At 48.0% G+C, this 72,089-nt stretch overlaps 1 protein-coding gene across 3 annotated transcripts; it reads left to right on the top strand.

The window, feature by feature from the left end:
• The first annotated feature begins 35,704 nt into the window (after positions 1-35,704).
• Positions 35,705-71,388, top strand: MDM2 (MDM2 proto-oncogene). 3 transcript variants are annotated; one of them, XM_078594171.1, is made up of 11 exons: positions 35,705-35,762; positions 46,681-46,745; positions 49,592-49,666; positions 51,724-51,857; positions 52,783-52,853; positions 55,673-55,743; positions 58,347-58,464; positions 59,322-59,512; positions 60,537-60,704; positions 63,190-63,267; positions 65,558-71,388. In XM_078594171.1, the coding sequence occupies exons 2-11, from the start codon at positions 46,692-46,694 to the stop codon at positions 66,410-66,412; spliced, it is 1,815 nt and encodes a 604-aa protein (XP_078450297.1). In that variant the 5' UTR covers positions 35,705-35,762; positions 46,681-46,691; the 3' UTR covers positions 66,413-71,388. The 3 variants fall into 3 exon arrangements, with proteins under 3 accessions (XP_078450297.1, XP_078450298.1, XP_078450299.1); XM_078594172.1 differs by lacking the exon at positions 35,705-35,762 and adding an exon at positions 35,769-35,883; XM_078594173.1 differs by lacking the exon at positions 35,705-35,762 and adding an exon at positions 41,541-42,999.
• The last annotated feature ends 701 nt before the right edge of the window (positions 71,389-72,089 follow it).

Raw genomic sequence — 72,089 nt, 5'->3', positions numbered from 1 at the left:
CCCCACATCGCGTGCTTTGCTGACTGTAATAGGTGCTCGTTAACAGCACTCGCCCTAATCGTGTGTCAAATGCCACAGAACGGACCATTGTCTTGCATTTGTATTTATTTCTCTGTGTGCGCGTGTGTTGTGCGCGGTGTTTATTTGTGTTTGCGTGATAGGTGTCATTTATCTCGTGCCCCGAGGCCTTATTGTGTACGGCTTTGTGCTTCAGGTAGGAGAGCGGTGGGTGGCACGGGTGGCTTTGTGTGGCTTGCCGGGAGTCGTAGTAGTAACCCAGGCAGGGGGCAAATAAATGTTTTACTTTAACCCTGAAAGCAGATTTAATATGATAGCTTGGTGTGTACCTGTGTGTGTGCAGTCATGAGTGGCATCTGAGAACCTGGTTTGATCGCTGGTGGACAAACGCTCAAGAGTTGAACCCAGCCTTCCAGCTCAGTGTCTGTGACCTCACTGAGTCTCAAGACACTTTGTATGTGTGTATGCTGAAGTTCTTTCGCACCGTACGTAACCACCCGTGCTAATTGGAGGTGAGTCTATGAGTGTCCATCGTGAGTCTATGGGTCTCCGTATAAAGCCACATAGTCGAGCACCACCGTGAACTCTGTCCGTGAGTTTGTGGGTCTCCGTGCGAGTCTACGGGTCTCGATGCGAGTCTATGGGTCTCTATATGAAGCCACACAGTAGTGATAAGAGGTGTCAAGAGAATCCTGCGGCAATTGTTATTTTTTCACCACGTGGAAGGAAACTGGAGAAATCGAGAAAGGCTAACCACGCATATGATGGAGAACAAAGACCACGCTGAAAACTCCGCACGGATTCATTCAGGAAATTCATCGCTGTGCCGCCAACTTCTGACCGCCTCACACAGCACAAGCCGACAACGCCTGGTTACTCCCAGGCAGTCTCCCACTCGGGTACGAACCGGGCTCAACAACTGCTTAGCTTGCGAAATCTGACGAGATCGGTAATGGATGACTTGGCTGTAGGCCGTTTTATTTCTAATATTCTGTGTTGTATAAATATCTCACTACCAGATCCCATTCCGTACCCAGTTTGACTTGCTCTGCGCCTCCCACGGTGGTGTGGGTCACTCCAGTTGGACTGACTGAGCAAGCCACGGCGTTCACATTCAACACGGACGTACGGAACGTTCAGTAGAAATGCACAGAGTGAGTGAGACACGCGGGGTAGAGGGAGGGGTCCGGACAACGGTGGGGGGAGGGGGGGGGGGTCGTGGGCCGTGGGGTCGGGGTTCAGGTCCCGCGCTCGGGGCCACCGGGGTTTCCGCTGTGCATCTGGCGTCTCCAGCCGACAGCCGCCCCATCACCCCCATCACCCCACGCGCCAACTCAACCATTATCAATCCCCTATAAACACATTCCCCCCCCCCCATCACCCCTATCACCCCACGCCCTAACTCACCCACCCACCCATCACCACCATCACTCCCCCCCATCACCCCACGCCCCAACTCACCCCCCCATCATCACCATCACCAACCCCCCATCACCACCCCACGCCCCAACTCACCCCCCCCATCACCACCATCACCAACTCCCCATCACTCCACGCTCCCCCCCCCATCACCACCATCACCAACCCCCCATCACCACCCCACGCCCCAACTCACCCCCCCCCCCATCACCACCATCACCAACTCCCCATCACCCCACGCTCCCCCCCCCATCGCCACCATCACAAACCCCCCATCACCCCACGCTCCAACTCACCCCCCCCCCCATCACCACCATCACCAACCCTCCCATCACCCCACGCCCCAACTCACTCCCCCATCACCCCCCCCCATCACCACCATCACACACCCTCATCCGTTCACCCAAATCTCACCCAGCAACAACCCGCAGTGGCAACCCACGTGGTTCACAGCAAGAAGGAGCAAGGCTCGATTCCCGACTCGGGCCCCTTGCTGCGTGGTGTCTGCATGTGCGTTGGTACATTGTACGCATGTCTTTGTTATGCTGGTAGGTGGTATGTAAATTGTGTGTATGCGTGTAACTGTATTGGCAAGTTATACGCACACGTGTGTGTGTGTGTGCGCGCGCTCTTTTCACTATCTCACTCGATATGAATAATTGAGTGGAGATGTTTAAATCTCCTTGCCGCTGCTCCACAGCTGTCCAGGTGATGCGGAGGGGAGTAAGCGGTTCCAGAAGCAACACACGCGCCACGACACACCAGGTGCGTCTCAGCTGGCGCGTCACAACACACTTGTTACGTCACAACACACTTGGTATGTCGCACCTGGGACATCCCACCCGTGATGTCACAACACACGTGGTGCGTCACACCTTGGCGCGACCCACAAGGACAATGCCTTCCTCTCGCCCACCCAACGGCTCTCTCGCCTCGCCAAATACGCAGGCGATCTGGTGACGCTGCTGCTGCTGCTGCGTTGGCAGTGGTGCAATAGTGCAAACAACTACAAGAACAACACCACGTTCGTCAATAACGCTGCCACTCTACGCGTTGCGAAGGGCCATCGCCTGAAACGTCACCTATTATACACTTTTTTCTTCCTTTTTGACGGCCACAGTTATATTGACGAACGTGTTGTGTTGTTTTCTTTCTTTGTAAATATGCTAGGCCTATGAGGCTTTCGGGGTCAGCCGTAAATAGACGTTTTTGTTTTCCTCCTGCTAAATACAAACGCGCCCTCGGGTGGCAGCGTAGGGGTGCACGCGAACAAAGACAAAGACCCCCGTATAGCCTTTACAGACTGTTGGGGCAAGTGCTGTTAGCGAGTAGCACCTATGAAGGCCGGCACGGCACACGAGGGGGTGGGTGGCCAACACCACGCCCGCCTGCCTTTGTCCCCCCAGTGACGATGTTTACACACCGCACCAGGTATTCATTTGAGGCTGAGTCGACCTAAGGGAGGCCCAGTACCGGTTCAGATAAACGTCACCGGTGTTGGCCGCGAGCGCGAATCGAACCCGGGTCTTCAGGTTCGTAGCCCAGCGTAGCGCTCACCGCTACACTACCGCACGCGAACGCGCGCGCACACACACACACGTACATGCACGCGCACCTCAGCCAGCCCGGCCCGGCCCGTTTGTCAGTCACTCCACTGCTGGATGAGGGCCTCCCCCCCCCCCCTCACGCTGCACGCACGAATTCTTGGAGGAGGTTCAAAGGGGTCGTAGATTTGCATTTACGTGGCCGTTTAGGGAAAGTCCCCAGAAATCCGCCTCCGAACCTCTCCATGTTGCCAGCCTCAGTGTCTCCGTGTGCCTGCCTCTGCATATCTGCGTGTCTCTTGTCGTCTCCTCTGCGTCTCTCAGCCAGCGCCTGGTGTATTTTGTGTTTATCTCTGCACCTTTCGCCTTGTGTTTTTAAAGGTTCGCTTTCAATGCCCATAAGCAGGCTGACACCCGGTCACTATTGACGTGGTTCTCTTCGCTTCTTGGACCGCTCCTCGTTGTAACCCTCTGACTCGGCCCTACTTGGACGACTGTGAAAAAAGGAGCTTCATAGCTCATCGGATTCCTCAAGTCAGACAACACAAAGACTCCGCTTGCTCTGGTTGACAGCTCCCTCCGAGGCGGGCTAGGGCAAGAACGCACGCTGCCTGGCCGTCATCCGCTTGCGAGTGCTGCCCCCTGCATGCCGCCGCTCTGCGCGATAAACCTCCCCCCCCTCAGCCCTCACTGGCACGGCGCTCGGCGTCCCAACAATCTCGCCTGCCAGACACCGAACTGACCCCGGCACCGACCACAGAGTGGTGGGCCACGGTGAACCCTGTGCGTGACTCTGTGGGTCATCCGTGTGAGCCGCCTCTGTGTGTGTACGCAGTCATCGGTGACATCTGAGAACGTGGTTTGACGACTGGTGGAAAAACGCTCAAGTGTTGAACCCAGCCTTCCAGCTAAGTGTCTGTGACCTCACTGAGTCTCAAGACACTTTGCATGTATGCGTGTTGAAATTCTTTCGCACCGTACGTACCCAACGGTGCTAATCGGAGGTGAGTCTATGAGTGTCCATCGTGAGTCTATGGGTCTCCGTATAAAGTCACATAGTCGAGCACCACTGTGAACTCTGTCCGTGAGTTTGTGGGTTTCCATGTGCGTCTACGGGTCTCGATGCTCCATACGAAGCCACACATTAGTGCCTTACTGTGAACCCTGTGCGCGTTTGTGGGTCTCCCATGTGCGTCGATGGGTCTCTGCGTGAGTTTGTGGGTCTCCGTGAGAATGTCTGGGTGAGTTATACGAAGCGACACAGTAGTGCCTTACTGTGAGTCACCGTGCGTGCGTTTGTGGGTCTCTGTGCGAGGCCACGCAGCGGTGACTCACGACGACTGACGGCGAACTCCGTAAACTCAGCGGAGGCACTGAAACAATCCACCGCGCATCAACCTTCATGGCCAAACAATCTGGTGAGCGCGCGGGTGGGGGGGGTAATCGTGAGAGAGGGTGGGGGGGGTGATCAGGGAGGGGGGTAATCAAGCTGTTGTGCCACACCGCCTTACGAGAATGAACCGAAGCGGTGGGAGTCAAATGGAATATTCCGCGGCGGTGCAGAGCCCATCCCAGCGACACCCCTTTTGGCACCGACTTCCGTTACCGCTCGCGCAAGCCCCACGCGCCAACAAAACGTTCGTTCCGAAATGGGCAAGCAGCCCTCGAGCTTGTTTTCGTGGCTGGCAAGCTATTTCATTCATTGATTCAGTGGGGATGTGAACGGGTTCATTTGTTACGTTTCCTAGGCGACGGGTGTTGTTGCTAATTAAATACTTCCGAGGACAAACTCGCGTCGGAAAGCGGCACAGAATCATCTGTTCAATGACTTTCACCGCTCGTTTTTGATTGGCCTGCGTTTGTATTGAACCACCTCAATTCTTCTGTCTTGTTCGGACAGGATGATTTTTTTAAAACTCCGTTAATAAAAATGAGTATTACACACGCACACACATGCAGAATGACGCACACCTTAAACACAGTTTAACACGAAGGCTTTCGTGACCGATCTCATCCATAATACAGGTGTTTTGGGGTTAGATCGCGTACATATATAAATGTGTCTTGATAAAGCCGCCACCACCCAACACAGCCAATTAAATTTCGATTTAAAGCTTTCGTGACTGCAGGGATTCATCTTCTTGGTTCTTTCGGTAAAGTCACGTAGAAGGGAAGTTGATATGCAAATTCCTTTGTCAAGGCGCCCAGCTTATATATATGCTCCAAGCTCGTGTGCTGTTTCATTCAGACTCTGTCGCCTCGACGGACCAGGTTTTCACCTGAGGACGGCTGCTTGCGTTGTGGCCGAAACGTCGTGAGAATTATTTTATTGTGTTTTATTTTTATTATTTTATTACTTCCCTTCTACGTGACTTTACCGAAAGAACCAAGAAGACACAGCCAACTAGTAAGGTTTGTCACGTAAACAGAACGTGCCAATTCGTCGCTAGTACAGCACACCGGTGTGTTGGAGAGTAAATCCACAACATTTACACTCAGAGTACGACGTTTTGCCAGTAATTACAACTAGCATCATTAGGTGACACATTTAGATTTACTCGATCTAACCCAAAAATACCGGTATTACCTTAAACACACAGAAGACTACACACATACCCACACACACACACCACAGTGAGAGACTTACACATACCAACAACAACCGCCGTTCGTCACTAAGTGGCGGTGATGTCACAGCGGCGCTTGTGCCAGGCTAGGTGCACCTAGAGGCCAGGTGAAGTGTCAAAGGAGATCACGGAACAGTTCCAGGTGCCATGGGTTGACTGAAAGAGATGACTGGCAGATGCACCAACTGTGCTCCCCCCACCGCGCCATCTCGCTGCGTTTTATCCACCCGTCTCTCCGCTCGTTGTTGTGAGCGTCGCTCCTCTGCCCTCCGTTGTTGCTGGAGGGCGACTGCCTCCACCTGCCCAGTAGTAGCAGCGTCCTTCACGAGCCTCCCCCACAGAGGCCGATCTTGACACTGCTGGTACCAGTCATCGGCAAGTCCACTCAGCTCCACATCCTCCTGCACCACCTCAGCTCCGTCTCTTCTCTGCGACAGACTTACACGCGCCGAACACGCGCGCACCCGCACCTTGCGTCGCGCGGAAGTGAGATGGATACACAATGAATTCTACCTTTCACAACATGCGTCATACGAATACAACAGACACACCAAAGGGCTTTATTAAACAATGCCAGCACCATCCACACCCTTCTCGAGACAAGCTCTGTTAGCGAGCACCTATTTCGGCCACTCTGATTTTTTTCCCCCAAAAGACGACGATGCTCATTCAATAGATTATGGCAATTGGATCTAACAATCGAATTATTCCTGTATTCAGTTATGGAATATGTATTTATATATAATCCCCGTTACGAGTATTTAACGAGTCATTTGACGAATGTTATGACTTTTGATTTAAAGCTTTCGTGACTGCAGGGATTTATATTATTGGTTCTTTCGGTAAAGTCACGTAGAAGGAAAGTAATAAAATAATATAAATATAAAACAATACAAATTCTCACGACGTTTCGATTGCAACACAAGCAATCATCATCAAATTTTCTTGCTGTGGATTTCACACCTGATGATGATTGCTTGTGTTGCAGTCGAAACGTCGTGAGAATTTTTATTGTTTTATATTTATGTTATTGTATTACTTTCCTTCTACGTGACTTTACCGAAAGAACCAAGAATATGAATGTTATGACCGTCTTATTATTTTACTCAAGCGGTAATTGAATACAGGTTGAAGTCGACCCAGTGGCGAGACCCGGGACAGAACAACAACCGGACGTTTACATCGAGATGGTTAATGAGCCAGATGACTGCGGAGTCAGAAGTAGCCGAGTGGTGCACGCGGTGATGCTGCCTCCTCCTTAAGACGCGGTGGCGAGACGTTTTCTCCGTCGCCTGACATGCAGGAGGGCCTGGGTTCAATCCCGACCCTGGCGGTGTCTGCTATACATTTCGAGTTTTCGTGCTCTCCCCCGTGGATTTTTCTCTGCGTCCTCTAGTTTTCATATTCTTAGGTTTTTTCGGTAAAGTCACGTAGGTAAAAAAAATTAATTACTTGATACAGCAATCGTGCTGTGACGGTTCCACCTGAACACGGAAGCTTGTGTTGCCTGCGAAACGTCTTGATTTTTATTTTATTTTTATTTTACTTTCATATATTTTTATTTAAAAATTTTTACCTACGTGACTTTACCGAAAAAAAACCTAAGAATATGAATCCTTAGTCTCGAAAGCTTCAAATCTAGAATCCTCTAGTTTTGTTCCCTCCACATTTAGAATCAACATGCGTTCAGAGTATTTGACCGCTGAAAATTTCCACGCGATAGACAACCTCGTTGAGCTCATCATTTGTGATAGCCAGGTCGCTTCTGAAAAAAAAGAGCCACATAGCTCAGTGGGCCTTGCCGGGTGAAATAATTTTCATGTTATCTTCATGTAGTTCGTGTTTGTGAATGGGCCATTGGCTCTGTATACGACCCGTGGCTCCATGGCTCTGCTCTGACCACAGTTAGCGCACACTATAGAAGAATTTAACATTTTCAACCAGTGAATCATCATCATCAAGTATCCGCATCAGAGAAATAGAGAGCTTTGGGGATGTGGGGGAAGTGGGGGGAGAGTGTAGGGGAGAGAGTGGGGGAGAGAGAGAGCTTGGGGGGGGGGGGGCGTGGAGTGGGGGAGGGTGTGGAGAGCCCGGGGGGGGGGGGGAGAGAGACGACGCGAACTCCACGTTAGCGATCAGTCATCGCTCGCGGTGCCTTCAGCAAAATATAAAATCGACTCTCACCACGACCGCTGTCAATAGCCGCTTCCTTAATCAATTATTCAACAATAACGAGGCACGCGCGCATTACGTATTCATGCACTTCCGTTTGACTTTCAGCGCCCAGGTGTTAAGGGTAGGAGCGGTGGTGCAATGGTTAGCGGGCCACCACTGTGAACGCGGATACACGAGGCTTTTTTTGGCGAGTGAGATTTGAACCAAATGTTGGGCTCTCTTCACTCCCTCACCACAACCCTCGCTGGCCAGTGTGGTGAAGTATGGTCAAACAGGCCCCATGACCCATAGACATCAATACCACAAGTCTGTCAGCGATTACTTTGTAACACTGGATACTGGATTGATATTACATTCGATCATAATAAATGTATTTTTCTATTGAAATTTTAAATATATCATACTCTTTGGTTTTTTTCGGTAAAGTCACGTAGGTATAAAAATAAAATCAATCACGACCTTTCGGGCGCAACACAAGCGTCCATCAACCAAAGAGTATGGATTCCTGCAGTCACGAAAGCTTCAAATCAAGATTAAAATTGATCAATTACAGAACTCTGTTTCAATACACCGCGGGCTGAATAAAGGTCTCTCTCCCCCATGTTGCATCAGTCACGGTGATGGAATGACCATACTTCACCACGTCCGTCAGCGCCGGTTGGTGTAGTGGTGGGGGGCGGGCTGACAGAGTTCAGATGCTACTCACTACAGGTGCGAGCCGTGGCTGGGAATCGAACTCACCCACTGTCGCGTAACTTCGATGCCGACATCATTTGTGATTTCTTAAGAACCGATCTAAACTGATGGATCAATAATGGCACCGTTACACTGTCGCTGCTGTACGGTAGCGGCTGTAACCTCTTTTCGGTCATCATTATAAATCCTAATGACAATAATAATAATAATCCATGGGTCCATATCGTGTCCCAGGATATCGGCTCAGTGTTTCCGAGAGCAACATTGGTTCCCCCGGGTCACCCCCCCCTCTCACCCCCCCCCCCCCCTCTCACCCCCCCCCCCCCTCTCACCCCCCCCCCCCTCTCACCCCCCCCCCCTCTCACCCCCCCCCCCCCCTCTCACCCCCCCCCCTCTCACCCCCCCCCCTCTCACCCCCCCCCCCCTCACCCCCCCCTCTCACCCCCCTCCTCTCACCCCCCCTCTCACCCCCCCCCTCTCACCCCCCCCCCTCTCACCCCCCCCCCCTCTCACCCCCCCCCTCTCACCCCCCCCCCTCTCACCCCCCCCCTCTCACCCCCCCCCCCTCTCACCCCCCCCCCCCCTCTCACCCCCCCCCCCTCTCACCCCCCCCCCCTCTCACCCCCCCCCCCTCTCACCCCCCCCCCCCTCTCACCCCCCCCCCCTCTCACCCCCCCTCTCACCCCCCCCCCTCTCACCCCCCCCCTCTCACCCCCCCCTCTCACCCCCCCCCCTCTCACCCCCCCCTCTCACCCCCCCCCCTCTCACCCCCCCCCTCTCACCCCCCCCTCTCACCCCCCCCCCCCTCTCACCCCCCCCCTCTCACCCCCCCCCCTCTCACCCCCCCCTCTCACCCCCCCCCCTCTCACCCCCCCCCCTCTCACCCCCCCCCCTCACCCCCCCCTCTCACCCCCCCTCTCACCCCCCCCCTCTAACCCCCCCCTCTCACCCCCCCCCCTCTCACCCCCCCCCCTCTCACCCCCCCCCCTCTCACCCCCCCCCCCCTCTCACCCCCCCCCTCTCACCCCCCCCTCCTCTCACCCCCCCCCCTCTCACCCCCCCCCCCCTCTCACCCCCCCCTCTCACCCCCCCCCCTCTCACCCCCCCCCCCTCTCACCCCCCCCCTCTCACCCCCCCCTCTCACCCCCCCCTCTCACCCCCCCCCCCTCTCACCCCCCCCCTCTCACCCCCCCCCTCACCCCCCCCTCTCACCCCCCCCTCTCACCCCCCCCCCTCTAACCCCCCCCTCTCACCCCCCCCCCTCTCACCCCCCCCCCTCTCACCCCCCCCCCTCTCACCCCCCCCCCCCCTCTCACCCCCCCCTCTCACCCCCCCCCCTCTCACCCCCCCCCCTCTCACCCCCCCCCCCCCCTCTCACCCCCCCCTCTCACCCCCCCCCCCTCTCACCCCCCCCCCTCTCACCCCCGAAGGCTATCAATGATTCACGTTGCTTTTGCGATAGCGAGCGGGTGGTTCATGAAAGTTAATGAGCGGGGACTCCAATGCTACAGCTGCTTCCTATAAACACAGCCCCCTCCCCCACACCCCCAGGTGCGCTGGACAGATTATAGCTCATGGCACCTGGGCACACACTTTATTTATTATTATTATTATTACCACCACGCTTGTTTAATCCCACCGAGTTGCGTTGTCATGCGGAGGGGGTGAATGGTGGGTGAATGATTTCCGCTTGCGAGTCCCCAATTAGTAAGCAGCGGGAGAATTGTTCACATTGGGACGCTGGCACACGATGGCTAACACCTTGCGGACGAGGTCACGGACTCCTTAACGTCCACCGTCAAGCAGACGGTGAGAAATATTTATTTTTCGTCTACGGTTAACACCCGCCGCAGCATAAATCAGGGCAGCCGCTGGAATTCGAACCGCGGACCTCTGAAACAAGCGGCTCGCGCGCTCCCGTGAGGCCGAGTCACCGCCCACACTCTGGCAAGACGTACAACTGGCAAGGGCTGGCTGGGTGTCTCCAGAGGTCAGAGGTCGTGGGTTCTAATCCCGGTTTAATCGCAGCTGCCTGTGGCTCACAGCTGCCTCTGATTAAAACCGGGTCCTCAGGTGGAGGGAGGTGACTGTCTCAGCCCGGTCACCAATGGCTGCAGAAACAACAACAAAAATCCTCACATTTAATTGGTTCTCCACTAAATTTGACCGGATGCCAGCTCTGAGAATAAGAATATCGGGTTGAATGTCACGCTACAAAACATAATTCTCATATGCAGAGAGGCTGTAGAAGTGCTGCACCCTACTATGTGAACCCAGAGGTCACGTGAAGAGATCTCCGCGGAAGCTCTGCAGTATCCACATCCGTGCAAACTCTTCAACACGGAGGGTGGCGCGAGCCCTACGAGGAGATGCGAATGGGCACTGTCTGACGTTTACACACCCGCACCAGGCTCTCATTTAAGGCTGAGTTGATCTAGGCGAGGCCCATGACCAATTCAGATATTCGCCACCGATGTTTGCCGTGAGCAGAAATCTAACCAGTTTTTTTTTCCAGCTTCGTAGTTTTGCCGGTGCGCTAATCGCTATGCCACAGCTCCCCACAGGCGCTAACACAACAACCGCCATTCGCCACTAAGTGGCGGTGACGTCACCACGACGCTTGTGCCAGGCCATGTGCACCTTGAGGCCACGTGAAGTGTCGAACGCCCGCTGGCAGGAGGTCACGGGGCAGACCCAGCAGGTGCCACGGGTCGACTGACCGAGATGACCGAGATGACTGGCTGATGCACCACCTGTGCCCCCTACTGTGCCAACTTGCTGTGCTTTAGCCACCCGGCGCTCCGCTCGTTGTTGTGAGCGTCGCTCCTCCGCCCTCCGTTGTTGTTGGAGGGCGACTGCCTCCAACTGCCCAGTAGCGTCCTTCACGAGCCTCCTCCACTGAGGCCGATCTTGACACCGCTGGTACCAGTCATCGGCAAGTCCACTCAGCTCCACGTCCTCCTGTACCACATCACTCCATCTCTTCTCTAGCCCGTGCCGCGCCCGTTTAGCCCCCTCGATCCGGCCGAACAAAAGCTGTTTAGGCATGCGGTGGCTGGGCATGCGGGCTACATGACCCAGCCAACGCAGCCTTGCCTGCCGGAGGAGCTCACTGATGGGACTTTGCCCAGATCTTTCAAGGACTTGTGAGCTCCTCACACAATCCAGCCTGGTTAAACCCAGGATGGATCGTAGGCAGGCCAGCCTAAATGTTTCCAACCGGCGAAGATGCTCCACTAGGGGGGTCCACGTTTCGCAAGCATAGAGAAGGGAGGGAATGACCGTGGCCGAGAAGACCTGAAGCTTCGTGCGGAGCGACAGACCAGGTAGCTTCCACACAGCATTACGCAACCGATGAAAAGATATTGCCGCTCGACTGATTCGGAGTGAGACCTCTGCTGATAAACTGGAGCCGGTCATGAGCACACTGCCCAGGTATGGGAAACTCTCTACTCTCTCCACAACTGCCCCATCACCGATTGGGAGTTGTGGGGGTGGAGTGCCCGATGGTACAAAATACCCAGGCAGGTGCTTAGTTTTGGTGGGGCTGATGGTAAGGCCCCACCTCTTAGTGGCACGCTCCAGTCTCAGCAGCAGCGTCTCCAACTCCTCTTCTGAATGAGCAGCTATTACCAAATCATCGGCATACATAACGTGGTTGACCAATAGGGAGCCATCCCTTGATCGCACCCGGGCGTCGATCAGCCTCCCATTGTATCTGTACCAAATGGTAATTCCCCCGGTACAGCTATTGAAGGCTTCACGAACTACGCAGTCGAAATAGATGTTAAATAATGTGGGAGCCAGAGGACATCCCTGTCGCACCCCAAGGTGTACAGGGAAAGGCTCCGACTCCCGGCCACGTAGTTTTACCCGGGCCCGCTCACCATCATGAAGGTCCTTAATGATCGTGAGCAGAGGGTCAGGGACTCCGAAAGCACGAAGAACAACCCAGAGCCCAGTCCTACTGATGGTATCATAGGCCTTGACCAGGTCAATAAAGCAGAGATGTAGGTCTTTTTGGAATTCCCTACACCTCTGCTGTAGCAGACGGACAGAAAATATGGCATCTGTGCAGGACCGCCCTTTCCTGAAACCACATTGGGGCTCCGCAAGCCTCTCCTCAGCATGCCTAGCAAGGCGATGTTGAATAATCCTTGCCAGGACCTTACCCAGTGGCTGTAACACACACACCCACACACGTACACACGCACAGGTGTGTATACCTAGGACACCTGTATGTAAATGAGCACCTGCCAGTGTAATCTCTCTCTCCTAAACGTGTCTGTCTTTAGCTCACCCCAATCACCCGACCCACAGATGAAGGCAAAGTTTCTCAATGCCAGCGATCTCGAACCCCCCCCCCTCCCCCCAAGGCACGACGTTCCGCGATTACCAACTATCAGGTGCGTGCAGTGTGCAGTGGCTGTAATTTGCATGAATATAAAATATTGGTAACCGCGAAAAATGTGTAGTGTGCAGGATAGGCCTTCGAGTTAAGTTTTATTTTAGCAGGTAAGGCCCTCTGAGCTGCTATGTAACTTCTTTTCAGAAACGACCTGGCCACAAATGAAAGATCAACGGAAGTGGCTTATCATGCGAAAACATATAGCAGCCAAATCATGTAAATAATCTAAACGCACGTCTCTAAATGTGGAGGGGGAAAAAACCGGAGGAAAAAAAATCCACTCGACCACGGGGAGAGAGGAGACGCGCAAACTCCAAATATACAGCAGGCGTCAGGGTCGGTATCGAACCCACGACATCTCTGTGTACCAGGCGAGGTAGCTAACATATCCTAGCCACCGTGACGCACTGGGACCACAGGACAGGTTTCTGCTAATACCGTACTCATGCCCCGGTTGGATACCCCCCCCCCCCCAACCGTCATAATGGGCCCGTAGCAATTGCAACAACTGCACCCAGCGGGTGTTTGTACTTTCCACGTGGCCAGCGATAACAATTGATTGTTGTTTTTGGAGGTCCCAGAATCTGGGGGCAGTGGCGGCGGCGGCGGCGACAGGGGGGCGTGAGTTGGGGTTGCTTCACACCCCTGGTTCCACACCTCTGGTTACCCCAAAAGGGGGTTTTGGTCAAGGGGGGGGGGGGGGGCGTCGTGGAAGCCGTGTCCCTTCGGGGTCTTCTGACACAGGCTCTCGGGGCCGGTGGGGGGCACGGTGGCGAGATGTTAACTACTGCGCCTGGTATGCAGTAGGTCGTGGGCTCGATCCAGACCCTGACGCCTGTTATATATTTGGAGTTTGCGCGTCTCCTCTCTTCCCGTGGTCGAGTGGATTTTTTTCCGGGTCCTCTGGGTTTTCCCGCAACATTTCGAATCAAAATTATTTTTTAAAAATGTCCACGTGAAAAGCCACTTCGTTGAGCTATCGTGTGTGGCCAGATCGCTTCAGAAAAACAACTAAACAGCAGCTCAGTGGGCCTTACCTGTTGAAATAAAAATGTGTTTAGTTTACTTTAACGTCCACAGACTCTGGGTTATACTGGTAGGAACCTCCTGGTTACACCAGTCCACAGGGGATTATTGTGCCCGTCCGTCCGTCCGTCGTGTAGGGAGGGGCTGGGTGGGGAGGGTGGGGAGGGGCTGGGTGGGAAGGGTGGGGAGGGGCTGGGTGGGGAAGGTGGGGCTGGGTGGGGGTGGGAGGGGTGGGGGTGGGTGGGGAGGGGCTGGTCACCCCGTGGTGCCCTTATAAAACTCAACGTTTAACCTACTCACGCTGGCTTGTGCCCGCCCTCACAGTCGGGCATATTTGCGGAATACACCACGCCGCCGTTAACCCTGCCCATTGACCGAGCAACCCAACGTTCCTACCAGCTCCCTCCGCAGGAATGTGTTCTTCATGAGCAGTGTGTATGTTTTTTTTAGCAGCCGCTCGTACACAGCAAACAAAGAAAGCAAAGCTCCCCGTATAGCCTCTCGCAGATTGTAGGGGAGGGGGGGGGCATGTGTTGTTAGCGAGCACCTATTAAGGCTTGCACGGCACACGAGGGGGTGGGTGGCCAACACCACGCCCGGCCGCCTTTGTTTCCCCAGTGCTCATGTTTATACACCGCCCCCCCTCCGGTACTCATTTGAAGCCGAGTCAACCTAAGGGAGGCACCGACACACATGTACAAGGATCAGGTGATACTCGGAGGCGTTTTGAAACGTGATTATGGCCCAGGTGTGAAGAGCAGGTGATAGCGTAATCTTGCGTCAGAGAGTGTGTGTGTGTGTGTTGCAACCTTGCCACGTGTGTTTGTGCACGGGGTGGTGTTAGATTATGGCGGTTGTGCTTCCAGTGCGGTTCGCGCGCGCGCGCGCGTGTGTGTGCGTGTTTACTTACAGTGGGGAGTGAATGGTGGGTAACGGTGGTGTAGCGGTTAGCGCGCTGCGCTACGAACCCGGCCACCCGAGTTCGATTCCCGTCTCGCGGCCAACATCGGTGACGATGGTGGTGCTGGCCACCCACCCCCTCGCGTGCCGTGTCGGCTAACAGCACTTGCCCCAACAGTATATGCAGGCTATACGGGTGATCTTTGTTTTTGTCTTCGACTTACCGTGGGAAGTGAATGCGCAGTGGTTCGTGCACTGAGCCGTTAACCATAGCACCCGAGTTCGATTCCCAGCCACGGCTAACATCAGCGGCGAACATCTGAAACCCGCATGGTGGTGGTGGTGGCGCCTGTCTTCAATGTCCCTATGTGCTTCAACTAACGAGGTGCAAACAAATGTACCGTTGTTGTTTTGTTTTTAGCATGACCATTCTTACCCTGCAAGTGTCCTCTAACTCCCGCCACTGCCGACGCTATTTGGGCCGCGGCCTTCCTTTTAGCAGAGCTGGTCGAGTTCAATTTGGGCCTCGTGAACCAGCCCTGGGCCAACCTCTGCGGGGGCAGTGGTTCTTAACCTGGGGGTGCACGCATCCCCTGGGGGTGCGATATACGTTCATCAAACCCTCTGTATTTTTTTACATTCTACATTGTGTTTTTTCTACGATTGAGAGTCAAAGGGGTGCAAGGCTGCAGTAAAAGTGAAGAACCACCGCTCTATTTTGGCTCGGCGTCAGACGAGTCGCCCACGCCGCGCGTGAACCATCGACACCGATGAAACAGAGGCAGGGGGTGACGCCGCTTGCCGAACAGCACTTTGTCTCGCACCGTTAACGTAGTGAAGGTAAAGGCGCAGCCCTGCAACGGCTTGCTCACGCCACTGCTGGCGGAAGGGCCGCCAATGGGGGGAAATGTCGAGAACCAGAGGCTCCAGACCAGGGGTTCTGCAACCAAACACAACGAGAAGATAGAAATTATTTTGGTCGAATTCGGTAACGCAAAAAGCGCTCAACAAATTTCAAAGAGCCGCAATGCGCGCGCATACGAGACGGTGATGGGTCCTTAATAAACGACTGTCACGAAGCAGTCGTTAAGAGAGCCGCACGCGGCTCAGGAGCCACGGGTTGCCGACCCCCGCTCCAGACTCGAGAGAAGCCCATTTCGAGAGGGCGTGTGGGAGCGCCCTTGTTTTGCACCACTACACGCGATTTCACGAACGGACTGACCGTGTTGTTCCTCCATTGGAACCTCATTTGCCAATAAAAAATATGACAATTGGTTTTTACCCTTCTATCTGGCAACAAAACTGACACGTTTTTTACAAGGAGTCATGTTTGCATAGACCACAATACCTGCAGCCATAATGCAAACAAAAAACATAACTCAGATAATATATGCACTGTCCTTGAAGTTGATTGGTCCACACCCGAGACAGCTTTCCTTAGAGCCTAGTCTCACATGGGTTGGACCAGATGGCGCCAAAACTCAAAGACAATGCACCATCAGAGTATGAGAGCTCGGGGTAAGCATTTACACCATTGGAACCTCATTCCTATTTACGCCGCTGGCTGGGCCGAGGCAGGGGGCGGATTGGAGTAATTTGCCACGCGGGGAGAGATCGAACCTGCGTGGCAATGTCCATGACCGTGGCACCCCCTAGGACAGAACGGAGGGACCGCACCGCTTATTGTGTCGCCTCGTCGTCAACTCACGCGGAGCTCTGCGACAGCGTCCGCCTCGGGGAACCTGCCGCACGAGCCCGAGATGCGAGGGCGTCGGTGTGCGCACATCTGTGTGGACGCGTTGTTCGACACGGCTCGTGAATGGGCAGGCTGTGCACGCGGCTTGCTCGGGCGCTGCCCCAAGGCACGGCTACGTGATTGACTGTAGAGCCACACTTGCAGTGCGTGTGTCATAAACAAGAAAAGACGATGACGACGACGATCATGATGACGATGACGTCATCTTAATGTGCAGGTCCCCTGTCTATGGATGGGACGCCTTCCCACGCCGTTTTGGTCAGGGGGTTGTTTGGAACCATACTTCACCGCGCTGGTCTCTGCGGGTTGGTGACAATGACAGGGGTGGCGTGGGGGGGGGCAAGACCAGTTCAGGCATCACTCGCCACTGATGTTGATTGTGGCGGGTGGCGAGATGTTAACTACATCGCCTGGTATACAGGAGGTCATGGGTTCAATCCTGACCCTGACGCCTGTTGTATATTTGGAGTTTGCGTGTCTCTCTCCCCGTGGTCACGTGGATTTTTCTCCGCGTATTCTGGGTTTCCCCTCCACATTTATCAAACAACATGCATTTAGAGTATGTTGCTGCTATAACTGTCCACGTGATAAGCCACTGAGCTACCATTGTGTGACCAGGTCGCTTCTGAAAGAGAGAGATACACGACCTCCTGTAAACCGGGCGAGGTGGTTAACATCTCGCCACCGGCTATGCTGAATAATTTTTTTAAATCGATTTTAAATCGATGCAGCACCTCAGTGGCTGGTAGACAATCGCAGCTGTGTCCACAGAAGGCAGCGACGATGGGGTTTGCGGCACGAACCTCGGCACTTGCTCCATCTCGCTGCGGCACCTCACGTTTATTGGCCATAAAAGATCCGGGGAGAGAGTTTCACATCCAGCGATAGATAAAAAAAACAAGCAAAAGGCACAAGGGGCTTTTATAGAATTCAAATCTCAACCTTGTTTAAGATCATTGATTCACTGCCAGCCGCAGACAGCCGAGAGGGTGTGCACATTATAGATATGAGATACTTCTTCTTACACACACATATATATAATGACTGGAGATTGTTAAAGTTTTAAGATTTTTTTGTTTTCCCAGGTGACAATTCAAGGGACCCATGCAGGGTCAGTCTCGTGTGCAAGAGTCATTTGAGTCACCAACAAAGCAAAAAAAAATACAAATCGTCACAAAAACAACAACAACAACAACTTTAACTATATCGCGTGTTCGTTCACTTCTAGCCTCCTTGGCAGGCCGCGAGATGGACTCTCGTGCCACGCCACAGGCCTCTGCGTCTTCGGCACTTCGAGTGAGTGGTCCCCACACCGAGCCCTGTGCAAGCATCGACACGCGGACACATCACAGAGGCGAGGTTGTGCATCGCATGACGAGGATTTGAAAATGTTGCAAACACACCATTCCTCCGCTCGGGCAGTTGACCTCCGGATGAGCATGACAGCACAAGTTACAGGACAAAGCATTAAACAAACACGGGGCGACTAATGTGCTGAGATATGTAAACGGTCAATTTGGGCATGCGAGTCGAACGCGGTGACATGCGAGCGTTGCCATCGAGAGAATCGACAGCTTGGCATCGAACTGTGATCTTGATGGGAGAGTAATCCGAGGGCATTTGTGAAGCGATGGGTTTCCAGGTGTTTTTGGGGGCCATTCACAGAGAGAGATTGAGTGAGTTGTACTCGTCTAAGAGTGCGAGGATGTTGGTCCTGCATACAAGGTTATAGGTGTGTGTGTGGGTGAGCGGCAGTGTCGTGGTTAGGCATGAAGGCAGCAGCTATCAACCCACTGCTGGTTTAAGGCCTCTCTCTCTCTCCACGCCGTGAGGTTTGCCGGCTGTTATTTGGCCATACTTGACCGCGTTGGCGAGTGGGGGGTTTGGTTAAGGTGGGGTACATAGAAGTGCAGTACCACAGTAAATTTTGCTGCACCGCGTAGCCCCTTCCCACACCCCACAGCAGAAGCAACTTTTCTCGTGCGTGTGTGCACACTGAAAACACAGGGATTGAGTTTCCACTCGCTTCTCGGTTGGCGTGACGCCACAGATATCCTGTGATTTGCCATCATGATTTGACATCGTGATTTGACATCGTGATTTGACATCGTGATTTGGCATCGTTATTTGACATCGTGATTTGACATAATCATTTGACATCGTGATTTTACATCTTAATTTGACATAATGATTTGACATCTTGATTTGACATCGTGATTTGACATCTTGATTTGACATCGTGATTTGGCATCTTGATTTGCCATCGTGATTTGACATCGTGATTTGGCATCGTGATATGATATCGTGATTTGGCATCGTGATATGACATCGTGATTTGACATCGTGATTTGACATCGCAGGACATATGCGCCGCGTCCTTGTTCAACGCGGTTTATCTTGAGGACGAGACATTTATATTTGAGTGCGGCCTTCAAGGACATCTGGTAACCTTGACCACGATTCACGTACGTTTGATGACGTCCAACTACAAACGCAACAGTAAACAAGGCAAATATCCACCGTCTAGCCTGAACAAACTATTGGGGCAAGTGTTGTTAGCGAGTAGCACTGGGTGGCCAGCACCACGCCCGGCCGCCTTTGTCTCCCCAGTGGCGATGTTTGCTACACACTGCAACAGGCACTTATTTGAGGCTGAGTCGACCTAGGTAAGGCCCAGAACAGATTCACATAATCGTCACCGGTGTTGGCCGTGAACGGGAATCAAACTCGGGTCGCTAGGTTCGTCGCACAGCGTGCTACCCGCTACGCTCTCGGTCCCTACTGCTCACACACCGCCGCATACCACTGGTGGTCACCCATCCAAGCGTGAGGACTGCACTGTATATATGTGTGTATATATATATAACAGTGTATATCCTGGCTCAACCTGAAATTTGACGAGATTTGACGCATTTAAGGTGACATTGTCATAATATGCGACTTCCCGCAAAGCGGAACTGATTGTATCCACCTAGGGTGGATGATTGGCCCGTGCACCCACCCCTAATCAGGTTCCAAACTCGTAACCGTACACCTGTGCCACGTGTGTCGACACCGCGTGTCTGACACCCGGGAGCCTGAGAGAGTGGCCAAGAGGCCTTGCTTGATACGTTACTTTACAGCAGCAACGCAGGTGTTGGCATGTTTGCATATGGTACACCTGGCATCGTTGACTTTACGATGTTTTGTTTGAATCATGAAATTATGATTTAGCGGCAGTGAAATAATTCGGAAAATATCATTTCACGGAAAATTGTTTGGCAGATGTCCCCGGGTCCCCTACCCCACCGCCCCTCCCTCGCCATCCGCTCCCTAGTCCCACTTGAGCAGCCCTTCATAGATCCACTGCTGGATAAAGGCCTCGCCATGCCGCGTCAACAATGGCGAGGGGTGCTGTTTGACCATACTTCAGTGCGCGGGTTGGTGAAGGCGTCAGAAAACCAGGACACGATTTCGAGACATCGCTCCGCTACTGATGATCGCCGTGACCGGAAGTCCAGTTTTATGCCGCCGGGTTTAGAGCGCAGTGAGTGTGATAACCACTCCACTTCGCCCAACTCGCACTGACCGGTGTGGTGAAGTATGGTCAAACAGCTCCTACAACTGGGACGGTGCGGGGAGACCTTCGTCCAGCGCATGGATTGACACACATTTCGCATTGGTGGTATTTGTGATCTGTGTGTACTCTATTGCATTTAATTGGTTCATGAAGTTTCGATTTAAAGCTTTCGTGACTGCAGGGATTCATCTCCTTGGTTCTTTCGGTAAAGTCACGTAGAAGGGAAGTAATAAAATTATAAAAATAAAACATAATAAAATATTTTATTACTTATTTTATTATGTTTTATTTTTATTATTTTATTACTTCCCTTCTACGTGACTTTACCGAAAGAACCAAGCAGATGGTTCATGAAGATCACATGTCCACTGCGTTATTCTACATGGTGCTCGATCATTAGGAGGTCGCACTCATTACGCACAAAGTGCTCGCCACAACTGAACCACAATCGCCTCGCTGATCTCGTCAAGGAGCATAAACCATCACGCGATCTCCGGTAGTCAACCTCGCAGCGGCGGCTTTTGGCTGGTTGGCCATCGAACAAAGGTGGCGGTCACCGGCATCGCTCGGCGCATTCAGACGCGCTTCTGCGGCCGTCTGGAACGCTCTTCCTTCCGATATGAGGAGCCACCGGAGCTATGTGCTTTTAAACCTACATTGAAAACTCATTTATTAAGAACTGCGTTTTGTGTTTAGTTTGTTCTCCTTCCCCCGCACCTCTGATTAGCACGGTTGGGCCAACTACGTACGGTGCGAAAGAAGTTCAAGATACGGTACATACATGTTCCGTGACGAGCGTGGTGGTTTTGTGAGGTAACAGGGGTCATGTTGATTGCTTCCAATCCTATTGCATCGCAGCCTCACTCGAAGAGCCGTTTCTGCTCTATCCAGAAATGCTCCAAGGCCTCACTAACCCGAGGCGTCCACTTACAAGGACGTGACGCGCGCTACGAAAGATAAGATACAGGGACAATGGAGCTTGCATCTCTGACGTCCGCGGTTATAAGAGGCGATAGCCTCGCCACTTGCATCCTGGCACAAGGAATTCCGTATATGGCAGCGGTTATCACACTGCGCTATCAAAGCCGGTTACCCGAGTTCAAATTCACGCTCGCCCCTCAACACGAAGCCACGCTGACCAGCGTACTGAATTTACACCATTGAAACCTCATTTGCCAGTAACAAAATATGATAATTGGTTTTTTACCCTTTTATCTGGCACCAATTATCATATTTTGTTACTGGCAAATGAGGTTCCAATGGTGTAAATGCTTACCCCGAGTTCTCATACTCTGATGGTGCATTGTCTTTGAGTTGTGCACCTTTTGGCGTCATCTGGTCCAACCCATGTGAGACTAGGCTCTAAGGAAAGCTGTCTCGGGTGTGGACCAATCAATTTCAAGGACAGTGCATACATTATCAGAGTTGTGTTTTTTGTTTGCATTCCGACTGCAGGTATTGTGATCAATGCAAACATGACTCCTTGTAAAAAAAAGGTGTCAGTTTTGTTGCCAGATAAAAGGGTAAAAAACCAATTATCAGCGTACTGAAGTCTGGTCAAACAACCCCCGTGATTAGCGCGGGTAGGCCTTCGTCCAGCAGTGGATTGATGGGCTGCACACGATTCACTTTCCATTCAACGACAACAACAACAACGGCCGCCCTTCGCCATTCAGCGGCGGTGGCGTCACCACGGCGCTTGTGCCAGCCCAGGTGCACTTTGAGGCTTATCACGTGAAGTGTCGAAAGGTCGTTTGCTGACAAGAGGTCACGGGACAGAGCCAGCAGGTGCTAGGGGTTTTACTGGCCGAGATGACTGGCAGACGCACCAGCTGTGCCCCCCCTACTCTGCCAACTTAGTGTACTTTAGCTACCCGACGTTGCGCTCGTTGTTGTGAGCGTCGCTCCTCTGCCCTCCGATGTTGTTGTTGGAAGGCGACTGCCTCCAACTGCCCAGGAGCGTCCTTCACGAGCCTCCTCCATAGAGGCCGGTCCTGACTTTCCCATCCACCACCAGCGATTCAACGGATTGCCGTGGACTTGGCATCGACATTCCATTCAATCATCTATTCCAGAATTTTCGATGCTGTTGGTGCCCATTTCTATCAGTCTCGTTTGTATTTTTAAAATCTAATTTGTTCATACCTCGTCTAGTTTGTGCCCCTTCGTTCGCTCCATTTGCCTGAATGTAACGCATGCATGTATGTGTGTATGTTGAACTTTTTTCGCACCGTACGCAGTCAGCCACCCGTGCTATTCGGAGGTGCGGGGGAAGGACAACGAACTAACATAAAAAAGCAATTCTAAAGAAATTAGTTTTCAATCTAGGTGTATTTCAAAGCCACATCGCTCCAGTGGCTTCCTAATATCGGAAGGAAGAGAGCGTTCCAGACGGCCGCAGACGCGCACCTGAAAGCGCACGATGCGGTGACCGCCTTTGTTCGACCCTCTTTGTAACACGAGAATGTCATGTGCATATAATTTGCATGAACACCGTTTAATTGGGATGGAATTGTCGAGGGTGGTAGGCAGGGCCGTCCATCGGGGGGTGCGGGGCCCTGGCCAAATCCCACAGTGTGGGAAGTCTGCCTCACAGACACACATGCTTGGGTCATATTTGGATCATGCCCCCCCCCGCCCCCCTTAGTGGCAATGTTTACCGATCGCACCAGCTACTAATTTAAGGCTGAGTCGACCCAGGAGAGGCCCAGGACCCGTTCGATGAATCGTCACCGGTTGTTGGCCCGTGAGCGAGTGTCGAATTCGGGGCCGCCGTCGCGGTCGGGTTCGTAGCGCAGCAGTGGGCTTAACTGACCAGCACGTGTTGTCTTGAAGAAGAACAACAGCAGCAGCAACAACAATAACAACAACAACAAAACCCCGACTCACTGCTCATGAGTGGTTTCAAATAAACCCGGAGCTGGAGTTGTCTGCGCGCTCCCCGAGTTCTCACAAGGCAACGTGCCCGCAACGTGAGCGGTGTCTTGTTGTACTGGCAGCGTGTCTCAGCGTGTTCCATTGCCGCGTAACTACTTTGGTGGAAACCAACAAATACTTTGAAATGTGTGATTTTTTTCACTCTCTCTCGCTTTCTCTCTCTCGCTTTCTTCACGATGTCAATCGCTGCGAATCGTGAGTCAAAAAGAGCCGAAGTTGTTAGAGATACAAACATGTCCCCTGCATTTTCCATCAATATGCTTAATTCCGGTGTTGATATGTAAACTCCTTTGTCAAGGTGCTCTTCTTCCCCCGACCCAGCTTAAATATGCGCTGCCAAGCTTGGCGGTGTTCATTTGGGACGCTGTCTTTCCGACAGCTCTGTTTCTTCACCTGAGGACGGCTGCTTGTGTTGTGGCCGAAACGTCGTGGGAATTTTTATTTTATGTTTTATTTTTATTATTTTATTATTTCCCTTCTACGTGACTTTACCGAAAGAACCAAGAAGATGCCCCCGAAAATTATCTGACCACGGGCGCTCGACTTTGGCATTTCTTATCCCGAAGTTATTGCTGCCACTGCACGCAAGCAGACAACAACAGCAACATGTTCTCCAATCCATCCAATTAAAACACAGAGCTCAAACGAGCAAAACCATCTTGGCAGCAAAACGACGCGAGCGTGTTCTTTCGTTGGCAGTGTTGCAGCCAGCGTGAGTTCGTTCCGCCGATGTTGCGGAAGAGTGGGTCAACTATAAAGAGGGACTCACTGCGAAAGCACGATTTGTTTTTCTTTTAATCTATCTCGCAGGATCTTCGTTCGGACTGGAGGAATCCCCGACGAGCCATTGACACGTTTGCACAGATGTCCAAGTCCCGTGTAACTCGCGAGATGCCAACCGTCACTCGCCAGGGGGCGGTGTCCGACTGGCAATTTTCACGTCTGCAGGCAATACGCTGACGCTTCCCTATCGTTCCATTCATTACGCGTGCCGCCACGATGATGAGTCGAGGGATCGATTTCCCGATTGATGTATCCAATTCACACATCGTGTCAACTCGTGCCCGATAAATTCGGCGACAAATTCAATGCGATTGACGTACGCGCTGTTGCTCTTTGGTTCTATGTATAGCTCTGCTTTTGTTTTCAGAGACAACTTTCGTTGCCGACATTAAGCCCCGCAAGTCCCGAACCTCGACACAAAACATTGGCAATGTAACTTGGGCACCTAAACCCCGGGTCTAACTTTGCTTTTACCAAAAAACTCTACCCAAATTAAATACTTACGAAGACAAACGCACGCTGCCAAGCTTTATACAGCGCATGCATACACATAATTGCTCTAACGTATCCGTAGCAGTCAGACTTAACCTCAATGCATCAGCATTCTTGAAAAAGTGTCGAGCTAATGGGCCGCAGGGTGGCGCAGTGGTCACACAAGTGTCTGAAAGTAAGAAGAGTCTCGGATTGATTCCCCGATTTGGGCGCCTTTCTGCGTGGACTCAACGTTCTCAGATTTTTCTACGTCGGGATTTCTCCAGATCGTACCTCCTGTTTCCTCCTCCCACAGCTAATTAAAATAAAAACCATCCAATGTAATTGAAATTGGCCAAAACATCCCAATGCTGAAAAAATTCAAATTTCCTGCGAAATACTCAATTGGGATTGCACGCAGCACCAGCAGCTGCAGCACCCCCCCCCCCCAGCACGGCGAAAACCAGGCAGGACCCTCTTTAAAAAGAGTCTTAAGTGTGACCTTCCTTGGTCAGCCACAACAATAGTAATTATATTTAACTCTATATTATATCCGACCGGGAGTCAGTTGTTTATTTTAGCAAATTAATGTCGGTACGGCGCTACAATGGCCTCGCCACCTCGACCTCGTACAGCGTCACGCGCACGGGGCGCCACGCGCGCGCGGCGGTGCTCGCGTGATCCACCAACCCCCGTCTACCGGGGCCGTTCGATTAAAGGCGGAACCTCGTTTTGCGCTTGTCTCTGATGTGTCATTTTCATATCGGGCGATTTGTCGTGATGTTCTTCCTGTCACGGCGCCCTGAGTCAGCCCTTGACTCGCACCGGCCGTCCCCCGCTCCGCTCGGCTCCTCCGTTCGCGACCCCCCCCCTTCCACCATAGCTACAATTTATACTGCACATCTGTGGAAAAAAGCTTTATAGCTCATCGGATTCCTCCGGTATAAATACGCATTCTGACAATTTGTGACGAGCTGCATCACCCGTGAAGACACACACGTGGTCCCGTAATTAATGGAATGACACAGAATAAATAAAAAACGCGAGTCGAGTCATAGTTTTGTAATATGTATAGAACAGTCAATCCACTGCTGGATGAAGGCCTCCCCCATCACCACGCTGATCAGTGCAGGTTGGTGGAGGATGGAATCCAGATGGGGACCCCAGGGACCACTGATGTTAGCCGTGGTTGGGAGTCGAACTCATGCTGTGGCCGAGTTTCTCTCGGGAGCAGTGACCACAACAATGTACGCACTCACACTCTCTCTCAAAAGGCAGTCGGGACAAGTGCTGATGAGCGAGTGGCACCTATAAAGGCCGGCACGGCCCCATAGCGGGTCACCCGATAGACGATGCTTATACACTGCACCAGGGACTCATTTAAGGCTGAGTCGACCTAGAGGAGGCCGAGCACCGGTTCACATACTCGTCGCTTGTGTTGGTCGTGATCGGGAATCGAACTCGGGTCGCCGGCTGCGTCGCGCATACCGATAGCCGCTACACTACCGCTCCCCACACTCGCACGTACACACGCATACACAGTCGTACACACGTGCACAAAGGCAAAGATCCCCTGCATAGCCTTAACAGATTGTTGGGGCAAGAGCACCTTTGAAAGGCCGGCACGGTAGACGAAGTGGTGGGTGCCAGCACTACGCCCCGCCGCCTTTGTCTCCTCAGTGCCGATGTGTACACATCGCACCAGGTACACACATACCCACACACATACACAGTGGTACAAAGACAAAGATCCCCCATATAGCCTTAACAGACTGTAGGGGCAAGTGCTGTTAGCGAGCACGCACACACGCACACACACACTCGCACACATTCCTGTGAAGGCGCACAAACCGCCACGCCGTGGGGCCGCGGGACGCTGCGAGTCCAAACAGCGCCACCGCCTCCCAGCTGTGCCCTGCGCCGCTCATCGTCACCATCAGCCGTGCTCAATCCACCGCTGGAGGAAGGCCTACGCCGCAAAGCCGCTGCCACGTTGCAATAATCCACGTGCGTCTGGGCCAACGTCGTGCCTCCACTCGCCCCCCGTTGGGTGTTCTCTCGGACGCGTTCCACCCCGTTATTGATCTTAATCGATGCGGAGGGAGCGATTATAATGGTGGGGGTACTTTTTGTTCATGTTTTTTGTTTGTTGCGGTTGCACCCGATTCAAGAGCCGAATGGCTCACAGGGCTATACCTAAGAAATGAACTTGAACTTTCCGGGGCTCAGTCTCGGACAGCTCCTGATCAAATTAAACGACGCATATACGGCAACAACGTACTTCTAAAAGCATCCATCCATCCGCGCTCGATTATTCCGATCTTGATTCTTTTTGTGTCGTTTTTATCGGCTCCTCCGTCCTGTTTCTCGTTCTTTCCGTCTTGTTTGTAGAGTTTTGCCGAGCCCCGTTAGCCCAATTGTACAATTAGCAACTAATTTGCATATAGAGCGGTTGACATGTGGCCTTGCGGTTTACGCGTTAGCCGCGTGTTACGGAGATTCGCCGTTCAAATATAAGTGTCGTTAAACCCGCCACCACCCGACACAGCCAATTAGTAAGGTTTGGCACGTAAACAAAACACGCCAATTCGTCACTAGTACAGCACACCGGTGTGTTGGAGAGCAAATCCACGAAATGTTGTTGTTGCAAACTTACCCCCCACCCTTTAGTTGAACACGTGTGGGGCTTTCGCGACCAATGCTTTTCATAATAGAGGTATTGTTTTGTTGCTAGATCGCTCACAAATGACGACGTAACATGTATCCTTTTAAAAAATGACCGAAGCAGGAGGATGTCTACACAAATCTGGCTGTGTCGCCTTATGATGCTCGTCACGGTACTCGAATTGCAAATGTTGTGGCGGGTTTACTCTCCAACACACAAGCGTTGTGTGCCTGGACTAGTAACGAGTTGGTGTGTTTTTGTTTACGTGACAAACCTTACTCATTCGCTGTGTCGGGTGGCGGCGGGTTTAACGACACATCTCTATTTACGCGAGCTAACCCAAACACCTCTTACGGATATAAATGTGTCGTTAAACCCGCCACCACCCGACACATTCCAATCGAGCCAGAGATATCCCACGACTAGCTGAGCACTCTCCAAAGAACACCTATTTCTCGCGGAAAGATTACTTCTATAAACAAAAGGAGCAGCAATGGGCTCTTCTTTGTGCCCTGAGATTGCGAATTTGTACATGCACACCTTTGAAGTTAAATGAAATCGCTTTAAGCACACTAAAACCCCTCTGTTTGGTTTAGATATGTGGAATGTACCCCCTTGCTGAATTTAGTTTCAACCGAGTACCCGAACCTAACCTCACCCAACATGGCTCTGAGAAATAAATGTATGAATAGTGGACATCAATATTTTTTACCATTTTGTAAGGTTTCCCAACTAGCTGGTAACTGCAAATTAATAAAGAAACAAAGCAACGGACGCTTTGCATGCAGGACGCAATTTGTTCGTGCTCGCTGGCAACTTCTGGAAACCAGATTGTTTACAATCAATGAGTTTAGAAAGATATTTTATAACGTTATAGGTTACTACATTTAATATTGGCAAATTGATACGTGATACATGACTATTCACAAATGACTCTCATTTATGATATAATTTCACACGTTTATGAATCACCTCACGTACCCCCCTAGGACATTACCACGTGGTACATTACCACGTGGTTACCCCCAGGGGTCCGGGTAACCCTCGGTTGAGAACCACTCGTGTAAGGGACACGGGCCCCTCTCTCTCTCTCCCACCTTCTCGTGCCCACCCCCCTCGTCTCCCCTCATCTATTCTCCCCTCCACTCTCCATCTCACCTCCTCTATTCCTCTCTCCCACATTTTCATGACACATCCCCCGTCTCATTTCGCCCACCCCCCCCCCCCAATCTCCTCTTCACCCCCCTCCTCATCTCCTCCTACCCTCATCTTCCATCATTCTTCCCTCCACTCACTCTCCCCTTTCGCCTCTCTCCTGCTTCGTCCCCCTTGCTCTCCCTCCTCCTCATCCTCCTCATCCTCTTCATCACGCCTCCCCTATTCTCCACTACCCCCGCCCCTCCCCTCGGTACCCCCCCCCCACCCACCCCCTCCCTCCCCGTCGTCTCGCACCTGTCGACTGTCAAAGCGGTCACCGCTCACAAGTTTTGTTTAGAAGAGCGGCGCGCACGAGCGAGGCGTGGCGCGCCCTTTGCACAGGTGGCGAGTGGAGGGAGGCGAGTGGGGTGGGTGGTTGGGGGTGAGACGGGGAGGAAGGCGGGGGCAGCGAGGGAGCGAGGGATGGAGGAGCAGAGGAGGCGGTAGTCGGGACCCCGGCTCCACTCACTCAACTCGGCCAGCTCGGAGCTCCACTTGCCTTAATAGGTGCTCGCCAACAACGAAAATAAACTTTTCTAATTTCACCGGGCAATGCCCACTAATGCTATGCAGCTCTTTTCCGGATGGCGACCTGGCCACAGATGATAGATAGCTCAACCAAGTTGCTCATGTTCGTGTAAATGTATAGCGGCCAAACAACACACGCCTCTCTCAGCTAGATATTTGGAAATCACAGCATATCAGGTTATCGCATGTCACTCTCTCTATAATTGACGTTGCATAACCGTCATATAATTAATAGTGATTACGAAGTATGATAATTACATGTGATGTCGCCTTGTAATAATAACAACACTAACGGCTCCTTTGTCAATTGCAGTGTTACGGAGTGATGGGTGAATACCTCCTCACGCCGTAATTAAGCCATACTTCACCACGCTGGCCATTGCGGGTTGACGACATGGGGGGGGCGGATGTTCAGACGTTGGATGTGGGTGGGAATTCAGACTCGGGTCGCTAACCACTGCGCCACCGCTCCTCCCTTACGGCTACGGAGGTATGTTTTTTATAATGACAGCGTGTTAAACATAGCTATTAGTTGAACAGAATGCAGATATAACAGGGTTGTGGGTGCCTTGTAGTGAAACGTTACGCCTGTATTGATGCACGTGATGCGTTGTGGGGAGTGGTGAGCGCAGTGGTAAGCGCCACGCTGCGCTACGAACCCGGCGGCCCGAGTTCCAGTCCCGCTCACGGCCAACACCGGTGGTGATTATCTGAACCGGTCATGGGCCTCCTCCCCTAGGTAGACTCAGCCTCAAATGAGTACATGATGCCGTGTGGAAACATCGCAACTGGGGCGACAAAGATGGTTGGGCGTGATGTTGGCCCCCCACCCCCTCGTGTGCCGTGCCAGCCTTCATAGGTGCTCGCGAACAGCACTTGCCCCAACAGTCTGCTATAGGATATAGGGAGGATCTTTGTCTTTGTTTGGTGGTCTGTATGTAGGTTGGACTTCTTTCGCACCGTACGTAGCCACCCGTGCTAATCGGAGGTGCGTCGACGGACACATCAACAACAGCAACACAAACACCAGCGTCAACGACGAGCCCTGAATAAACGCGACGCAGTTGTTTTCGCCTCTCATTTCTCCTCGCTTCATTGTCCTACTACATTTTACTTTGGTTGTGTTTTTTCTTTCTCCCTCTTTCCTACCTTTTCTCATTTTTCTGGCGCCCAAGGTTCAGTCGCTCTCTTACAAACGAGACTTTGCCAATGCGCGTCACTTGAAAGCTCTCACGCGGTTCAACGAAATTAAACTCTGTGGTTTTTGTTGTTGTTGTTGCCCACATTCAACACCGCGGCGCAATTCTCGGCAAGCCTTGAGCGGAGGGACGTCTATCACGCAGTGCCGCATGAAGCGAGTGCGGGGCCTGCAGCATATGATGTTATAAAGTGGCCCTAAATATAAAAAACACGTAAATACTAAAACACAACATTTTTTTACTTGCATAGTAAAGTAATTGTATTTAAAAATTTGCTATACGGACAGATAATACGACAAATAGCTAACCTTAAACACCCAGTCGTTCGTAAAAGTTGAAGGGCAGTATAGTACTATAGTAATAGAGCAAGTGCAGAATCACTGAACCGGAATTGATAGCTTGAAAGCATTTAGCGCGTGGCCCTTGAAAGTGCGGGGCCCGTAGCTACTACACATGTGTAGTAGCTACATGTGTAGTAGCTACATGTGTAGTAGCTACATGTGTAGTAGCTACATGTGTAGTAGCTACATGTGTAGTAGTAGTAGCTACATGTGTAGTAGCTACATGTGTATCGACGCGGATCCGACGCATTTCGTTCTCTCACTCTCTCGTTTGAGGCCGTGATCGGACCACGTGTTTGTACGAGAAAAAAACACCCGGCCACCTGAGTTCGATCCCCGGTCAAATGGTATCTCAACTGGTGCTGCTCTACCCCCGCTCCGGTTACTTCCCGAACCTTTACCGACCAGCGCGGTGAAGGGTGGTCAAAAATACCCCCCCTCCCCTATACAAGTGACCACGTGGTGTTAGAGGTCTTCAACCAAGAGTGGACTGAGAAGGACTGTGCGTGTACAAAGACAAATTTAGCCTGAAAAAGACTGTTGAGGCAAGTGCTGTTAGCGAGCACCTATGAAGGCCGGTATATCACACGGGGGTGGGGGGGGGGGGTTGGCCAACCCCACGCCCGGCTGCCTTTGTCTCCCTAAGTGGCGATGTGTACACATTTGAGGCTGAGTCGACCTACGTACGTGTACACACGCACGCATTGTAGCAGTGTGGAGTGAGGAGGGGGGGTAGAGCGGTGACATCTGGCAGCCAAAAGATTTATGTAGCTCACTTTTTAGAAATCATTTCAAAGAAAATTAGCGGATAATCAAAAATCGGTGGGGCATTTGTAAATTGATCACGTTATTTTATTCGTAATATTTAACCAAACAAAAAGTCATCCCGTGCGTGTTTTTATTTTTATTTCATCTCACATGTTCAAAAGTGTTTTCATACATAGCATATTTATATTATAAAGCCCCTCGCAAAATGTGTGAAAATGTCGCTTGTGATGTGGCTACTGGAGATCACGCGGTGGATTTTCGAGAAAACTCAAATGGGGAAAAGTCAACAGAGACGCTGCCACAATCATGCGACGCGGCGGCGGGGTGCAGACACTCCCCCAGCTCTCCCCGCATGGAAGTTATACAAACAAAGACAATGATCTCCCATATAGCCTTTAACAGACCGTGAGGGCAAGTGCGATTAGTGAGTAGCACCTATAAAGGCCGGCAGGGCACACGAAGAGATGGGTGGCCAGCACCACGCCCGGCCGCCTTTGTCTTCCTAGTGGCGATGTTTACACACCACACGAGCCGCTCATTTAAGGCTGAGTCGACCTTGGGTAGGCCCAGATAATCGTCCCTGGTGTTGGCCGTGAGCTGGACCCGAACTCGGTTGGCCGGGTTCGTAACACAGCGCGCCAACCGCTTATTTACACACACTGCACCGGGTACGTGTATTTAAGGATTTGTCGACATCGGGGAAGCCCAGGTTCGGTTTGGATATGACGCACCAATGATGTTAGCCAAAGGGAGAATCGAACTCAAGTGGCCAGGTTGATTCATAGAGCACGTAGTGCGCTAACCCCTTGCACCTGCCGTACGAAGACAAAGATCTCCCGTACAGCGCTGTTAGCGAGCACCTATATACAAGCCCGCCATACATACAGACACACTAACAAATCTGACAGGGAAGCGTATGGTCCCCTTGATCCTCTTAGAATTGTTACTCACCACCCCACACGCACACATGCCCCCATCCCCGCCTTCTAAAAAAATCAAAGGAATCAAACCTCCGCCCATCATTGAACCGCGGCTTTGTAACAACACTCACACATATGCACACAACTAATAAATAAATAAATAACGATGCCGCACTTTAATAAATAATTACTAGCATTACAACGGCTCGCACACACGCCACACAAAGAAGAACAAAGGGGGAGGGGGGGCAAAGCGACACTACACACTAAATAATTAAAATAAATCCGGGCGCATAACAGCCAACACTCAATAATCCACCCCCCTTTTGATGTCGAATATTGAATGGCTCAAAGCGGGCGCGCTTTGGGATCATTCCAAGGAGAGTGAGTGGGTAACAGAGCGCGACGACGGTGATGTCGGTGCTCGTGATGATGATGATGTGCGGACATCACGTCTGAGGCGGTTGCCACTCCCCCACCATGCCCAGTATGAAAGTTGTTGTTGATGTTTTAGAGAAAGCCCTTGCCTTTAAGCATTGGTCAGATCGCCAAGCAAACCGATTAAAAGCAAGATTGACTTTGCTGATGAGCATTGCACCCAATGCTCCTGAAAGGATCCACTCCCATATCCTTTGGATGTGACAGCCCGTCTGTCCCTCCCTCCCTCCAACCAGCCAGCAAACCTTGTTTTATAACGGAGTACTGTATGTATAATATAAAAGCACCGGTCAAACGACGGTCCTCCCCCACCCTCAACGTCCCCCATTTTCCTGGGTGCCCTCTTCCTACGGGGTCAGCCAATACACCCGTCTCACGCATTGTAATTGAGGTTTCCCAAGTACTGAATTGGGCGTCCCAGCTACAATAGAAGAGTGGAGGGCGGTTGGGAGAATTTGTTTTAAACAAAATCTTGAATTTCCCACAGTGCTTGGAGCTTTGGATCGGAAGCGCATCGTCATTGGGCCCCTACCCAATACAAGTCAGTGCTTTTTCTGGCACTTGTGGATGCCGATTTAAAATAAAAAGTCCGTATATCGACATTTCCACAAATGGCAGTGTAATTAATAGGTGAGCGTGGATGACTAAATGTAGGCGAAATCACTGCTCTTTCCAAGGCTGAATATTCCATGTGCAAGCCATCTGCCTGGACGGGAAGCAAACGTTTCGCAAGTGATTGTTTAAAATGGAAATGTATTCTTTCTTTCGTATGGCTGATGAAGATGCAGGGCAACACCTACAATTGAACATTCAGGTGGTCAAGCCAGATAGCTGCGTGAGAAGCAGGGGAGTGTGTCATCGCTGTGATGTTGTGTGGTCTGTTCTGGATGATCACAGTCGCACACTGGAGAGTCTTTAATTTTCCATTTGTGCATCAGGTATCCGCTTCTGCCACGGCTTGCACGGATGCGATTTAGGGTGGGCATGAGCTAAATCGCATCTGCACAAACCATGGCAGATGCGGATACCTGATGCACAATAGAAATGATGAGATCATGACGATGACGACGCACCGAGATGGTCACAAGGTAGGTGCGTGCAAACAGTTTACATGTATAGGGTTAGTGGGGGTCAAGCACAAGTCCCAAATGAATGACTCACTGAGCAATTTGCTTATGAGAGAGCGGCTACACTGGGAGATCTCCTCTCAAGTGGAGCCATTACCCAATGAATTCCACCGCACAACAGTGGCACAGGGTACGGATTAGCGTGTGAGAAGACTTTGACATATGCGCTACAGTAGGGACTTAATGACATAATTAAAGGGCGCTGTACTCGGAGAGGCGTGACCTACCCACGCACATTTCCCCCTCACCTCACTTCCTGCATACGTGTGTAGTGATACACTCGGAGACACTAGGAATAGGAGGCATTCTATTTATTATAGCCTTCACAGGGTATAAGGGGTAACTACACTTATACTGACAACGCCGAGAAGGTGAAGACGGTGATGAAGACTCCAGCAGCCCGACGGCATTCCACTCCAAACAACAGCCCCGAACCTTCGCTCAGGGTCCCCATTGATCCTCCTGGCGTGGCCTCGCTCCGCCCCCGGCCACGCCCCCCTTCTGGAACCTACTAGTGAGTTCCCGGGCTTACCTCACGTGCCCCTTTCTATCACCTTTGCCCTACATCCCCCTCTCTGCTTATCACGTGACCTGCTGACAGACGGGGCAACTGCAACCGCAGATCCCTTTCCCTGCCAGCAACCCGCGCTATGCTCCATAGTGACACATTCCATGTCACTACACGTGGATGTGGCTTGGATGAGCCCTATGTCGACTCAGCCTGAAATTGATACCAGAGGTGCGGTGGTGGTGGTGCTTATTTTCAGACAGGACAATCCAGAACACTTGCTGTTCCCTGGAATTATTTGGCACGCTACATCCATCTGAAAATATGTTTTGTTCTGTTTAAATAAAAGTTGAATATGATAATTGGGACATCATACTGAATTATGGATAGATGTAATATGTCCTCTATTCGTAGTGCCTCACACCGATAATCCCTACTTCAAACCAGCCTTGCACTCTTCCAGAAAATATCAAGTTAGAAATCAAGCCCTAATCATGAAAACATGGAACGTTGGCACAACTTTCCATATTTACTGGGATCATGGGGCTGACCCCACCATGCTCCAGTCACGTGGCGTGTTGATCTTAACAGATTCTCCATAATAACACAACAGCTTGTATGAGCAGTCTGTACGGAAAAAGTTGCCTTTTATGGATCCCTTCTGCATGTATGTAGCCTATTATGTAATGCAGAGTAAAATCCACAACATTTACACAATTCCACATTATAAACCACTTCGTTGACCTAACATGTGGCCCATGCCGCTTTTGAACAAACTAAAAGTGACTTTTTTAGCAGCTCATTGTGGGCTTTGCTTGGCAAAAAACTAAACATAGCTTTGGTATATAAGAATAGTTTTTACCCTGAGCTCGCAATGTCCTTATAGAGCATTGTCTTTGTGCTGTTCGCTTTTTTTCCTAACACTGTTTGAGACTAGGTTCCAAAGAAAGCTGTCTCTGGTGTAGACCAATCAGTTTCAAAGACAAATACATCACATACTACCAGACCACGTTTTTTTTGTTTGCATGTTCACCAGAAGCACATGTGGCTAATGCGGGGCATGATTCCTTGAAAAAAGCTTTCAGTTTTTGTGCTTTAACGCTTTAACACCTCCTGTTTGATTGGCGAAATCGTTGGTAAAGTGTGTAATCGATCAAAATCGATTGGATGCCATGGGCAGAATCTCAGGCGTATTGGCTCCAAGTTGAATTGAGGCGTGTGTAATCGATCAAAATCGATTGGTTCCCAGGTGCGGAATCTCAGGCGTATTGGCTCCAAGTTGAATTGAGGCGTGTGTAATCGATCAAAATCGATTGGATGCCATGGGCGGAATCTCAGGCGTATTGGCTCCAAGTTGAATTGAGGCGTGTGTAATCGATCAAAATCGATTGGTTCCCAGGTGCGGAATCTCAGGCGTATTGGCTCCAAGTTGAATTGAGGCGTGTGTAATCGATCAAAATCGATTGGTTCCCAGGTGCGGAATCTCAGGCGTATTGGCTCCAAGTTGAATTGAGGCGTGTGTAATCGATCAAAATCGATTGGATGCCATGGGCGGAATCTCAGCCGTATTGGCTCCAAGTTGAATTGAGGCGTGTGTAATCGATCAAAATCGATTGGATGCCATGGGCGGAATCTCAGGCGTATTGGCTCCATGCACGTTCCGGGGCCCTCCCACCCTCCCACCCTCCCACCCTCCCACCCCCTCACGTCCTCCGCGTGCCCAGACCTGCCCGGGCAAGATCCTCAAGCTCGGTAAGTCGAGCGGCGTTCAAGCATCCTTCGCTAACCAACAACACCTAAACAAAAATAAACTCGCAACATTTGCTATTGCGTATAAATAATACTAAACCCAAGGCTATCCGTGTAACAAAATGTAAGGAATTGTGTTCTAAATACGGGAAGTCTGCCGAGTGTTTTTTTGTGTGAGTGCAGCGTCGCCTGAGTTGCTAGGCCGCACTCGAGCGCTTCGAGTTGTTGATTTCATTTGAATTTAATTCGTATTGTTTGAGGCTATAACTTGAATGTATTGTTTTAGAAATGGGGTGTTGGAATGGTTAGTTTATTGTTAAGCGAGCACGGTGGACTTATTCAATAAGAAACACCGCAGCCGCTTTGTTTACCTCGACCGCGCGTGAGCCTTTGTGTTCGAAAAGCCTGTTTAATTAGGCCTCATTTTCTAATTAAAACTATAACAACCCTGTTTAAAATGTGTATTATTTGCAAACGATTGCATGTCGGTGCTCTTTTAGAGTAGTTTTCATTACGTTCTAGTCGGTAATTGAATGCAACTTTTTTTTTATTTAAACGAATAAAACAGCTGACCGCGACCGCCGCGGCCCGGTTTTGCTCGTAAGCCTCGGTCTCGCCTAAATCTTGGCCGGAAATCGGGACACGCGGCCTCGCATCGGAGAGCTCTCGGGTTTGCGTAGACACACGTATGTTTTCATAACCGTGTAAAAATAAACACCATCTAACAATTGCATTCGTTTAAAGTATGGATGTTTTCTTAAAGTTGAATTACGTGTTAATAAATGACGGACAATGCTGTGAAGTTCCAACCCCGTTTCCTTGGGAAGCCACTGAGCGTCTCTGCATCGTGTTCGATACCGGATCTCGCAGTCAATAATCAAGCCGCGCTTCTCTCAAGCAATTGACAACATGCCTCGTGGATACAGCAAACACACACACACACACGTGCGTTATTTATAACACATGTTATCCAATCCATTATATTCGCCACCTGTGCAATCGGTTTGTGCTGTTTTTATAGACCGCGCACAGTGTTTTACTCCAAATTTTAAGACGCGCGTGGTGATGCGGTGGTGTACGTTTGCGAATGGATTACTGAATGTGCTTATGCCAATCAAATGTGTTACGTGTTCGTTGCCCATTAATTCGCCTGTTATATCGTTGTCTTTTAAGACTTATTGACGAATGAGCTTTTTTTCCATTGTACTTGTGCACCACTGCCAACGCAAAGTCATCAAATAATATTGTCTGTGTTGTATGCAACTGCATTTTACTTATTGAATGTACCTCTATGTTAATTTTTTATGAAGCTGTTTATGTTATGCACTGTACGTTATTTAGAATGAATTGATGGAAAGTTTGTATTAGTGAGTGTTTGTGTTTATTAATGTAGCAAGTATTTAAGTGTATGTATGCTAGTGAAGTGTAATATTGATAGCAATAAACATAACGTGCTCACGTTTGGCGAAGCGTACGCCTTGTTAGATCGAAAACTCGGAGGCACGGAGCCAGAGGTCAAAAGTTCCCTCCCTCGTATACCACCAGCCTGAACCGGAGAGCCATGAGCTCGTGCTTGAAGGTTGATGATGCTTGGATGCAGTGTATGTGCAGGGGGAGATGATGGGATTGGGTAAATATCTATGAGAACGTAAGGGACTATGATCAGCAGCAGACTCGTGTCGACCGTTACTCTGACACAGATGCGTCGAAGGTAGTTTTTTCTGTGTATTTGTGCAGTAGTTGTGTTGGAGCAATTGTTTGTTGCTTGTCTTTGTGGCTGTGTTGTGTGAGCAGTTGTATTTGCATACGTAGTTGTTAGGGAACGTTTTGTGGTGTGTGATTGTGGTTGGTTGTGGTTTAAGTTGTGGCGGTGTATGGCTTTAGTTGGAGCCGTTGTGGTGTATGGTTGTGGTTCTTTGAGCTCTTTTGGTATACAATTGTGGTTGTTTGAGCAGTTAACATTTCATCTACCACGTCATCAGCTTTAATAACATTACCAGCATACATCAACATTCTTAGCAAAGAAAGCTGTCTCTGGTGTGGACCAATCGGTTTAAAAGACAATGCACGTACTGTCAGAGCATGCTTTTTTGTGTGCATTTTCACCACAAGTTTATGTGTTTAATGCAGACATGATTCCTTGCAAAGGTTTCCATCTTGACACCTGTTTTATTGCCAGAAAGGCAAAAACCCTTATCATAATTTGATACTGGCAAAATAGGTCCCATGATGTAGCGGCTCACCCCGAGCTCTCAATGTCCTGATAGTACGTTGTCTTTGTGCTGTTTGCCTTTTGGCGTCCTCTGGTCTAACACGGTTTGAGACTAGGCTCTAAAGAAAGTTGTCTCTGGTGTGGACCAATCGGTTTAAAAGACAATGCACATACTATCAGGGCATGTCTTTTTTGTTTGCATTTTCACCACAAGTGTATGTGGTTAATGCAGACATGATTCCTTGCAAAGGTTTCAGTTTGATGTTTTAACATCTTAACACCTGTTTTATTGTCAGAAACGGGAACACCCTATTATCATTCCTAGCATAGTTAACATGGTTATATTAGAAATTTTTAAAACTAACAATATTGCCCTTCCACAGAGCGACATCAATACACATCACTCTCGTGGCTATGTTCTGCTACGTGCATTCTTTTCTTGCAGGCCTCTCGCTGTTGTCACTAAACGCTGAGTTAATTTTATGGAGGTGGACACCCACATCACAAACGAGGGTGTGCACCTCATCAGACATGGCTGTCCTACTTAAAAAGAGAAGTGTTAGCAGTAGCCGTAGTCAACATTGGGCGGATGTGCCATGAGGCCCTGACATAATCTTGATTTTGTAAATCGCCTTTGCTAACGAAATCTTAACAAAACCTATGTTTTAAACACAACAAAAAACCTATAGGCAACACTACATGAGTGTTAAGATTGTAATCTAATATTTGCTGTAAAGAATTACAATGTCAAGCTGCAGCCAGAGAGGGAGGAGCCAAGTGTGTGGGTGGGACCAGGTGTATGATTGACAGCTCTGTTTAATACACTTTTCCAAGGCCAAACGCTTTTCAGCTTCTCACGCATTGAGACAGGAGCAACTAAACAGGAAGTGAATGTAATTTAAAAACAGGTCAAATAAACTCGGTGTTGTATTAACTTTTGAGCTTTAATGGGTACTTTACATTATATGATAGAGCTTTATTCACTGGATAATTTTATCAAAGGTGTTTTTTAAATGTGGTGTTTTCTCTGTATATATATTTGTTTAGTGATGGTTACATGCATTGTATGCGGTGTGAATTGTGCATATTGAATGTCTGCAAACGTGAAAGCGGTGGTGCTTACAGCTTTGAACTTGGGGGGACCATTACATTTCCACTTTGACATTTATACGGAATTTCAATAAGCATTTTGAACCTTTATAGGGTATTTACATTTTAACTATTCTGTAATGGATATTTTTGTTACTTCCACCTTTTATAGGGGCGATGATGGTCTGGAAGCAATGTAGGAAAGCTGCATTTTTTATTTCATTATATGGCTATGTTAGCGTGTCATGTACAAATCTAGAAACTAAATATTTGTCACCTTGCGTATACAGAGCTTGGCTATGCACTGCTGTGGCAGTGTAAATTGGAAGGTCGCAAATTCAAATTCCAATCAATTCCGCCCGGATCCTAGGTCGAGGAAATGTATACCCCTTTACAGGAAGGTAGCAGTGGTTGCACGATGGAAATACAAATTAATATGGAATTTCCACCTGTAGATCAGGACCTACTCGTTTGAGCATTAGACAAATTTTTTACTTTTTGACATTGCAAAATAAGTTCAGAGCTTACACATTACAAACTACCATGGCTTGATGTGTGATAGGTGTTGTGCATGGAAGTACTTGCCTGGTGCCCTGAGTACTCTTTCAAAAGTGGGTTTTACAGATGCTGTGTTTTGGACGATACACACCGCTCCTGGTTTCTGTTTGCTCTGTGGACATTACGAAGAAAAAAAGTAATCACCAGCCGTGATTTATCTACTGCTGGATGAAACCCTCGCCCAGGCTGTTGCCATCTCTTGTGATGCAATAATCCGACTGGCTCCTGCACATGAGCTGATTTAATCCCTTTACCTCTGTGGAAAACATCCAATTGGGCATATGCTGGTTAGACACAAAATTTGTATTGTTTAGAAAAGGGGGCTTGGGCAGGACATGTCCCGATAAAGGGAAGTTGGCTGGTGGTCGAGACTGAACTACGGAATGGCAGCCAAAGTTATGGAAAAGTTACTGATCCCCATTTAAATGTGAAGTTGGCCACCTAAAATGTCTAAAACAATGGTGACAGCGCTTTACTTCAGCCGGAGTTGTCCTAGGTTGAGCTCTGGAAAATATTTCCTCTCCCTCTGCCATTCAGGGAGGAGGGGGGCAGGGTTGGAGGGGGGGCAGGGCATCTGGCGCGGGGGGGGGGGGTCCTAGAAAATAATGAATGCGAACTTGAGCCCTGGAATGGGTCTTTTTGGATATGTCTAAACGAGTAGCTATGGCTTTGTATTAATGTGGTTGTCATGAGTTTGTGAGATCGGGTGGACTTTGAGCAGAGTACCTACAACACAGTGCTTTTAAGCACATACAAGGCTTTAAACACGTATACAAGGCGTGAGAAGTCGGGCAGGTCCCCACACGCAGTGAGCTAGCCCGGGCAAGGCCCTGCCCTCACGACCCCACAGGCATGTGAACACCCTAATTAGTCACCGGCTGCTTTGTTAAAATAATTTTGCCAGCCTTGATGGCGCCTGCCATGCACAGCTTTGAGGGGGGGGGGGGGTGGTGTTGGTGGATCGTGATGATTATTGTGAGTGCTTGTAACAATTCCAACCTCCTTGGGTAAGAAGCTGCTGCTTGTTTGAGGCACTTGTATGCAACATTTGAGTTGAGTGTTTCTTTGATTAATCGAGTTCCTCCCATATTTACGGATCCTCAGGGTAAGTCGGTGAATAAACATTCCAAGCTTACCATTAGAAAGCATAGGGAGACCCGGTGAGGCTTTCCTGGGTAAACAAATGACTGTTTTTACATTAGTTATTTGAAAAGACCCGTACCACCTTTGACATCAGTGCTGTTCTATAACACGAAACGTAATAAGCTAACGTGTTTACAGATAAGCAATTGTCATATTTTCACCTTTGGCCCTCCAGAGCCTCTGCCTGAAACAGTCTTTATATGTTTATGTAAAAAATGCTGTGTTAATGATAATGGCAATGAGTTATTTTGATTTGTGCTCGATTTTATGTCATGTTTTTTGGTTTTCAGCATAGAATCGACCTTGTGCCACATTTAATATTTATTTAGTCCTTATAAATCAGTAGAATGTAAATCAGTCATGATCTATATATGTATATCTTGATATGGTCTTCGTGTTTATATAGTTAGAAAAGCATCACAATGTTATCTTTACTCTGCCATCATTGAAGGTGATCATTATTTTGCACAAGCCAACATTTGTCATTACACAGGCAGATCCTTGTAATAGGAATGTGTACTTTTCCCAACTAGCTCAAAGCTGTGGATATGAGCACGACACAACGCTTGTAATCGGATACACTTTGATTGCAACTGTTATTTTTAATTTCTCCAGAAATATTTGTCATTAGTCCCACACTTCTTTTTAATTGATGTCACAGTTCACATTTGCTCTGAGCAAAGGGGATCTCCGGGGTGGGGGCACTGGCTGGAGTGCTGGGGGGGGGTAAGATTTTTTTTGGTGGTGGGGGTTGGGGTTGATGATGGATCATTAGCAGAAGGTGTTGATGGAAGATTTGCACTGGTTTGGGGGACATCAAATGAGAGGAGCTTCCGAGGATGTGGTGAATAGTTGTGATGTTTGAAGCTAGCCGAGTGGGTGGTCAGCATTGCTGTGTACTTTTGTTACGTTTGTTTTCGTTTCAATACGTTCTTTTAATTGCGTTTAGGGGCGACCGTTCATGCTGTGAATGGTTTGTAATTGAAATGTTAAGCTTTATTAATATTCCTTGGCATTATTGTGCCACAAGAGCTTACAGTTCATATCTATTCATCCCACATTTTTAAAAATATATGCATTTAGAATAAATAGTGGTACAGTACTTGGGTAATCTACGAACAAGAATCAATACATTAACTTATAAGAGGTTTGTTTAGTTATTGAAATTTAATCACATTGAATCCATTACCCAGTCTTTCAAATAAATGTATCCCGCTATTTTTTTTTTAATAAAGCAAACAATGGATAATCACTGGAACGCAATATATTTTTGTTGGATTTGGAGTAGGAATTGTCTTACTTCCTTGCCATTTGTTGTATATTTAACAATTTAGCAAATACACCTAATAGAAGTAAGGTGGTGAGAGGCTATAATTTTGTTAGAATTTAAACTTGGGAACTTCTGTGGGGAATGGGGCCATTGGTTGTGGTGTTTGTCAGTATGCAGTGAAGTGGAGGCCATGTGATATAGTCTTGGCAGAAAAGTGTAAAGTTAGGACATCTGTGTGGGGAGTACTGGTGAAGTGATTAGTGCACTACTCTCCACCCATCGGACCTGAGTTCAATTCTCAGCCAAGGCTGCTACCCCTCATGCTTGCAAACTTTGTCATCCTCTGTGTGTGATATGTCTTTGTGTTGGACGTGTGTATGTGAGCATGTGTTGTGAATGTGCGGTAGTGTAGTGGTTCGCTACGTACCCAGCAACTCCAGTTCGATTCACACTCATGGCCAACGCCAGTGATTTATGTGAACTGGTCCTGGGCCTCCCCTTGGTCCACTCTGCCTAAAATGAGTATCTGTTATGATGTGTAAACATCGCCCCAAGGAAGGCAATGGTAGCTGGGCGTGTGCTGGCCACACACCCCCTCCTATACAGTGCCGGCCTGCATAGGTGCTTGCTAACAGCATTTGCCCCAAAATTCTGCTCAGGCTATTTGGGCTATGTCTTTGTGTGCGGATGTGTGTGGGCAGGTGTGTGAACATGTGTGTGCGTGTCTCTGCGTGTGTGTGTGGACATGTCTGGGCACATGCCGGATAAGTCACACGGACCAGCTGAAACCAGCCCACTTTCCTGCATGAGTCACTGGGGACTAGGGTCAAGCTGTTATAAGGGTGCACGCGTTTGAGATTTTTTTCTCTTCTTCTGCCCACCGAGGCTCACGCCTCTTTGCGCCTACTCCGACCCCTTTTGGGGCGGCCAGTCTTTTGTCAGTGCAGCCAATTTACAGGTTGCAGCACGTAAGTACAGCTGACTGCCTAAGCACGGACCGCATCTCTGCAGATCCTGTTTAAGAGCGTATCGTTTTTTAGCTGTATTCTCCCACTTGCAGGGTTAGCAGTACTAAATGCCTTTTGTTTCTGTGCATATTTCACATAACTGCTTAACGCAATAGTTTGTTGCTTTATTTAGTGCGTTATACAGATGCAGCAATATAACGAGTTATTGCCAGGTTTGGACTTCTAGTAAGTGGTTAATAATGACATTGTGCCTTACAAAAGTGTGATTTGTTCTGAATTCCATGCCCAGGATTTAGGAATGCTGATTTGTACATTATATTGATGTATATCTTGGAATTGTTGGCGTGTGGATTTTACATTTCAGGAGGACATTTTATTTTCTGTAATAAAATATTTTATCGTATTTGTTTGGGTCCACGAATATTTGAGGACGAGGTGACCACTAACCATTGTGCCACCACTCCATCATTACTCTGAATTTTTGTTGAGATTATGCAATCTAACAAGTTGCGGTGAGTCGCAAAGCAAGGGAGTGCTTTCAGACTTTGTCGAGTTTGATTTAAGATATATTGAGACCTTTCTAATATGTTGTAATCAGACTTTAAAGCTGAGAAAGGGAACATGCAGATTTTCTCATGATGATTAACATATCATCCACATATAAACTGAGTTCACCTCTTTCCCGAAGTTGGGCCTTCCTGAATGGAAATGGCAATACATTCATTTGACAGTGTGAAGAGAAGACGAAATTATGGACAATTGTTTTTCATACATCCATGAAGAATAAATATAGAAACTGGCTCTTCTACACAGAGAAAGCCTTCTTTCCATCCAGGGTAATAGTGTATGTTTCCATCTTTGGGCTGGAGTTCATTCTATTTCTTACATTACGCGTCAAATTTTTGTTAAATAAATATAGTTTGGTGATTTATATTATGCGTGGGAGCACTATTTCTAAACTTAACACCCTAGCCTTAGCTAACATTTTTTTATTTGGTATTTAGCAGCTATATTTGGTGGCAGTTCTATTAATAACTGGGAGGCGTGTCAAGCTTGTGAAGGCGTGTTGTTATGGCGTCTTGCTTGCAGCGGGGTGGGGGTAGGTAGACAGCCAGCATTGATGGAGTTATTCTACAGAGGCTGCAAGTGTTTTGAGAAACGTGGACCCGAATGCACAACGCGGTAATCAGCGATCCATCTCGACCGGGTGTCCAGTGGGCATTCCTGAACACACAGTGGGCGATCCTGTAACCGCTTCCGTGAGTCCTGGTAGAGCGATTGATGTGGCGAAGAGGGTCCTCTTCTGAATGTGAATGCACGTGGCATTGGGGATGTAGGAGTGGAATAATATTGCCTAAGAAGGATCTGGGTTATCTGTGCAGCCATTTGAGTTTTGTTTAGGGTACAACCCTTTTTAATGTATGGTACATGTGATTGAAATTTTGCTCAAGTTTTTGTGTGCAGGTTGTCGAATTTGGTTTCTAGTTGTATAATTTGTTGGAGTCCTGACTTTCTCATGAGTACATATACATCTGAATATTCCTTAAAGGTGTACTGTTAATGACATGATGAATGATCTTATGAGAGGTGGATGTCGATGCCTTGGCATCAACCTGGAGGAAGTGACTGTCTTCTTAGTCGGTTTAGCTAGCGGATGTCGGTCCTTGAGTAATTCTCTGTGGAGGTACCATAATTTATGTACTAGTGAGGTAAAAGCAGAGGTCATGTCCTAGAGTGTAAGGAGTCAGAGAAGTCTGTTCTTGACAAGGTTTCATGAGCTCTTGCATATTACACAAAATAATTTTCCTTTTCATCCATGGCTGTCTAAGAGTTAAGTCCCTAGTGCAGTCCTAGTGAAGGAGTATGGGGGAGCTTCTGGACATACATGAAATGTAGCCAAGTCGGAATTCATGCCCCTATCACCAGTATCCCCCAAACCCCCAGAGGGCCTGTTGCCCTTTAAGTGGTCTCCATCCCACTTCAAATATCTCGGCGTTACGGTCCCTTCCTCATTGCTCTTCCGGAATAATTTCCACTCCCCTGGCTTCAGGTGGTTGGTGCCTCCCTGATGTCATTTTTAGGGTGCCCCACTGTAAAATAAATTTCGTTGTTTATTTGGAATCGCAAACTTGCACGCATCGATTACCCCCCTCTCTCACTCTACCGGTGAACCAGGGCGCTCTGACTCTCCCGGATTTATTGAAATACCATAGGGCGGCAGCCCTTCAGAACATGAAACGCTAGTTGGATCCTACGAAAATTAGGAAGAGTAGTCTGTAAGGGCGTGCTCCCTCGCTGGGTTTTCCCTTGCCTGGCCCAGAGGTAGACCCCGGAGCATAGAAACTGGTGTGGACGCTCTCTTCGATGCTGGGGATTTGCAAAGGGATAAACGTATCCCCTTCCCAGTTCCTCTCTATAGAAAATCGTTTTTATGGGGTTATCCGACTTTGAATTTCGGGGGAGGAAGGTGTCAATGTGGGCTGGCTGGAGTGAGTCCGGCATGGAAATTGTAGGTTATCTTTCGTCTAAGGAGGGCAGTGTGCTGTCCTTTAGTCAGGTGCAGGCTAAGGATAACATCTGGCGCTCCCATTAAAAATATATTTATAGATCAGAGACGCGATTGTGAAAGCCCCCGCAAAGAACCTTAGCAATTTATTTTACCCATTCATAGATTAGCACGAAATACCAAAAGGCTGAATATGGACTGGCAGAGGCCTATCGCCTGATGTATGGTGAGGGCTCCCGAACTAGACTGGTCTCCAGGAAACTTAGGAATAGGTGTCTGTCCTATGAGGTCCACCTGCAGAAATGGACACACATTTGGTGGGGCCCTTAATCTGGCCCAAGATCGTTGCTACTAAGGTTGATCCAGATTAAGTTCATACATGGCTCCTACATTACCTAGATGCTCTCCGGGCATGGTTCAGTCCTACCTTCATGCCTTCTGGTTATGCCTGGACATAGTAAAACTTTATTGGGGTACCATGGACTTTTTAAACAGTATTTATGGCACTAATCTCACCTCTTCAGTTGAAAGCACTCTGTGAGGCCTGAAGCCGGACTCTTTGTTGAAACACGGTGGTGAGATGTTAACTACCTCACTTGGTATGCAGGGGGTCGTGGTTCGATCCCGACTATGGCGTTTGTATATTTGGAGTTTGCATGTTCTCCCCGTGGTTGCGTGGATTTTTTTCTGAGTCCTCCGGCTGCTATGAATTTTCACGAAATCAATCACTTCGTTCAGCTATCATTTGTGGCCAGGTCGCTTCTGAAAAAGCTATGTAGCTCAGGGGGCCTTTCCTGGTAAAAAAAAGTTTAGTATTTATGGTCTTGGAAAACTAGAAAATTGTCAATTTGGAATAAATGTCGTTTAATCGATCAGAATATCTGGAACAATCCCCAATCCAAAATGCTTTAATTGATCCTAGACAACATACATATATTTGTAATCTTTTCTACTGTTATAATTATCGTGTCTTCTTTTTGTGTGTAACGTTGCTACTTTAATAAATAAATTGCGTTGCGTTGGTTATTTCACCGTGCTACAGTCTCTAAAAGCCAAGTTCAGTTCCGGACCATGATGCCAAACAATACCACCCTTAATTGGTGGTCATTATCATGCTCGATCATCACTGTGTCTAAGGCTAACCGACATGTCCCTGTCTCCGTGTGTCTCTGCAGTTGTAATCATAATGAGTGCCAGCCCCTCCGCCTCTTCTTCTTCAGGAGTTCGTAAGGAAGATCTGGTAAGTGTTTGGTATTGCTTTCATCTCGCCATGTGTTTACAATGTGTTTTGAGAAAATTGCTTAAGGCTGAGTGTTGTTGTTTCGGGTTTGAGTGGGTTATTAGGTAAGTCGCATGTTGTGAACACAGCCAGGTGCCACACGTTATAGAATCTAGTTGAGGAACAACAGCTGGAGATGTTTCCACTGCAGTAAGTGGATTGTATGCTGTCTTCACGTGTCAGGACTTAATAGCCTAGACTTTCCAGTTTAGATTGTCTATATTAATAAAGACTTGATCCTTGTACATTGTATACAGTGTTTGCTTGCTGGTTTACCTGCAGTTTTCCCACGATTGAAATGTGCTTTTTGTGAGCTTTCAGCATTAAGGGTAAGCCTCATGCATGAGATAAATGTTTGTCACGAACAGTAAGACAGTGATTACAAGCATTCTATGCTAGTGCTGCAAATAGATTTGTTGCGTGCGCTTCAAGGCTGGGTTGTTAAGTAACTGGGTCGTCTTTCGTCATTTGTTGTGTACATGTGACTTCTCTGTGTGTGTCTGCCTGCTGATGTATATTTATAGTAGATTATATCAGCTATGCCAAATTTACCAATGCATTCCAATTGCCTGGCTATTCTGGGACGAAAGGAGACACTGAGAGGGGAAGGAAGGTTGTATCTGGTGTCATAAGATATTGGGAAATCCTTGGTATTGATCAATAATAATGATAGTTCAACAGCACTTTGTCAATCCACTATTAGATAAAGGCCACCCCTTGCTTTCCGGGCGTGCAAGTAGATAATGGGTGGGGACATCCAGAGCCAGTTCAGATGTCACTCGCCACTGATATTAGTATGGCTAGGCATTGAATTCACGGCGGCGAGTTCATATAGAATTATGCTAACCTCTACGCTACTGGTCTACCCAATAACAAGTGGTTTTTTGTCCAATCTTGAGGCTTTTTGTTGTTGAGAATATTTATTCAAAGACTGATATCTACCTTTTTGCTTTAACATGCTTTACAAACTCCAGCAATACCGTCATTCCTATTTTGTTTAAGCAATTTTCACGCGCTTCTTCTGAGCTGCGGTGTTACCTTCCCTAACACTGGCAGTTCCATGCTGTGGACTACCCATAATGCCCCTGTCTCTGTTTATGGCTTGTCAGCTGACAGATTAAGTCGACTTGGCAAATTGAGTGAAAATGTTTCGGCATTTCCATGCAACCTTTACTCTGTGTCTCGCATTTGCATGCAATATTATTGTATTTTCCATGGTACGTACCATGCGTGTGTGTGGGTTTTCTCCCAGCACATCGCATATTAGAGAAACCACATTAAAAACACATCCTGCTCTGGCCACTTTTAATTATTTAGGTACAGGCAGAACCCCACTGTGATCAATCACTGTGGCATCATTCACTGGACTCTTGCTGGAATGTATGAATATCATAAGACCATTGCTTGATGATCACTGTCAAACATCTGCGAGGGAGGCTTTAAAACGTCTTGTATCCAAAATTTGTTGTGATGTTTGTTGGACTCTGTCCTTGTTGTTTCTATGTCCAATGTCCTTAGGTTTCCCACGACTTGAAGAGTCACCTAAGGTTGAAGGTGTTAATCTCTTAGCTCGGTTCATGCGTTGGTAAAGGGGGAGGGGTTGGGATTATCACTCTCGTTGAGATGGTAGGGGGTGAGGGGTGGTGGATGTTAAAAGCGGAAGATGAAAGTGGAAGTTTCCTTGACCGCAATATTTATTCTACGATCGAGTCCAGCGAGTTGATTGCGACTATAAATCCAGGCTTTTATCGATTGTAAAGTCGACACAAAGGGTTGGCATCGCTCAAGTGTTGTACCAATCAACGATCTTGCATCTCAACAACGTGTCACGTAGGTTATTGTCAGCTCGGGCATGCGCACATGCAAAATGTCTTTGTGACCTTGCCTAGGTTAGTGCTCATTCCACTGGTGAGTCTCTGATCAGTTTCTGAGGACTTTACAAGACTCGCACTCTACTGCACTTTGTGTTCACCGCCTGAGCGAAAAAAGCAGCGCTTTGTTGCACGAAGGTTGCTTGATGCGGCTGACGCATCCAGGGGTGGGGGGCGATGTAAATTGGTTTAGTTAGGCTGTGTAATTAAAATCAAGATTTGAAGTTAATTTCGGTGTCATTGTCCCATTGTATTTGGTGGCCGCTTAATGGTAGGTCGGCCCAGGTAGTAGGTATTATCGTGGTTCTGGAATGTTTATGATGTTATGGGCCTGCTTTGAATATCATGAGGTCTGAGCAGCACAAGAATGGCCTGGGAACAGTCTGGTTAAAATGTGTTCATTGTGGCGTGGAAATGAGGAATTTGTGCACCACTCGCATGTTGCTCGGCTAGCTTACAGAGCGCAGTGTAGATATGTGATGCTAGACAGCACGTGTTCTGTGTCTCTGGTAGGAGAGGAAGACTGGCTGCAGGCGGTGGAATTGGTCTTAGGGATAGAACAGCTGGCTCTGTCTATGAGAGCCCCGCCGGGCATGTTGAGGCTTGCATGTGACACTCCACTTGCAGACAACAGTAAAATAAACCTAAGCTTTGCACATCATGCGTGCATTGAGGGGGTTGCCAAATTGTAATGCCTCATGTCTGTGTGTTTGCTGTGTGTGTCCCTTTGCTTTGTATGTCTGCGTACGTGTGTATGTATGTTGAACTTCTTTTGCACCGTGCTCATCGGAGATGCGTGTTTTTGGTGTGAGTGTGTCTCTTTTGTAACAATCCAGCAAGCCAAAAAATCTGCATGATTATGATTTGCGCATGATTGCTTTGAGGGTGATTTGAATACGAGCGTAACGTAATGATTGTGTCTTGTCTGTTCTGCAGGTAAGGCCTGTGCCTCTACTACTGCGTCTCTTGCAGTCTGTTGGTGCGAAAAGCGACACGTTCACGGTGCAGCAGGTGAAATGCGAACACTCGCGACAACGCCTGTCCCGAGGCATGCGCGGTTTGCCGCCGCTTGCCTGGCATTGCCGAAAATCTTGCCGATTCTGCTAAAACGAAAAAAAAATCACACGGTGACGAACACTGCGATGTTTGCCACTCGTTTGAGAACTCGCTGTCAAATTTCAATGCCCTAGTCGAGCCAAAAGTGTCTTCCCCGTTCAGACGAGTATTGAGGCCCAACTCATCTTCGTGGGCAGTGTTGCTGTTGTTGACTTCTCACGAAGGAATAGCTGTTTCATTGACCTCGCCTATTCACAGCGACACCGGCTTTTAACCGAGTGGAACAACAAAATGGGAAGTGCTGCTCCTCCCTCCCCTCCTCCATTAAAGGAGTTGCCTAATTGTGACTGTGGAGAAGGTGCAATCCATCACGAACAGCACCACTTATTATCCAACACACTTTTTGGGAAATACAAATGGCATCTATTTGGTGACCCTCAGAAGCCATGTACATGGTTTTACAAAATCAAGCGATGTCTATCGTTTTGCAAATGAACATACAAAAGTATAACAACAATTTGGTAAGAAAAAGTAAGTTTTATTATTTGAAAAAACCTTATATCGTTGCATTTTGTTGGCCCAAAAATTTTAGATAGTTTTCATTACTCAAATCTACTCGTATTTCCGCTTTTTGTTTTATTACATTTTCAAAGATATTTATGACCAATTATATGGCAAATTGGCATTTTATTATAATACTTGTCAAACAAAAGTGCTAAGGCCTATATCGCAAAGTGGTGTTCATCAAAGAAACTAGGTTTTAGACAAAGATTTTGAGTCAGCTTATATGAGGATGTGTGTTAGTACAGCGGTTTGTTGACTGTGCCCTGAACTCTGCAACCTCGGTTCGAGTCCCGGGCAATAGCTAACATCAATGGCGAATGACATATCTTGGCTGGCTTTGCGCCCACCCCACTCCTCATCACCAACTCACACTTACCAGTGTGGCCAAGTATGGTCGCACAAACACCACGACTGGAATGGTGTGGTAGAGGCCTTAATCTAGTTAAGTTCTGTCATTGTAAAGGGCCTTAAATTAGATAGAAAATGAGGCTTGCAAGACAGATGTAGGGAGTTGTAAAGCCAAGCCGTGCAAGAAACTAAAGAGGAAGATGAATGTTCCGTGTTTCAGCGGGACAGCTACGTGTGTAGTTCTGATGATGGGAGTTAGCTAGTCGTGACGGAGGCCTGTCATGAGTCACAAAAAAACATTCACGAATTATCACAGCCCTGTGATGTCTGGCAACAGCCCTGGAAGATGATGATGCACAGCATTATTTCTGGAGTCACTTCAATGCAGTGTGTCTGTTTGACCCAACACTTGGCAAGGCACCTTCTTTCGTGCCCTGTAAAGTGGTTTGCCGCAAGTCAATCATAAAACACATTTACAAGTTTTAGTCTGCAGATATGGGTTAGGCTGAATTAAGTTTTAAAAATTGCTTTATGGTATTTTGAGAAGCCATTAACAAACTGTTTTAATCACGGGTGGCTGGAACTCAGATTGTAACCCATGGTTATAGACTGCATGCTCAGACATGGTCATTATAAGTCCCTTGAGAGTCAGAGACACACCCTGCCCAATGGCCTGAACCCAGATCTCAGCATTTGTGGCTCTGTTGTCATGACTCGGCCGTTGTGAGCTTGCTGAGAAGCTCGCCAGCCAGGCTCTCAGGGCCTCTTAGTACATCAGTGCCTCAGTGCTCCATCACAATCTATTACTTCGTGGGAAATCAAAGTCGTCGATCTATATATAAAAAAAACACCCCTGCCATATACATGGGGAATTCACACCACTGGCAATTCAGCAGAGTTGAGCATCACCCCATACCTGTTTGAGCGGGGAGGCACTTTTGACAATCGAAGAGCAGAGACAAGACACTTCAGAGCTCTAACCTAGACTGTCGTCAGCACTGCTCGCTTGGTGCACTGGCATGGTGACTATGGTCTACTATATTGAGAGAGTGAACCCATCTTGGAGGAGGCTTCTCAGTTGACGGAGGTATCCTGCGCAGGTCATCCATCACCTTGGCCAGTACATCAAGACGAAGCAACTCTACGACAAGCAGAGGCAGCACATCGTGCACTGCAAGGGTGACCCTCTGGGGGAGGTGTTCGGCGTGGAGAGCTTCTCCCTCAAAGAGCCAAGGTGAGAAAGACCGCCGTGTCAAGGAGTTTGCAACCCAAGGGTTACAATAATATGTACAACAGATGAACGATAGACGCCAAAGGGCACTGTTGTGACCACTGGATCGGTCCTGTCACATGATGTGCAAGGCGTGATGGGAGAACTGATCTAATGGTCACAACCTTTCCAATTTGCTGTATAAAATCTACCTTTGCATTGTGAATATTGTTTGTGCTACAGCTTGTGCTAATTAAAAATGTTAATTTCACACATATCCTGTAAAACAATTCCGTAACTTAATTGTAATTGTACTATGATCAGTTTCAAAATTTGGCTGAGCCAACATACTACAAAGAGTGTATTAATGAACAGTTTCTTCTCTGATTTCTATTTGATTGCTGTATTTCGCATTATTTGATTTGGTTTTGTCAGCTTGGTTACCCAGGTCACCATTGCATATGAAACTATTCCCGGACTATTGAGTTCTCACCGGGATAAACAAAATAAACTCTCATCGTTTACAGAAAGTGTTCTAATCGGTTTAATATATAAACCAGCATGTGCGTGAAATGGTTGTTCAGTAGCTTGCATTCAATTATTGACTATCGGACGAACATGCACATTAACCCTCGGTTGGAGTTGCAAACGGTGAACAATCAAATGTAACATGATGATTTTTGCTTGCGGTCATTGGTGACCAGGTTGAGACCATCCACTCGCTACACTTGAGAATCCCGTGTAAACACTGGACCAACCGGGAGCCTGGATTGCAACACCCCGGATCTCAGCGGTGGTGCTGACTCCATGGCTCTGACACGTCGTCCGTCATGAATGAGCCCCCTGCGCGACAAGCAGGAGCCCCCCGGCCGCCTCGTGCGCTTGTGTTGTTGGGTCGTGCGCCTCTCAACTCCGGCGTTATATCAAAGATCTTTCCTCTTGTCTGCAGCTCTTCCAGCGGATCGGTGGGTGCACTCCTGGCAAAGGCACTCTCTATAGCCGCGACTGACAAACGCAAAGGTGGGCTCCTCACTCGTCACTGTTGCCCTGTGCCGGGCCTCACCATCTCGCGCCCTTCCTGTTCTGCCTAAGGGACGTGGCAGCGCGTGACGCTTGGTAGTACTGTGCCCGCCAAAGAGACAATGACACAATTCTAGCCGCCATTGATTGTTACGAGTCGACGGGGGTCAGTGGTAATTGACGTGAGGACACGGGGGGGTTTATGTGCAAAAGAAGCATCCACAATTGCCACATTATATATTAACAAAGAGACATGATCACGGTTGATGCGTCTAGCGGAGGAAGTTTACGTTTTTTCCGTAATCGCTCATTGGCAGCAAAGAACAGATGGATCTTTGGTTCTGGACTTAATAAAGTCTCGGTGCTGTCGGATGTACAGAGAGCAGAGAGGGGGGTGAGGTCATTACAAGATAGTAAGAGCAGCAAAGGAGAAAAAATTAATCCACCCCCAATTATACCCATTTATTTCCCCATTACACAGTTATTGATGAAGGATTAAGAGAGAAGGCATTGTTTTGATGGACAGCGGCTAAGACTACTGATGAAAGTCAGTAAGCCTTTTCTGTTTAAGTAGATCATTGCAAAATGGTTTTGGAAAAATGGAAAATACGATTTTTTTAAAACAATGCTTCATGTGATTGGAGTGTTTACACCCAACATATCCTCTGTTTTTGACTTATGTACTGTGTATCTCAGTGTTTAGGGTGGAGTAATTGTATTCAAACTCATTTTTATTGTATGTTTTTTTACGCTAGTTAGAGTTTTCATGACAGATGTATTAATGTTATATTAATAATTTTAACGGTTAGCCAGACACATCAGTTTGTTGGGCCAGGGCTCCCCTTATAAGCGCATCTGAACCGAGGTTTTATTTTATCTGCATTTATCACAATAATAATAATACCTATTTCAGGAGGTAATGCCCTTGGGATATTATTTTGCACGGAGGAGGAAATGTAAGTACCCAGAAAAAAAACACGCATGTACAAGGGAAAGAAATTTCGATTTAAAGCTTTCGTGACTGCAGGGATTCATATTCTTGGTTCTTTTGGTAAAGGCACGTAGAAGGGAAATAATAAAATAATGGTTTTCACACCTGATGATGATTGCTTGTGTTGCAATCGAAACGTCGTGATAATTGTATTATTTTATTATTTCCCTTCTACGTGACTTACCGAAAGAACCAAGAATAAGGGAAGGAAACCCAAAGGTCTGTACAGATGGGTCATTAACCCAGTTGGTTCACTACCATCTGGCCCACCTCATAGCCTAAGCAGGTTGGGAGTCTTGCAGAGCACGATTATCGTTTTGTGAACCACCAACTTTGCCTTCAAAGCGCTGCATTAAAGGCGTGTACCACCACGCCTGTCCCCGTGGTCAGCAGCTGCTGTCTCGGTGGCAAACGGCTCAACTGAATGGGGTAGTGACAGCAGAATGAAGGCAAAGCTGCTTGCTTGTTTGGCGAAGCAGAGATGCTTATTAAATCACATGCTTGTTACACATCAAAGAGCAGCAACGGTCTTGTTGGAGTCAGTTTGTAGTCTCTGTCAATATTCCTGCGTGTGGACTGGCCTTAGAGGTACACACACTGCTGATTATACCTGGCGCTGCTATAGCAGCAAACAAACAGTCCAATTGACCGTCCCCATTGCTTTTTTTGTCAGATAAGATGCAGTGTTAATTCAGTTAGCGTTGATCATCGTTGTCTTCGTCTCGTGGACGAGAACCTCTGGAATTTTTATCTAGTCTTAGACTGGATTTCATTTAGCCATTCTCTTTGAGTCTAGTCGGCTGAAGCAATCAAAATGTAGTCCGCTGAGTTGTTGAATGTTGTTTTTAGGTCACCAAATTCATGAAGTCACTACATTTTTTCATAGACATATACAGTAAAGCCCTGGCTAGCTGGTCGTTTGCTAGCCAGGTTTTGCACTTAGCCTGATTAGGTCAGCTCATTCAAAATAACGTCGATTACGAATTAAATGGAAAAATCTATACAGATTTTTTTTATAATAATAATTTATTTACAATTTCTATATTTTTAATAATATCCTATGTAATATATACTGCGTAACAAAATGCACTATAAAAGTTAATGTGTATTAAATGCAAAGTGTGTTCTTTACTGATTGCAATACGTTTGTGATGGGGAGAAGGGGCTATCACGGAGCGGGGGAGGGGTTGAGGGGGGATGGGTGTTGGTGGGGTAGGGGGAGCTGGGTACCCGTGGACTAATGGGCACAAAAACTAGAGCACTGTACAGCGTGCCGAGACCGTAAGTACTTTCTTTTGTCTTCACTGACGCACACTTCAAACACTAATGTACGTAACTATTACCCACACACATGGTGTGTAGTAATATGCAACACATGGAATCTGCAAATACACAAGCGTATTGTCCTTTTACAAGAATTGAAACTGTGGCTCGCTGGGCTTGTCAGCTCGCCATACCAGCCCTCGCCGCTATTAGTCTGGCTAGCCAGGGTTTGACTGAACAGCAAATTACCATTTGTGTGGTCTTCCACAGTGCATTGCTGTCTTATTAACATTACAAAAATTGTCAGTCCGCATCTTCATTCAGACTCGCTAATTTCATCGTAGTGCCTCTTCGGTCGTGGTTGCACAGCAGTTGTCGTCATCGTCACGTTTGATGAATTTTCTCCCACTCGCTGTTGGCCTGTAATTCAAATAATTCAATCATTTTCGGCATTGCTTTAATAAACCAAAATGGCCACCTGTCAGACAGCACAAGGCGCCCGGAGCGACGACGGCTAGCTGTCGCGGTGCTAATGTGTTGGTGCGTGTCGTTTTGCGGCATGCAGATCACACGGGAGTGGGCGACGGAGCCGTGAAGGAAAGCTCGTTAGCGGCAGCCGACGGGGACAACAAGCAGGTAAATTGAGGCGTGGCGTACGAGCACATTGGAGCACTCGTGTGCGTGCGCTCGTTGCGTGCGGTTGGTGCGAGCGTGGGAATCGGTGGCCCACACGATGCAAAGAATTCACCCGCTTCTGTGTGTTGCTCCGTCGAGCTAATAGACATGCGTGTTCTCCAGCACGTGTAGACTGTGGGCGAGGGGTGGGGTAACATTTGGCTCGCTACGACCTCGTATCGTACGGCCTGCAGCCACGTGAGGTCTCCCACTTGGAAGCCGCACTAATCGGGTGCGAGAGGGGAATGCTTTTCACTCGGCAAAGCTGGATTTAGAATGTCAGCCTGCTCAAGGCACTTCTTTCGCTACAAGAACCTCTTGCAGTCACACAAGTGACTGAAATGCGTATTAATGTCTTGAGCGCTGCCAAAGGTATTTGAAAGTTTTTATTCGGCCCTCAATAAGGAAAAGGGTTGTCCCCACCCATGCCCTAAGGCAACGCCACGTGGAGGCTGCGTGCGTGAGTGTGTGTGTGTGCTTGCGTGAGACGGCGGCGTGTGTCTGCGTGTTGTGTCCTGCACCGTAGTCGGCTTGCCCACAGAGAGGGAACAACAGGGCGCCCGTCAGCCTCCATCCTCTGTGAGGAGCTTGCCCGTAGTCTTAAAATGGGCTCTTGTCATTTTGTCAACGTTTCTGAGGGGTGGAAAAAAATGCGTTTTCTCTTTTGTAAAACTGGGGACAATTGACTTCGATTTTGTCACAAAACAAACCACCAGACATCCGCCAGATTGTTTCGCCGACGGCCATTTTTGGTCTGTAAATTTCTAAAGAATTATTTTTGTTGAGGAAAAAAAAGTTTTTCATTCCGCTTAATTGGTGTAAAAGCTTCTGCCCAAACATGTGCAAGTTCATTCAATTGTGTTTGTGCGCATAGTTCTTGGACCCACGTTGGTGCCACACAATTAAGTGGAGTATGCATGGGAACATAGCTCCGTGTCGCACCTTATGCGATGGCTTTGCCTAAAGTAACACCGCAATGTGCACAACTCTTTGCTGGTTCCATGCCTGCAGCTGTCTCTGCTAAGGCGCTCTATAAATATAATTTAAGAAGTGTATACATGAGCTGGTCAAACTACAGCATAGTTTTTTCAATGATGCATTTTGAATGATAACCAACATTTGTAGTTGACTTCAAATGTACCTATGCTGTGAGTATCATTTAGTGGTGCCGCAGTGGTTAGTGCACTGGACTATGAGCCAGACTACCAGAGTTTGATCCTGGCCACATCTAACGTCAGTGGCGAGTGATATCCAAACCAGTCCAGAGCCCCCCCCCCTCCCATTTCACTAACCCGTACTGACCAGCATGGTGAAGTATGGTCAACCCATCGCAATGACTGACATGGTGGGGGGAAGGCCTTCATCCAGCACTGGATTGACAATGGACTCTAAATGTAGCATGGATCAACTGAACCCATTAGTCGTGGAGTAGATCAACTGAATACCACTGGGATGTAATTGAGGCACGGCTAACAGATGAACTATGGCAATGTCAAGTTTCTATCATGGGCCCAAGACCGCCAATGGAGATGAGCATAGCTTGACACTCATGTAAGCATGCAAATACTCAATGATTATATCTGCCACGTGGAGCATTTAATGTGTAGGAAGGCCTCACATTGTCACCATGTACTACTAGGCAGTGCCCATCTCGATTTGGTGACCCTTGACCAGGAATTACACATTGCTATAGCATTGACCAACCATTGTTGCCTTTCCACAAATGGTACTCATTTAATGAACCCCTGAAGGCCGATTGTGCGCATCAACCCCCTATCAGAATTTCAGCACAGGCTTACTTTTGCGTTGAGTGCTCTAACCACAGCACCACCCATCATGAGACGTGATATTGACTGTTAATAAGCGTAAATGGGCTCAGGCAGGACACGTCACTAGAAGGGGATCATGGCCGATGGACGAGGCTGGTGACAGAATGGCAGTCAAATGAGAAAACACACCCGAGAGGACGCGACCACCTTGGAGATGGAGCGTTGAGATCAGCTCATACGCAAGAAGCGACACGGGGATTGTGACATCGCAAGACCATCAGGAATGGTGATGGTATGTGGAGACGTTCATCCAACGTTCAATAGAAAGTGGCCAATGATGATGATGATGACGAAGGGAATGGTCGGAAGACAACTTCCAGCAAAGTATTATACATTTTAACCGAACTATTTAAAAACTAAACTATTTTTTTTTTACCAGGTAAGGCCCACAGCTATATAGCGCTCTTTCAGAAGTGACTTGACCACAAATGATAGCTCGACAAAGTGGCTTATGTGAAAATGTATTGCAGCCAAATACTCTAAAAGCATGTTCATATACATTGAGGGAAACACCGGAGCACCCGGAGAAAAATCCACCCAACCATGAGGAGGACGTGCAAAGTCCAAATATACAACAGGCGTTAGGGTCGAGATTGAATCCACGACCTCCTGCACACCAGGCGAGGGAGTTAAAATCTCGCCACTTGTGAAATGCATGGCGGTTTGTGGTATGCACATAACTTGATTCGAACAGTCGTAAAATGTGTTTTTGTTGTTTCTGTTTCTTGTCTCCAGGTGGCACTGGTGGTGGACTCGGTAAGGCAGGGCGATCCTCCTCATGGGGGTTCCACCTCCACCCCCATGACAGGGGCCACAACTGTTGCAGCGAAGCGCAGGAGAGACTCGGAGTGTGGTATGGCACTCGCTCAGCGGCTCATGCTGCTCGGCTAGCCTGGGTGTGGCGGTGGCGGCAGTGTGCGCATGTGATCTCGCACTTTAAAGAAAGGCCAGGGTTGGTGGATATGTGACAAGAGGTTTGTGAGATGTTGTAGAGCAATTGGGTGGGGTGAAACTTTGTGCAGACTCTGAGTATTATGTATGATGGATTTTGTCTGGGTACAGCTGGCTTTCTCCCACATGTAAAACATAACTCATTTTAAACAAATCGGTTATCTGGCTCAATGCAAGCCCCTCCTGAAATATAGTCCTGGTACTCTGACACTATCCTGGATAAAATAAATGTGTTATTTTTATGAGTCACTGTCTCCCTGATCGAGTGAGCAATGGTGTCGCACTCGTCTCCCTTCTTGGGAGCCCCGGTTTGCTGGTGTGGATTGCACTTTTTCACGACAGTGGAAGGCTTCCCATAGGAAGATCACTCTTTCTCGGATGACCACTGTTGAATTCCCACGAGGTGGTGCTAGTTTTATCGTACCCGCAGGAATGATAGGTTGAACTGGATGTGTCTCGGCCCCTCTTACAGCAGACCTTGCGGTTATATGATGTGCACTTGGGTAGAGGGCAGAGTAATGTGCGGCGGCATAGCGATGAAGTGTGCAGGCGGTACACCTGCACCGTGGCCCACAAGCCGAAAGGGCCGAGGCGGACAGAGGACCCTACTTAAATTATTGCACCCATGCCCATGTCAACACTGCTGCGCCACTGGTCCAGTGTACTGTCCTCGTCGTACGCATCGTTGCCTTTGACCCTGACGCATTGAGCGTGGGGTGAAGCTGCTGCTGTCGCTGTGCGGGTGGACGGGGGTTGCAGGCAGCGGAGTTGTGGCAGCGGGCTCCCCGGAGGAGGAGGATAGCGGAGCGAAGCGTCCGCGCGCGCCCAGCCCCGCGCCGCCGTGCTGGAACGATGATGACCAGGGCGTGCCCTGGTGGTTCCTGCGCTCCCTGCCACACACGCTCGACCGTGTCAGCACCGCCTCGTCCACCGACATCTGTAGCCGACGGGTACGCACTCGCACACGTGTGTGTGTGCGCGCGAGTGAGTTTAGTCGTATGTGGGAAGTGGTAGTGTAGCGGCGGTTAGCGCGCTGTGCTACGAACCTGGCGACCCGAGTTCGATTCCCGCTCACGTCCAACACCAGTGATAATTAATTTGAACCGGTCCTGGGCCTCCCCTAGGTCGACTCAGCCTCAAATGAGTACCTGGTACGATATGTAAAAACTTCGCCACTAGGGAGACAAAGGCGGCTAGGCGTGGTGTTGGCCACCCACCCCCTCATGTGCCGTGCCGGCCTTTATAGGTGCTCGCTAACAGCACTTGTCCCTACAGTCTGTTAAGGCTATACGGGGGATCTTTGTCTTTGTTTAGTAGTATGGAAAGCGGTAGTGTAGCGGTTAGCGCAAATTGATGCTCGCAATGAGTGGAACTGAGAGTTGTGGCCATTTATAAGATGAGTTCACACAGGACAGATCTAAGTATTATGGGTTAATATAGTAGATAAATAAGTCAACTATATGCATCATTAAACAGCACTTTGAATTATGAAACAAAAACACTTGCCTCTGCATGGTTTTCATAACGCTTCAAATGTGTTTTTACCCTCGGAAGTATATAATTAGCCAAGATAATGTTACATTCCGAGTTGCACGAGATGTCACACGGCGCATGACGTCACGGGGAAGAGAAACACGCACGTGGTATGTGATGTCATCACCTTGGCTGAAAGTGCTTTTTTTATTTCTGTTTGCGTTACCAAGTTTTGGGAATCGCTTTCATTCATTTGTCTGTGTTTTTTATATATATAAGGCAGCGTAAATATGAACAAAAATAAACTTATATTGGATCATCTTTAAGATAATCATCGTGACCCCCTACGAGACAAGAGCGACAGGCCGAGCTAATGTCCTCAGTCTTGGTTGGGAAGCAGTACAAATGATCTCTTTTCTTAAGGGAGTATCTTTACATTCGTTTGCGCAAGCAACATTGTCTACATATGGTTTCTGTTCCGTCATCCTTTGCTGTGCCCAGGGCTATGAGACGGCCGTGGTCACGGACTCGAGCGATGACCTGTGGTTCCTGGATGAGTCCAACTCGGACCAGTTCAGCGTGGAGTTCGAGGTGGAGTCCATCCACAGCGAGGACTACGACGGGGAGGGCGAGGACGGCGAGAGCGGGGAGCACTCGTCTGACGATGAGGTCTCGCGTCGATTCACAAACGTCCATAATATCACACGAAAGCAAAAATGTGGGTCGGTGTTGAGGCTGTGGGTTAGTGTTGAGGCTGTGGGTTAGTATTGAATCCGTGGGTTAGTGTTGAGGCTGTGGGGTTAGTGTTGATGCTGTGAGGTTAGTGTTGAAACTGGGGTTAGTGTTGAAACTGTGGGTTAGTGTTGATGCTGTGGGGTTAGTGTTGAAACTGTGGGTTAGTGTTGAGACTGTGGGGTTAGTGTTGAGACTGGGTTAGTGTTGATGCTGTGGGGTTAGTGTTGAAACTGTGGGTTAGTGTTGAGACTGTGGGTTAGTGTTGAGACTGTGGGTTTGTGTTGAGGTTGTGAGGTTAGTGTTGAGGCTGTGTGTTAGTGTTGAAGCCTTGAGTTTGTGTTGGGTCTGTATGATAAACTTGGTGGTGGGCCGGGTGGCTCACAAATCTTGAGCGCTAAGCTGACACCGTTGAGAATCCTGGGTTTGAATCCAGGCAGTCGCTTGTAAATCAAACCAGGTACTCAAGTGAAGTGAGTTGATGGCCTTAACCTAGTCGTTAAACCGAAAAAACCTAAGAGTATGAATCCTTGCAGTCTCGAAAGCTTCACATCTAGAGCCACTATCTGAGTTGACTTTTCTTTCATCTCGTTTGAGACGGGCAACCAGCACTCTTCCCTTATTCCATGTCTCTTAATTTCTGATCCGATTCAATATGGTAATCTCTGAGATCCGTCTCATCATCCTCGTTTCTATGGAGCACGTAATCTTCTCCCTTGCTTTTTGTGCAGTGACAGAAGGCTCATACAGACCTGTACATTAATTCTGGCTTTGTTACTGCATTATATACTTTACCCTTGAAGTCAAAATCCTCCCGTCACACACCATTGCACTGATGTTTCTTCGCAATGTGCTTACGGCATCAAATATTGGGGTTATTTGTACTCTCCGTTTGAGTCTGTATCATCAGTTTTTTTTCCTGAGGCCATGCAAATAATTGGAGTTGTCTCTGTTTTCCATATAAAACAAAGTAGGGGATATGCGTTTCTGAATTTAATAAAGATACCTAATAAGTCAACACATTCGATTTTATTTTTACAGACTTTTTTTCTTGTTCCAGACTGTTGGAACTGGTTCAGCGAGAACAATTTTGATGGTTTCTTTTCAAACAATTGTGCCCTCACACCCACTCCTCCCCAAAGTATGGGCTTGGTGGTGACAGTGAGCAGAAAGGAGTCTCGGCTCATTTTGTAAACAGCTTTGCGGCAATCCTAGCAGCTCATGACACTTTTTTCACAAAAAAAACATGTCGTGAGCGCCAAAACATGCCCGAGTAACCCTGAATAATAATAATATTGCGAACTATGTTTTTTTTCAAAGATAATAACCAACCATAGGACCGTGTCGTTTTTTCGCCATTGGCTTTGGCCACCAGCTACGATGACAATCTCCTCTTTGCTCTTGAATTTGAACAGTGAACTGCGTTTCCTTGTAATATAACAATATTTTGCAACCCTTGGTCTATCCACTATTTGAAGAGGGGGCTTCCCCACGTCATGTCCTACGTGGCGGTCCATTGACCATACCTCACGAAAATGTTTTTACTTCAGGGTCCAAATTTGGCAAGTTTTAAAATTACACGGCACTTTGCCGGGTTGGGATCACGCATAGCAGCAATCAACACACCCTACTGGCAGACGAATGTACCAGGTCACTCTTGCAAATGCGGTTATCCTTGTCTCTTTGAATTGTCACTTGGTTAAACAAAATCAACTTTAAACTTCACCACACTTGTTGGTATCTGTGTTGCCAAAGTGAGGGGAGGGGGGGTTGCCCAGGATGGGTTTCCGATATCACTCGCCACAGATGGTCCGTGAGATATTCGAAAAGTGACTTCATCTCTCATGATACCACACTGATGGGGCATTGGTATAATATTGGGAGGAAACTAAGTTGAAATTTAAATGAATGTTTTTCTAAGTAGTAGCTACTCCTATCCCAACGTTCGTGGATACCACACACAATACAATTTACATAAACCACCTTGAAAAAGTAGAGGGCCCCTTTTTATTAAACATGTTTCCGGTAGGGCTAATGCCTGTGTGTGGGTATGGCTTTGAGAGCTGGACTTTAGAAAGCAAAATCAACTTTTGACCTTTGAATAAAGATGTGTAGATAATGTTAGGTGTTTCAATGCAATTGGTATTTTTTTTTACGAGAGTGGCAGGAAAACTCAGACTTAATCAGGAAGAGATTGTGCCTCTGGCAGACCATGTGTGGGAGTACTGCAGCCACGTGCTGCAGGTTTCTTTGTGTTTGCGTACATGTGGTTTTGCTTTATTTTTTTCCCCCTTTACAAAAGTCGGTTATTGTGTTTTACGTGTCCAAAGTGGGGGGGGAGAACGGCACAGTTGGGCAAGTCTCGGCATCGCCTGGGTACTGTTTTCACTTTTATTGTTTCCCTTTCTTTGTGCGCCCAAAGGTTTACGACGTGACCGTGATTTATTCTGACTCCCAGTCCTCCTATAACGAGTCATCGGACGCAGAGTTTCCAGAAGAGGTAACAATATTTGTGTTGTTTTTAGTATGTTCGTAACTGTTAAACCTGCGCGTTTGTGTACCTTTCGTATTGAACCCGTTGATCCGAGTTCGAATCCTCGCGGCAGCCAACATCGGTGGTGAGTGATGTCTTGGCCTTCCTCCGTACCAACCCGCACTGACCAGCGTGGTGAAGGATGTCTTTTAATCCATCCATATATTGCATAGCTGCAGACTGTCTTAATTCCTTACTAAAATGACTATAAGCCAAATTATTAAAAGTGTTCGTTACTGAAAACTACCTAAATTTATAGACACTTGATTTTAAACAGGTGGATGTCATTTTGATGGGACTGACCATGTCATTGGATTTTGGAATTTTCACCACTGGCTCAAACACAAATCACCCAGCGCTTACTTGAGCTTGGAGACACTTGGACATTGACTTTGTTTCCAGCATAAAATTACGTGCAGGAAAACCCCGATTTATGTCTTCACCCTTTTGTCGTCCATAATTACCAATCTCTTCTATTTGCTTTCAAATTAATCCGCTGCACACACTTCATTCGTGGACCCGACGGTTGGTGATCACTGAAAGCTGCACCCTAGGGGGCTGCGAGGACTGAACTTGGGGAAACACTCACGTACAATGCCATATTGGTGATTAGTTTTAGAAGTAAGTTCAAAGATATCCCCACGAACATCTTTTCACACCGTTTAGAAACCTATATTCTTAGTTCTTTCGGTAAAGTCACGCAGAAAGGGAAGTAATAAAATAAGGGAAAAATATTGTTTATTTAATAATATTTCATATTCTTTAATTATTTACCTTCTATGTGACTTTACCGAAAGAACCAAGAAGATGAATCCCTGCAGTCACGAAAGCTTTAAATCGAAATTTTCTTTGACACTTGATAAATTTGCAGGTGAATGTCCTTGTCGTCGCTTGCGCAAGTAATGATTCAAAACATTGCCTGGGTGGTTTGGCCCATTGTTGAAGACGCAGCTGAAGGCACGTTCTCGCAAATTTTTTCAACCGAGAGGAACATTGACCAGCAAATGAATCCGACCAATAGAGTTTGCGTGCTCAATCGGGGCAGTGTTCATATCAACTGGTATTCAATGGGAGAAATTCCACATTCTGCAGGTACATTCAGTACAGCGAGCGCTGTTGGCTTTCAACAAAGTGCTACGCATTTCATCTCGGCAGATGAGGAAGAAAAAAGTCTCGACAGCAGGCATTGCCTTTCTGCCCCACAACTGAGGGTGTTTCAGGCTTACGGCCCCAAAATTATGACTAGCATAAAATACACAACTTCCCTTAAACCCGCACTGACCAGCGTGGTCAAGTAACCCTCACAACACGGTAGTCGGGACTAGACTCAAACTATGTAAATAACCGTAGACTTTGCTCAAAGTGCTCAGATGAGCATCGTGATGGGGCTCATTTGTTCGTGGCCCAGAGCACGTGTGGTAAACTCCACATTCCCGTACGGGAGGCTCACACAGCCATGGGACAACCACCGTTGACTGGCTGGAAATTTGCACTCGTTTCATCGACTTGGATTTGAGTTAACAATCTTATTGTGGGGCAGTTACTGTTAAAGGGTTCCAATAGTCACTTTAAAATCAGCATTCTTGTAACACTTTTGGTTTCTCGACTCCTAGGGAGGCAATTAATCTATTCACGAGACAGAATGAAAAATGTTGCAAGAAATAATACGTCTATGGGAATATCTGTTTAAATTGAACAGGACAAAGCGATATATAAATACTGCAATTGTTTTCACATAGATTTGCCTAGGCATATGTCCTGAAGAACCTTTAGTGATATCACTGCGGTGGATAATTAAAAGGTATGGCAATCACTGGGGTGGAATTACAGAAAGTCAATTTAATGTCCTTCCCATTAATGAAGCTTCCACCTCTTGTCAAACAGCCCACACGCAACCCTCGGCGCTTGGCTACAAAATAAAACTTTTGTAAGGAGTATAACTCTCTTAAAAAATGATCCAATATGAATGAAAATATATGATTACGTTGTTTTGCTGTTTGGGATTTGCCCCTTTGAATACTGGCAAACGTAGTCATGAGAATTTCCCAAAACTTTGAGACTCAAATCGAAGCAAAAATAACTTTGCGATTATGCAATCGCGTTTTGCGCTGAAAGCTACCCATCGGCTTCAGTCCTGTTAAATACATACCATCTGAAAAATGTCATGCAAAATGTCATTTAAAAAACACTAATTGTGGAATAAGTATTAACAGAACGTTGACGTGAATCCCTCGCCGCCCCTGCTTCTCGCACGCAGGATGGGTGGCGCTGCACCGAGTGCTCGGAGACCAACCACCCGATGCACGGCTATTGCCAGCGATGCTGGTGCCTCCGCAAGGACTGGCTTCCTGACGCTGCCAAGCAGCAGCAACAGGAGCAGCAACAGCAGCAGCAGCACACGACCACGACGACGACGACATCAACGTTGCCGACAACGATGGGGTCGCCCGCTGCGCCGAGGGGCGTCTTCACTATGCCGGGCATCACTACCGCCCTCTTGGAGGAAGCGCTCGCACGAAACATCGATTCGGACGACGGCCACGACGAGATTGACGGCAGGAGGAGCAAGAAAACGGCGAATGAGGAGGACGATGAGTATGAGAAGGAGTATGAGAAGGAGTATGAGAAGGAGTATGAGAAGGAGTATGAGAAGGAGTATGAGAAGGAGTATGAGAAGGAGGAGGAAGCAGGGGTGAAGTGGGGCCCATCGGGAGCGGCGACGCACACATTACGCTGCGGCTCGGAGGACGAACAGGAACCGGAAGAATACGAATACGAGGAGGACGTTGACGACGATGGCAAAATGAAGAAGTCCTCAAAATCGGAGGCGCTGCAGCCCGCCGACGCCGTTTCTGCCGCTTCCTCAGCTGCCGCGAGCTCCGCCTACGAGAACGACAGCAGAAGCGGCGCGGGCGGCGCCAACAACGCGTGCCCGCTGCTGGACATGTGCATCATCTGCCAGCACGAGCCCAGGAGCTGCACCATCGTGCACGGCAAGACGGGCCACCTGGTGACGTGCTACATGTGCGCCAAGAAGCTGAAGCGGCGCAATAAGCCTTGCCCCGTGTGCCGCAGCCCCATCCAGGCCGTCATCAAAACGTACCTGCTGTGAGAGACCCGGCACCGCCGTACCTCGCCATCGTGGGCTGGCACCGAATGCCCTGGCTAGGCCCTGTTTGCCGAGACTGCATTTGTGATGCTCTGGGAATCGCGCCATGATGCCCGAAAGCTTCTTTGTCCATCTGCTCCGTTTCAAAATACGCCCCCCCCACACCCCCTGTTTATTTTTTTATCTGGAAGTTGACACTGAAAATTTTATCAACTATTTAAAAGGTAGCAGATGTTTGTTGTTGTACAGATTGGATGGCAAAATAGCCTCAGTCAATTTTGATAGTTTTTTTTGGAAACTAAAGGATTCTGAAATTGGTCTTAAATGAGAAAGCGTGAGGATTACTCAGTGACTTTTCACCTTTAACCAACAAACGTTCAATTAAAGGTTAGCCCTCTACAGAAATTTAAACGCAGATGCCTTTTACCTGTATAAGGGGTTCTCGGTGAGCCATAGCCAGCTATAAACTGCCAAGGAGAGACCAGAGCGCTTTTGATGGGTTTTTACAAGGCTCCGCAAACCAAGCTATCAACGGCAGCTATGACCTCGCAAAGTGTTACAGGCCCAGGAGATTACAGCTGCTCTGTGGGGATCCTGAAAGTTAACAGTGGAGTCGTAGTAGATTATGTTAACCCTATTTCAGTGGTATGTTTACTGACAATATGCTTAAACCTTTTTTGGCTGATGGGCCTTCAGAGATGGATTAAACAGTCCAATCGTATCACATGTTTTGTTTATAAACTCACTGAAGCAAATTTAGCATAATCTATGAAAGGGTGTCGATCTTAAGAAACAAAAAAGTTGAATAGACGCATTCAAGTTTTGCGACAACTTTCTCGCTACAGAGCCACATCAGACTTGGCGTGCAAAGGTGAACAAACAACAATAGCCTCCATTCCCCTCTAAGTGGCGGTGACGTCACGACGGCACTTGTGCCAGGTTGGGTGCACTCCGAGAAAAACACACACCCACGCGGTAAGTGCCACAGACAAACACATGTGCTCGTGCATGTGTGATCAGAGGGTGGGAATTGAGGGGAGAGGAGAAAGCAGTGATGCGTCCTGTATTTTGGTGACTCGATTTTGGATTCTCCACTAAAGCCTGAGAGCTGTCATTGAAATAGGGTGACTTTGTTGGAGCAAGTCTTTTTTTCTGGTGCTGCATTTGCCAGTGGTCCTTTGCGAACTCGACAAAACAATTCAAGTGAAGAAGAAAAAGAGAAGAAAATAAGATTTTTATTGCAAAAAATATATAACCCACCAGTGTTGCTGTTTTGTTGTTGAAAAATACTTCCAGCACAGTAACGATGACGATGAAATCTCAAGTTGCGTTTGTTTTATATTTTGAATTATTTTTTTATATCACATAGAGTATATATATGATTCCTCTAATCTAAATTGTTAATTCCCAACGACCCAGCAGTTAACGTGGAGTCAGTTTGTCGCTGCTCGAGTGTAGATTATGCTCGTGTCGGGAGCGATGATTATATCGCTTGTAAATTCTGGTCTGAGCGTTTTTTTTTGAAATCCCAAACGGGTGGCTCGTTCAATCCGGCTATTAACTCCGATCGCAACCGGAAGGATCTTGGCGAGCCTAGAGAAACATGAGATAACGGCGTGACGTGATGTCTCTTCCTTTGACACACCGTGATATCAATCTTGCTGAAATTAATGAATGAACGTTTGGTGGTGGGATGTTGAGCCAAGATATGACCTTACAATCATCACTGACTCACCACATCGACAGAGCCCTTCCATCGCACCATCGCTCGAAATAGTCCGGTGTAACGTTGGCATCACATCTTTGTGCGATGGTCTCGGTGACAAATGCTTTGTCGCTGCTTTGTGTAGTCTTAAGTTATTTGATTGATAACAGCAAGGCTTGTCATTGGTTTTGTTCAAGGGCCAGAGATTTGATTTGACGTTAAATTTGACTTGATGTCCCACCAGTGGCAAGTGTTATCATCTCACGTGTGCTCCTGTGTTATCAAATGTCTCTAAGACTCCCCAAAATTATTTGCTCGACAGTTAATAGTTCATTGCGGTTTAGAATGGGCGAGACTTTAGAAAAGAGAAAAAAAAATCCAGCGTCATTCTGTGAAATTCGCTGTCTATGAACTGGGCTTAATGCCATCACCTGTTTTTGCATTTGTATTTTTCCCCCGTGTTATTGGCAATATGAGATGAGGAGCTTAGTTGCACTTTACAATCGCTTTGTCGCCCTTATGAATATCTTCGTTTCAACAAAGCAGCTGCATATGGCTTTGTGAGCAATGGTGTTGTCAGTGCTGCGGGAATTAGTTATGATGTCTTGTTACTTTGTTTATGGAAATTCTCCGATATGTCCCCACAATCGACAAGAGGTCGGAAGGCCACCATCCAGCAGTGGATTAGGTGGGAGCTGAATATTTGTTATTTAAATCTTAATGAGGGGGAATAATCAGTCAAGTATCTAATTTCCTCAGAAAAAAAACCCCCTTAGTTTTCCTTACTAATCCCGAAACTTGCTTTTATTGTGATCGATCATTTTTTGTTGTTTTGTGTAACGCTAATTTAATCTTTGTGTCCATTTCAGTTTTTGCTTTGTCAGTCGGTGAAAAGCAAATCCTTAATCGTGAAGCAAAGTTTTACCCGTCAACTTCACTCGGCGATATTACCCTTGTCCGAGTGACCTTTGAAACAAACAGCAGCTTAGCTTAATAGGCTTCACCGCAAATAAACTCAACTCACTCGGGTAGCTTTACAAGAAAGTTGTTCCATCTGCGGTCGAGTTGGAAGCAAGTTACTTTTGACTTGCCAAGGATTTTAACAACACTTGAATTGCGCCGTACATTTGCGACTACTTTGGTGTGCTTTATCACCAAAACCGAAACTTGATAAAAGTCGATTCATTCCAACTGTTGAGACAACCTTATGAGTAACGTGACTGATTTGTGACATCACGCATTGGCAACGATGAGCGATTTGCTTCGTCTTTACATGTTCCCTACTTGGGTTGTGATTTTCATTTATTACTTCCAACACAAGTGCGCATTTTTGTGGTTCGGATACAACTGCCAAGTGTAATTATTGTGAAAATGTTTTCCCAGTTGGCAACATGTGGCTTTCCCATTCACCACATTTTGTAAACAATATGATATTGAGTTTCATGATCACTGCCAATGTTTGCAAGTGTTTGATAAAAGAAAATATATATATATTAAAAAGTGCTTCATTTAAGATGGCTGGATTGCAACAAAAGGCTAATTGACTGTCAGGGTCCCAAGTCAGCAGCGCTGATATCCTGGTATAAAATTGCCTAGTTCCTGTCACAGGTGATTAAACTAGGTGTGTAAGGCATGTTGCAAATACATTGTCTAAGCCCAGTCGCCAATAATGACTGCACTTTATTATTTTTTTCACTTAATTTGTACTACTTACGCTGTGGAGGCTAAAGTTTAACATACTCGATTGCATGATTTACATGCCAAAAACCATCCTATAAAGATACTTTTTTCTGCGCCGTCTAATGTTGGGTCCGTGGGGCGTTTTGAAGTGATATGCTGGTTACAATTTCTAGAGCCGTGCCTCGACATGCCTTGTAATCTATCACATGGCTTGCAATATTATCACATGGCTTTTTTTCATGGTGTGACAATGGGGATTAAACTAGTGGAAAACATGTAGACACTTAAGTGCTTTCAAATTGAAAACTAATACCACCAGTGTTTATTAATTACATTGTATCAACGTTAAGTTCAAAGGGCACTCTTCACAGGACATATAATCGAATGAGTATCTCTTCGCTACATGGCGGCTACTGCAGACCCCTATCACATATCCGGGCTCAAAATGCAACAACCAGGGGCATATAGTTCCCCGACTCGCCAGCTATCACATCTAGAGGGTGGGCCGAACGCGCAAGGCAGTGTTATGATATTCATAGCACTAGGCTGCGGAGAGGTTGAGGCTGATGAGCTCGGTTTTTCCTACCAATGTCTTTTCAGTGCAAAGCAAAGTTGTTTGTGCTTTGCAGCCGACTGTTTCACAACCCACATCAAACCACCACCACCACTGGTGCCATCGCCTCCGCTCACGGTGGAGCAGGGCCTACTTCAGTCACATCACTGTGTTGATACGGTGATGAATATTAGGAGCAGCGTGAAGTGTGACTTTTGACAAGCGGCACCGAGGCTCGGTTGTGCGTGTAGGGCACATTTCGTTGGCCAAGGGAGTCTGTTCCACCCTCCCGTGTGGTGGCTACTCACTGCCTGGCACAGCTAACCACCATCTCGGAGCTGGAATGTCTAGTGGCCCTTGCGGATTTGGTATAAAAATTCAACGGCATGCCCCCCCCCCCTCCAGTTTGCCTCTTAAGTTTTAGTGGCCGTTGGCAACCGCTCGTTATTTATTTACGAGCAGCCCTGAATTGAAAAGTTCCGCTTGGTGGAAAATTATTGCACACAGGTTGCAGACAATTCCCACAAAAATTGGCTTAAATGGTTTTTACTGCCGAAATGTGAATCTGACCTAGCATCAAGTGGTCTCCATTGCGTGGAAATTCTGCCTACAGGGACGGCCGCTGTTTTTTTGGCAGACCTAGAGTCGGTTATAATTACGATTACAACAACAATGTAAAATAATTAATTGCATTGTCTTTGAAATTAATAACGAAATGCGCAATTACAATGCTATTTAACCCCCCCTCCCCCAGGTTTGCTTGAATAATAATGAGGCTGTCAACCCTGCCATGGATTTGAACTCGTGCTCAGACAGCTGAGCCTCGCTGTTCTCCAAAGGTGGCTGTAATCCATTATTTGATTACATTTATAATTATGATACTGGTGGCATTTACATATATGTATAATTTAATAACCAATGTAAGTAGGATTTGAGTATGATGAAAGGTAACGTGATTGTGATCTGAGGGGCACGTGTTGTAGAGGGTTTGCGGTGGCGCTTGTGCAGCTTTATGGAAATAAATCCAGATTTTGAAGTGGATAACAATGGTGTGGTTTCCTCATCGTGATCATCAGTAAGTGTTGTACCCGTGCATTGATTTATACTGGAGGAATCAGATGAGCTATAACGCTCGTCCTCACAGATGTCCAACGTACAAATTGTTCAAACAAATTGTGCTAAGCCAGCGCTTTTGGCTTGTGGATTGCACAATGAATTGTGGGCGCGAGACTCCAAACCTGCTGATCTGAAAGTGGGGCATTGGTGGCAGTAAAACAAGAACGGTTTCTGACGTTTCGTGGTTGGATTTTGATTGTTATCTCCCTCTGTGCCACTGCTGTTCTTCTAACATGCAGAGAGATCTGTAGTCCGGTAGATTTCGGAAGATCACACTCGAGTTTGATCCCCACTCGGGGAGATCAGCCATCTAATGTGCAGGCGTTGAAATTGCAACGTGGCCTATAGGGGTCAGAGGTGCCCAGATGCTGCCCTGCGGTGACATTTGGGGGGTGGGGTGGGAGTGGCATTTCATTCCTTGCACCAAGGCCCATGCACACAACGCTACACCACTGAGACGATCACGGCAAGAGATACGATGAAACAATGGTAGAGTATCATGTTCGAGGCCTCGTAAGAACTGGGCTCACCGTGCACATGTTACACACGTGTGGAGACGGCAATCTCCACGTGCGAACCACACGTGAAGGAATTGGTCCGACCATTGAAGTTAAAATCCTAGCACA

The sequence above is a fragment of the Lampetra planeri genome, chromosome 5 (genome assembly GCF_965212315.1).
Source record: "Lampetra planeri chromosome 5, kcLamPlan1.2.h2, whole genome shotgun sequence".
Classification (NCBI taxonomy): domain Eukaryota; kingdom Metazoa; phylum Chordata; class Hyperoartia; order Petromyzontiformes; family Petromyzontidae; genus Lampetra; species Lampetra planeri.
Note: the sequence above shows the minus strand (reverse complement) of the source record. Positions and strands in the feature narration are given on the sequence as shown.

What these genes read in the sequence shown, in the direction of transcription:
- MDM2 (XM_078594171.1), top strand. Translation starts at nt 46,692, where the DNA reads ATGAGTGCCAGCCCCTCCGCCTCTTCTTCTTCAGGAGTTCGTAAGGAA. An exon ending in AGCACTCGTCTGACGATGAG is followed by an intron (nt 60,705 to 63,189) that starts GTCTCGCGTCGA and finishes GTGCGCCCAAAG; the next exon opens with GTTTACGACGTGACCGTGAT. An exon ending in ACGCAGAGTTTCCAGAAGAG is followed by an intron (nt 63,268 to 65,557) that starts GTAACAATATTT and finishes TCTCGCACGCAG; the next exon opens with GATGGGTGGCGCTGCACCGA.